The 72,089-nt window shown below is 36.9% G+C and overlaps 4 protein-coding genes across 7 annotated transcripts; 2 read left to right on the forward strand and 2 right to left on the reverse strand.

Annotated features, from left to right (window-relative positions):
* Positions 1-16,710: 16,710 nt before the first annotated feature.
* LOC122041249 (nicotinamidase 1-like) lies at positions 16,711-20,313 on the reverse strand. Its single transcript, XM_042600878.1, has 5 exons — positions 20,024-20,313; positions 19,225-19,408; positions 19,005-19,138; positions 18,740-18,922; positions 16,711-17,020 (listed from the first exon to the last, which is right to left on the reverse strand). Exons 1-5 carry the CDS (start codon positions 20,180-20,182, stop codon positions 16,940-16,942), a joined length of 741 nt encoding a protein of 246 aa, XP_042456812.1. The 5' UTR covers positions 20,183-20,313; the 3' UTR covers positions 16,711-16,939.
* A 2,973-nt stretch (positions 20,314-23,286) lies between these two features.
* On the reverse strand, positions 23,287-26,172 carry LOC122039718. Its single transcript, XM_042599186.1, has 6 exons — positions 26,047-26,172; positions 25,155-25,227; positions 24,765-25,079; positions 24,578-24,660; positions 23,711-23,804; positions 23,287-23,623 (listed from the first exon to the last, which is right to left on the reverse strand). The coding sequence occupies exons 2-6, from the start codon at positions 25,207-25,209 to the stop codon at positions 23,520-23,522; spliced, it is 651 nt and encodes a 216-aa protein (XP_042455120.1). The 5' UTR covers positions 25,210-25,227; positions 26,047-26,172; the 3' UTR covers positions 23,287-23,519.
* Positions 26,173-26,413: 241 nt separating this feature from the next.
* Positions 26,414-30,922, forward strand: LOC122041250. Of its 4 annotated transcripts, none has more exons than XR_006128939.1 (11): positions 26,414-26,541; positions 27,802-27,878; positions 28,069-28,144; positions 28,235-28,307; positions 28,386-28,437; positions 28,511-28,572; positions 29,025-29,088; positions 29,213-29,270; positions 29,347-29,752; positions 29,859-29,952; positions 30,450-30,922. XR_006128939.1 is itself a non-coding variant. In XM_042600880.1 (11 exons), exons 1-11 carry the CDS (start codon positions 26,438-26,440, stop codon positions 30,459-30,461), a joined length of 759 nt encoding a protein of 252 aa, XP_042456814.1. In that variant the 5' UTR covers positions 26,414-26,437; the 3' UTR covers positions 30,462-30,922. The 4 variants fall into 4 exon arrangements, 2 of the variants coding, with proteins under 2 accessions (XP_042456814.1, XP_042456813.1); XR_006128938.1 differs by having other exon boundaries at positions 30,511-30,922; XM_042600880.1 differs by having other exon boundaries at positions 29,347-29,433.
* An 18,336-nt stretch (positions 30,923-49,258) lies between these two features.
* On the forward strand, positions 49,259-50,909 carry LOC122041251 (fructokinase-1-like). Its single transcript, XM_042600881.1, has 4 exons — positions 49,259-49,706; positions 49,797-50,129; positions 50,386-50,502; positions 50,581-50,909. Exons 1-4 carry the CDS (start codon positions 49,314-49,316, stop codon positions 50,707-50,709), a joined length of 972 nt encoding a protein of 323 aa, XP_042456815.1. The 5' UTR covers positions 49,259-49,313; the 3' UTR covers positions 50,710-50,909.
* Positions 50,910-72,089: the final 21,180 nt, after the last annotated feature.

Genomic DNA, 72,089 nt, shown 5'->3' on the forward strand with positions numbered 1-72,089 from the left:
AGCTAAGTATTTTTCTAGGTATGACTAAATTTTTTTTCAAAATCTTTTTCAAATATGCGTAAGTACTCTAGTTTCTTTTTTTTACTCTTTCCCTCCACAAGTTTTTGATATATGACAAAGGGGGAGAGTAGCATAAAATTCAAAAGAAAGCTCTAATTAAGGGGGAGCCTTACACTTTAAAGTTTTAGCTTAAGCTTTGTTTGCATCTAAAATTGTTTACTTATGCTTGCTTATACTAAAACTTTAAAAATTGTTACTTATGAATCTGTTTACTTATGTCTGTTTTTACTTAACTTTGAATTTCAATTGCCATAATCAAAAAGGGGGAGATTGTTGGAGCGGGAAGCATCCGACGATCGAACTCTTGATAAAGGCAAAGGGTTCAAAGTTAAGTTATTTTTGTGATCTAACAGTTTGAATAAGATTGCAGGAAAGTCCTAAGTGTACTTAGGCAAAAGTCCTAGCTGCGGTTAGGCAGGTGGAAAACTCTAGAGGGTGGTAACCCTAGGTCATAGAGGGTGGTAACCCTATGAGGAAAGTCTTGGCAGGTCGAGGGCTTCAGGCAAAAGTCCTAGGGGGTGTTAACCCTAAGTGGAAAGTCCTGGTGTCGCGAACCAGGTGGAAGACTGGACGGGTCGGGGAGCGAGCGTCCAGCAAAAAGTCCGGAAGCATCGAGCGCCGAGCAAAAGTCCAGTCGATCTGGAGGATCGTGTTGGCATCAGGTAAATCTCCTGAGTGGAGTAGGTGAGGACGCGTTCCCTGCAGAGGGAACAGTAGACGTCAGGTCGACCTAGGGTTTCCGGTAGGAAATCCGAAGTCAGCCTCAGACAGTCCGGAGACTGTCAATATTTTATTTACTATGACTATTATATGCTAACTTTGTTTTGCAGGGTATGTGTTTGGGACTAAAACATTTTGCAGGAACAAAGGAGTCAGTCACACCTCGGATGAACAGTGTCCGAGGCGCCTCCATAGAGCTTGGAGGTGCCTCGGGTGCAAGGCTGAAGCTGGCTGTGAAGTGGAGCTGGAGGCGCCTTGAACCACTGCTTGGAGGCGCTTTGGAGTGGCATTGGAGGCACCTTCAGATGGATAACGGGCAGCGAGCAGAGACTTATCACAGAGTTGATTTCGGGATCAAATTTCGGGTTGGAGGCGCCTTGGAGGTTGATAGAGGCGCCTTGAACACCCTATATAAGGGGGTCTCGACCAGCAACTAAAGATATCACATTCTAAGCTATTCTTCTACTACAAGATGCTAATGAGACGATCCCGAAGTGCTGCAACAACATCCCGACAACTCGGAGCTTTAGTTTTCAGTATTCTATTGTCGGTATAAAATTTCTTTACTGCTTTTACATTGTACTTAGTTTGTAATAGCATTTTCTGAGCTTATAGTTGTTGCCCACTGGAAGCGATCAACGATCGCGGGCCTTGGAGTAGGAGTCGCCACATGCTCCGAATCAAGTAACCAACTTGCGTTAGTGTTTGTTCTTTTCCTTTCCGCTGCGTTTATCTACTCGATACGTTTTAAATCGAACGAAATAGCCACGAGCGTTATTCACCCCCCCTCTCTAGCGCTTCTCGATCCAACAGAAGTAACTCACCATAGCTTAGAAGTTTATCCAAAGAATGCATGTTTATTGAACCCAAAGCTAAACTTGAATCTAACACAAGTTAAGCTAAATCTTGAAATTTAACCTAACTCATCTCACAAATCATTGAATCCCTTTGTTTGAAAACTTAGACGGGGTGAGATGAATAAGGATAAATTTTAAATTAAAATAAAATAAAATAACAATCAAGTTAAAATAAGTTCACACTTGATCTAAAATTTTATTTCTCTTAAATTTTTTTAGGAATTTAAATGGATATTGAATAGTGGTTGCTCCCAGCACATGACTGGGGATCAAATAATGTTCACAAAGTTTACCTTTAAAAGAGTAGGAATAGTTATCTTTGGAAACAATGGCAAACTGAAGGTAATTGGATTAGGTAACATTGAATTAGAATCCAACTTCATTATTAATAAAGTACTCCTTATTAAAAATTTCAAATTTAACTTACTCAGTGTTAGTCAATTATGTAACTTAGAATATAAGGTTAGGTTTACATCCACTGAATGCCTAATTAAACATATGAAAGACCCCACAATAAGATTAAAAGGACTTAGGAACAATAATATTTATATAATTAATCTAACTAACTCCTCACTTAAGTGTCACTTGACTCAAAAAGAGGAAACATGGCTATGGCATAGGAGAATGTCCTATACTAACTTTAGAAACATCACCAAACTAAATAGTTTAATTAGAGGACTACCAAAACTCTCTAACTTAGACTCAACAATTTGTAATCCTTGCCAATAAGGAAAACATACCAAATCAATCCACAAACCAACTAATCAAATTCAAACTAATTCAACACTTGAATTATTACGCCTAGATTTATTTAACTCGCATGGGGTAAAATCTGTTAATGAAAATTTAAATTGTCTAGTAATAATTGATAATTACTCAAGATTCACTTGGATAAAATTCTTTAAAAATAAAGATGAAGCATTTGAAATATTTAGTAATTTTTGTAAACAAACTGAAAATGAAAAAGACTTAAAAATCAAAAGGATTAGGAGTGATAATGATGGGGAGATTAAAAATCACAAGTTTACTAAATTCTGCTTAGAAAATGAGTACCATCAAGAATTCTCGTGTCCTAATACACCCCAACAAAATGAAATAGTAGAAAGAAAAAATAGAACTCTCCAAGAAGCCACAAGAATAATACTTAATGAATACCAATTATCAAAATATTTTTGGCCAGAAGCTATTAGTACAGTCTGTTATGTGTAAAATAGAATAATAATAAATAAAAATATAATAAAACCCCATTTGAAATATGTTGGTGCAATATGCCCTGGGTTAAGGTTGACTAAGTTAACTAGGCTTGAGTTGGCTCAAGCTTGAGTTTTGATGTTTGGGTTTCAATGTTTGACAATACATGGAGATTGCAGATGCAATCGGTCCGTTTGGAGAGATTGCTAGTGCAATTCCTCTCTGGTCAAGGTTGACCAATTAGTAAGTGAAGAAGAGTTAAGTAGGTTAAAGGGTTGATCAGATACTTGATTGGGAAAGTCCTAACTAGAGGCTAGGCAGATGGAAAAGTCCTGGTGAGTGAAGTCAGGCAGATGAAAGTTCTAGTGAGTGAAGCTAGGTAGATGGAAAGTCCTGGTGAGTAAAGCCAGGTGAAAACCCTAGTGAGTGAAGCTAGCTAGTGAAAGTCTTGGTGAGTGAAGTCGGACAGATAGGAAGTCCTGGTGAGTGAAGCTAGGCAGATGGAAAGACCTGGTGAGTGAAGCCAGGCATGTGGAAATCCAAGTGGGTCAAGGTTGACCGAACACCTGGTGTTTGGAAGTCCAAGTATGTCAAAGGATTGACCGAATACTTGGCAAGAGGAAATCCAGATGGGTCAAGGGTGACCGGACATCTGGTGGAAGGAAGTCCAAGTGGGTCATGGAGGACCGGACACTTGGCACGAGATGGTAAGTCCAAGTGAGTCAAGGATGACCGGACACTTGACGCGAGGAGAAAAAGTCCAGATGGGTCAAAAGTTGACCGAACACTTAGCGGTCGTAAGTCCAATAGGGAGTTGGCATGGAACTAGGAAATTCGAACGTAGTAAACTTCCGAAGGCCATAACTTTTGACTCGGATATCGGTATGAGGTGATCTCGGATGCAAAACGAAGCTCATTTCAAGCTCTACACAATTTTCTACTTGCCAATCGATTGGGGGGTTCAATCGATCAGCCAATCGATTGGTTGACGCAATTTTGTGCAGAAATAGTCGATTGGGTAATCGATCAAAACTTCCCCAATCGATTGGGAGAGTTTCTGAGCAAACAATGAGCTTCTGAATCGATTAGTTGATTGATTGGAACCTCCAATCGATCAGGCGATTGATTGGAGCGCTGGAAATCGCGCGATAAGCCTTGAATCGATCGGGCAATCGATTCAGGTGATTTCCAGAGAGCACAGAGGCACTCTGAATCGATCAACTGATCGATTCAAAGCCTCCCCAATCGATTGAGAGCAATTCAATCGATTGAGATTCTACCGTTGCGCAGGTTATAGCCGTTGGCGAGCGATTCCCTCGGCACTTCTTCGATTTTCTTCTCCACACGACTTCAGCGAGCTCCACAGCGATTTCTCCACTCTCACAGCCAGATCTTGAAGGCTATTGGAGACAAGTGTAGGTACACTTCCAAGGTTCAAGAGGCAACAACAAGCAACAAGTAAGCAAGAAGAAGGAGTTTTTATTTGCATCTTTTGTGTTTTCTTCTTGTGTGAGTTGTATTTGTTGTGTAGGTTTGTACAAGGCTTCTCCACCTTCGGTAGTTACCATAAAGGAGTGTTTTTATTAGTGGAGACTGGAGAGTGCTCGTGTGTGTGGATCCTTGGATTAGTCACCTCTTCTTGAGGTGGATACCAAGTAAATCCTTGTGTTAGCGTTGTATTTTTGTTTTTTGTTCTTTCTGTTGCATATCATCACTAAGAAGCAAACAAGCAATGACAAGCGCGACGAGCTATTCCCCCCCCCCCCCCCCCCCTCAAGCACATTTTGACCCTCAAAATCTACTATAATAAATTACCAAATATTAAATACTTTAAGGTATTTTGATGTCCTGTTTACATATTAAATACAAGAGAATACTTAAGAAAATTTACCTCAAAAGTAGAAAAGGGAATCTTTATAGGATATAGAGTTTATAATAAAACTACTCTAAGAATTGAGGAAACAGCTAATGTAAAATTCGACGAAATTACTAAAGAATCTAACTCAACTCAGCCTCAGTATCAACTAATGGACTTTGTTAGAGCTAACACTAATCTAGGGGGAGCAAGTAAAAACTCAATAGTTGAATACGAGGATGAACAGAATCAATCACAAGAAAATGAACAAAAACAAATTGAGCCTCAAACCATAAGAGTCGGCTTTGATCACCCAATTGAACAAATTATAGGTGACCCAGACCTAAGAGTTCAGACTAGATCATCCTTCAAAAACTTAAGTCAAATATCCTTGATATCTAAAATTGAACCCAAAATGATAGAAGAATCTATACTTGACCCAGACTGGATTATAGTCATACAGGAAGAACTGACTTAATTTGAAAGAAATGAAGTCTGAGACTTAGTACCACTATCTGTTAATAAAAAGATAATAGAAACAAAATGGGTATTCAAAAATAAACTAAGTGAAAATGGGAAAATTATTAGAAACAAGGCTAAACTAGTAGCTAAAGGGTTTAGTCAAGTAGAGAGACTTGACTATGATGAAACATATGCTCCAGTAGCCAGACTTGAGTCTATTAGAATACTACTGAGTTATGCAGCACATAAAAGATTTAAGCTTTACCAAATGGATATTAAATCCACCTTTTTAAATGGGCTAATAAAGGAAGAAGTCTATGTAGATCAACTAGGTTGACCTGAGTTTGAAAACCTAGATCATCATGACCATATCTTTAAATTAAATAAAGGCTTGTATGGTCATAAACAAGCACTGAGGGTCTGGTATGAAAGGCTGACCTCCTACCTAATTTCCAAAAGGTTCAACAAAGGTCAAATTGATCAAACTCTATTTGTCAAATCAATCAAACAAGATATCTTTATAGCTCAAGTATATGTAGATGACATAATTTTTTACTAAACCAACTCAAAATTTTTACGAGAATTTATAACACTAATGGGACAAGAATTTGAAATGAGCCTAGTGGGTAAATTAATTTATTTTTTAGGATTACAAATTAAACAAACAAATGAAGGAAATTATGTTTACCAACAAAAATACATCAAAGAATTATTTAAAAAATTTAGAATGGAAAATACCAAAGAAATAAAAATACCAATAGCAACTAACACAAATTTAGATAATGACCCAAATGGAAAACTCATAGACCTAAAATACTATAGGAGTGTCATAAGCAGTCTTTTATACTTAACTGCAAGTTGACCTGATATTTTATTTGCAGTTAGTATGTGCACTAAATACCAAACCTGTGCTAAAGAATCCTACTTAACTAATGTAAAAAGAATTTGTAGATATTTGAAAGACACACTAAATGCAGGAATTTGGTACCCTAGAACACTTAATTTTGAACTAATAGGTTACTCTGACTCAGATTATGGTGACTGTAAACTAGATCGTAAAAGTACAAGTGGTGGATATCAATTACTTGGACCACAACTTGTCAGCTGATTTAGTAGAAAATAACACTGTATTGCTTTATCTACTACTGAAGCCGAGAACATAGCAATGGGTGAGTGTGTAGCACAACTGTTATGGATGATGCACACATTAAAAGATTTTAACTTAGAATATAAAAATATAAAAATCCATATCGATAACATCAGTTCAATTAACTTAACCAAAAATATAGTGCATCATTTAAGAACCAAATATATTGAAATAAAACATCACTTTATTAGAGATCACGTCGCCAAATAAGACATTGAACTCAACTATGTTGAGTCTAAGTCAAATTTGGCTGACATTTTCACTAAACCATTATCAAAATATGAATTTAGTAATTTACGAAAAAGATTGGGAATGTGCACGATAGACTAGGACTTTTATTATCAAAATTTTTAAAAGATTTGCAAATTCTAGGAAAATCATTTATTTATGTTTTCTAAAAAATTTTCATTTCTCTAGTGTTGAAAAATTATTTTGGACCTAGCCTAGATCAGAGCCATAGAAAGCATGATCCTATAGATCTAGGAAACGAGCATCTCACAAACACACTAGATCTACATTGATTATGTATTCAAAAACATAAACATAGAATGACGTAAGATGCGTAAGCCTCCTGCCTAGACTTTAGATGCTTACATTCATGCATCAACATAAATTTGGTCATAAAATACTAAAATACAGTGATCAAGCTAAACAATCCTTCTTACCAAATAATAAGTTGGATCAAATCTTACTTAACTTGACTAACCAAGTGAATACTGCAATCTTCTGTATAGTTAGTTAATAACAAACGGTTAGATATGTTCTAAAGATATTGATAATTGAATCATTATTTTTAAATACAAATATCAGATTAAGAGGAAGGATATTTGAAAGTTGTTTTCAAAAATATCATATTTTCAAAAAGCTTTTGTGCTATTTTAACTAATATTAAAAACTTACTTTGAAAATTTTGAAAAATTTACTTAGAAATTTTTTTGGGAAAAGATTACTTATAAATTTGTGGAATTTTTTTTAATACTTATTAACCTTCCTTTGAAAATCTTTATTAGAAAATTTTCTTTAAAATTATTTACTTCAAAATTATTTTTTTGATTTATTTCAAAAATTTACTTATGATTTTTTTTTAAAAAAAAATTGACTTCAAAACTTCTTTTGAAAATAGATTCCTCAACAATTGTAAAGCAATTTCCTGGAAGGTCTTTACAAAGTCTTATTTGAAAAAAAAATTTACTAAAATTTTACTTAAAAATCTTTACTTAAACAATTTTTCCGTTTACTTAGAAAATTCTTGAAAAAGTTTACTCAAAAATCTTTGACAAAAGTTTTCTTACTAATTTTTGCAAAATTTGCTTAGAAATTTTTGAAGTTTTCTCGGACTTCGCTTACAAAATTTTTGAAAAAGTCTAGTTAGATGTTTTCAGTTTCCTTAGAATTTGACTTGAACCTTTTTGTTCAAATCTCTCTCTGAGTCTGAGATATACAAAGTATTTGCTTTTAGTTATTTTCTACATTACTGTCTGACATTATTTGTATGCTTGTACTTCCTTTACCCTAGTTTTTTTTTTATGAATGCCAAAGGAGGAGGGTAAGAGTTAATGTAGAAAAGCAACAAACAAATTTGATCATGTAAACAAATACAAAACAAACTAAGATCATTTGTTTACTTTTTAAATATTGTCTCAATATTATTTTTTTAACTTTAACTCAGGTGGTCATTACATCAAAAAAGGAGAGATTATTGGTGCAATTTGCATTAATGATCTAATTAGATTTTGATGAATGACAAGGGGTTTAAAGTTAGAGTGTTTTATAATTTAATTGCTTTACCAAGTGTGCAGGAGTTGATTAGTCAGAAGGACTTGATACCAGGCTAAAATACAACTATGTCCGTGAAATCTGATAGTTGGTGGGAAGTCCAGATAGGTCCACGGGGCCCGATATCTAAGGAGAAGTCTAGTTGGGTCTGCGGGACCTAACAATCGGTCGAAGTCCAGTTGGGTCTACGGACCTGACAACTGGCAGGAAGACCTGGTGGGTCAAAAGCAAGTCAAACGACTACAAGTTGGTAAGTGAAGGTAAGCAATTTAAGGAGATATCTAGTGAGGACGTGTTCCCTGTTGAGGGAACTGCAGGCGTCGGTCCAGCTTAGGTCCATTTGGGAAACCTAAGCTGAGACCTTAACTAGATCCTGGTCTCAAGGGGGCATGATCTAATTATTACTCTTATGTTATTATGTAATGCTAACTCTGTTTTGCAGGGTAAATATATTTTATATTGCTCGGGCTAACCCTTTTTGCAAGGAAGAAACTATTGAAGAAAAGGGGAGTCCAGGTGCCTAGACTAGTTTGCGTGGGCGGGTGCCGTAGGCACCCTAGTGGTCCTGGCGCCTGGAGTCGGTCCAGGTGTCTGGACCCGAAAACTCATCCAGAAGTTGAGGTGGTGCGCGTCGACTGGCCGAGCGCGTCGACTAGCGTGGTCCAGGCACCCGGAGGTGTTCCAGGCACCCGGAATGAGCCTAAATAAAGTTTTTCGATCAGGAGCTTCAGTACAACAACTGCTATGACTTTCACTCTTGCGCAGTGCTCCAAAAAAGCTCCTACGACGCTGTGAAGCTCCTCCGATAACCGGCGATCAAGATCTTCCTATTTTCTCTGTTGTTAGTAACATTGATTTTAGTTCTTGTACTAAACTTTATAATCATTCGAACTATTAGTGGATTGCCCAACGAAAGCACTCGACGAGTGCAGGCCTTGGAGTAGAAGTCGTCGAAGGTTCCGAACCAAGTAAAACTTAGTTTTGATAGCATTGTCTTTTATTCTTCCGCTGCGTACCTATTTTTAGTCACAATTTTTGACGAACGCTATTCACCCCACCCAACACCCCTCCCAACACCCCCTTCTAGCATCTTTCTGATCCTACATACTTATGTGCATGAAGGTTTATGCATAATTTTTGAACTGGGGACTCACGTCCGAGGAGTACGCCAAACCATGAAGGCTTATGTGCACACTTATGTTCATGTGTATGTTATGTATATTCATGCTCATGTGTATGCTCTTATACTCATGTTCACATTTATGTCCATGTATGTTTGTGTTTATGACTAAGTATGTTCATGTTTATGTCTATGCTTTTATATTAATGTTCAACTGTATGTCCTTGCACGTAGTATGTTTACATTCATGCTTTAGTATGCATATACAAGGAAAATACTTTAATATGAATAAAGATTTAGATAGACATGTTTCCCGTTAGGACATATGGATATAGAAACTAATTAATACATAATATGGTTTGAATATGCTGAGCCTCTCGACTGACAGATTTTAAGTATTTCAGGTAATGAGATGAATGAGGTAGAAGACATTAACAAGTGAGCAAGTTTGAGGCAATGGCAGTACAATCCGAATACCTTCCAGTTTAGTTATACATTAGTTAATGTTTCCCTTGAAAAATAAATTCTGGAACTATATGACCAGTACCCAATGTTGTTAGTAGTTAATGGTTTTTAAGAATTACTTAAGTATCATAGTTAAATTGAGAGTATGTTATGGTTGTAAGTGCAATTATAATTCGGGACGTCTGCATGTAGTAAAAAAATTGTCAAGGACGTTTCATTAAAAGTCCTAGTTAATGAAACTAGACAGAGGGGAATCCTGGTGAGTGAAACCAGGTGATGAAAAGCCCTGTGAGTGAAGTCAGACATGTGGAAATCTAGGTGGATCAAGGTGTTAGGACCAAAAGGAATTTAGATATCTCCACAATGACTTGATATTGTGCACTTTAGACTTAGGCCCTCATAGCTTTGCTCTTGGACTTTACCCAAAATGTCTCATACCAATGAAGATATCTTCCCCTTATAAATCTATGATCTTTTCATGTATTTTCAATGTAGAACTTTCTTTGCAACCCAACAACCCCCCTCCCCCTCAAATGAAAGACCACAGACTTTCTACATTCGATTCTCAACCCACCAGGTCTTCCTACCCATCGGTCCATCAGACTTATTAGGACTTCCTTACCTAACTGCAACTAAGACTTTCTGCCTGGTGTCTAGTCATCTTGATTCGGATATGAGAGCCTCCACTTCCTTTGTTCGAGATCAATATTCTACTTATATAGCTCAATTAGACCATAGCTCTTATGCACAGTCGGCAGTTAGACCTTCTAGCAGTTCGAGCTCTGATACCAATTATTATACCCGAAGGATGTCCACATATCTCCACAATGACATGATATTGTCCACTTTGGACCTAGACCCTCATAGCTTTGCTCTTGAGCTCTCCTCAAAAGGTCTCATAGCAATGAAGATATCTTTCCCTTATAAATCTATGATCTTTTCCATGTATTTTCAATGTGGGATTTTATTTGTAACCTTGCAATTTAACACAAGGTTGATCGGATACCTGATATTTGAAAGTCCAAATGGGTCATGGAGAGCCAAACACTTAGCACGAAATGATAAGTCCAAGTGGGTCAAGATTGACTGAACACTTGACACAGAGAGAAAAGTACAAATGGGTCAAAAGATTGACCGGATACTTGGTGACGAAGTCCTAGCAGGTCAAGGTTCATCAGATGCTAGGCATGAGGGAGTTCCAATGTGTCACAATTGACCGGATGTTGGGATTGGGAACCCTTGACTTGAGTTAAGCAAGCTTGGGTTGGTCAATCGATCAGGTGATCGATTGAGCTAGAGCCTAATCATTAGTGGATCAATTGGGCAATGCTTTTTCATGCGAGGAGCTCAATCGATCAAGTGATCGATTGAGAGGAAATCGTGTGAGCACAAAAGACCAGACCTTCCAATAGATCAGTTGATTGATTAGGGCTACTCCAATCGATTAGTCGATCGATTAGAACTAGTTTTCTCACAATCACGCGAGACAGCCAGAATCGATTGGTAAATTGACTCTGGGGTCTTCTACAAAAGCACAGAAGACATTTGGATCGATCGACTGATATTGATCAGTTGATCGATCCAGATGTCCCAATCGATCCGATCGACTGGGATATGACCATTGTGCAGGTTGTGAGCTTTGGATAGCTGGGATCGGCTGGATCTGACGTGGCAATTGATTGAGGAGTAAGCCCAATCATTTGGAAACCCTAAATTACGAAGTATAAGGTGATGACAAGGTTCAAACACAATAACTCTTTACTGATTCTTCTCCGACTCTCACCGCTGTTTCTTGAAGGCTCTTGGAGCAAAGTGTTGCTATATTTCCAAGTTTCAAGAGGTGTTTCCAAACAAGAAGAGAGCAAGCTAGGGTTCATTATTTCATTTATATTTACTTCTCTTTTCTTCTTATTGTATAGAGAGTATTGTACGAGGTTTCTCTACCTCCGAATTGTTTCGAGAAGGAGTATTTTCATAGTGAAGAGTGTGCTCATGTACGAATCCTTAGATTAGTCACCACTGTTGGATCGAAGAGTTCGATAGAGGGGGGTGAATAGCGATTAAAAAAAATCTCGAGTAAGTAAATACGCAGCGAAAATAGTAAAGTGAAAAGAATGACACAAGTAATTTTTTACTTGGTTCGGAGCCTGTGTCGACTCCTACTCCAAGGCCCGCACACAAGGGTGCTTTCGATGGGCAACCACTAATAATTCGAAATATGGATTACAAAAGAAGTACAAGAATTATTAGAAAATAAGACAACCGACAATAAAAAAATTACAAACAGATTAGCAATTTGTCGGAGAGCTTTCGCAGCGTCGCAGGAGCACAGAAGAGCAGATCGTGAGTTGTTTCATTGTTGTTGAGCTTCAACCATTACCCTCATTATATAAGAGGTTCAGGGTGCCTGGAACCTTCAGGACGCCCTGAATATAATGTATCCGATCCAACCAGGATGCTCCACGTGGCGAGGCTCGTTGGGGGCTAAACTTTGCATTCCGGGCGCTCAGATCCCTCCCGGGCGCCCGGACCACTCTTCTCCAGAAAGTCCTTCTCCTGCACGAAAGAGTTAGTCCGAGGTAAAATGCAAATAATATTATCCTGCAAAACAAAGCGTTAACACAGTTTAAAGTTAACAAGAAGAGTATTAGCTAGATCTCGTCTCCTCGAGACCGGAATCTAGTCACGATCTTGACTTAGATATCCGAAATGGGTCTAAGTCGGATCGACGCCTAATGTTCCCTTTCCGGGAACGTGTCCTCACAGTCACTCCCCTCCAGTGACTTACCTTCACTTACCTGTCAGACGTCCGGTTAGCCCTTCGACCCATCTGTGCTTCGTGCCAGCTATCCGGTCAGTCCGTCGACCTAGCTGGACTTCGTGCCAAACGTCTGGTCAGCCCATTGACCCGTTTGGACTTCGTGCTAGTTATCTGGTCGGCCCGTCGACCTAACTGGGCTTCGTGCCAGACATCAGGTCAGCCCGTCGACCTGTCTGGACTTCTCCTGCACACTCGGTCAGAGTATTAGATAATAATGAAACTAACTTAACCTATGTTATTATTCATCAAAACTTGAGTTAGACTGTTAGTGCTAACCGCACCAACAATCTCCCCTCGTTGATGCTCCGTCTTTTTAGAAGAGACATTGGTCTTCCGCACAAGGAAACAAAAGAAAGATCCCAAGACTTGGTCTTGGATTAGCAATGCTGAAAACAAAATATAATATTTCACCAATTTCAAAAAAAAATAGTAAAATATTAATAAAATATTATAAAAAAATATTATTTCAAATTTTGATAAATGCAATATTTTATTAATACTAACCAACGGTGAAAAAAAAGAAAGTGAACTTTTCAAAAATATTTTTGGAGGGAAAAAATGAAAGGCGTGAGAATATATTTTAAGCAAAAATGATATCTAATTTTTCTTAAAAAGACCCCCCCCCCCCCTTTGTCTGATTGGTGGTTGCACCAAATCAGAGCGGTACCTGCTCTGTTCTTTTTATAGTTATACTTGACTTGATGATATTCTAAGTCTTGGTGGGGTTTAAAATATTTAAATTTTGAATTTGTTGGTTTAGGTTTGTATTTTATTTTTTTGATTTGATTTATTTGATTTTATATAATATATTTTTTCTTTGGGTATGTAGTATTGGTTAAGTCTTACTTGCGTGGTTAAGCACGCTTTTGGAACCCAAGCTTTACTTGATTGTTTGTGTTGGGTTATTAATGATTTAAATGTTTTATTTGAACTTGACTTGTAGCCAAGTCTGATTTTGTTGTAGATTGTCTTTTGATTATTTAAAATTAGATCTAAATTCTTAGATCTTGTTGTAAATTTTTCTAAGAGATCTTTTAATTTATTAACTTCTATTTTTAAAATTTCTTCCTCAAGTGTTGGGTCTTGAGTTAGATTTGAATTTTTTATTTGTTCCTTGAGGTTTTGATTTTTCTCAAGGAGCAATTTATTTTCTTTTTCTAATTTAATTAATTTACTATTCAAACATGCAATAATTTTTTAAAAAAATCTATTTAAATTAAAATTTACCTCGTCGGGACCTTCGGAAACGAGTACGGACTCGTGGCTCGATTTAAGTTTGAACCCGTCTTCCAATTCTTCGTCTGATTCTTCTTCGAGGGCCATCAGCGCGAGATGGCTTTGGTGCTTCTGATCTTCGGCCTCCAATTCGCCCGAGGAAGAGTCGTCCCAAGTCGCTTTTAGAGCCTTCTTCTTGGATGTCTTTGTCTTGTCGCTCTTCAATTTCGGGCACTCGTTCTTGTAGTGGCCCTTCTTGTTGCATCCGAAGCAGGTCACGCTCCTTGATTCGTTTGGGGAGTTGATCTTTTGCAGGTCCTTCTTGCTGAAGCTTTTCTTTCTCTTGGTAAACATTTTCCTTACCAGGTTCACCAGGTGTTCTTCGTCTTTAGAGTCCTGGTCAGACTCATCCTCAACCTCAGGTTTGTTTTTCATCCTTTCATTGGATGAACTTGCAAACAAAGCTACACCTTTCTCGGTCCTGGCGTTATTTTGCTTGTACAATTCTAATTCACAAAAAAATTCGTCTAATTTTAATTTAGATAAATTTTTAGAAATTTTGTAGGCATCCACGATAGATGCCTACAAATTATTACGCGGAAAAGCATTTAAAGCATACCTTATCAAATTCCGGTTCTCCATTTGATGTCCTATTGCGTGGAGTCCGTTGAGGATGTCCTTGATCCTCACATGAAGCTGACTCACCATTTCTCCTTCCTACATTTTAATGTTAAATAATCTATTTAAAAGCAGGTCGCGTTTCGTTACCTTGGCATCACTTGTTCCTTCGTGTAGTTCGATCAACTTGTCTCATAACTCCTTAGTGTTTTGATGTGGTCCTACCCGGTTCAGTTCTTCTTTCGTCAGTCCACATTGAAGCGTGTTGAGTGCTTTGAAATCCGCTGATACTTTCTTCTTCATGTCCGGAGTCCACTGTTCTGGTTCCAATGGGATTCCGGAGTTGTCGACTAGCGCCTTGTAGCCTCTGGTGATGCTGAACCATTGGTCGAAGTCCGTCTTCAGGTATACCTCCATCCGCTTCTTCCAGTATGGAAAATCATCCCCGTTGAACAGGGGAGGGCGTACTGTGCTGAAACCTTCAATTTGAGACATCCTGCACACAAGTAACAAAGATAGACAAAAAGGTCCCAAGACTAGGTCTTGGATTAGTAGTGCGGGATAATATGGTAATAATTTAAGAACTGAATTAGTGTTACACCAATTCAGATTGATTGCGACGAAAAAGAATTTTCAAAAAAGTAACAGTACCAGTTTGAAAAATTACGAAAATTTGAAAACCGAAAAAAAAAACAAAAGGAATATCAAGTAAATTAAGTAAATCTTTAGAGTTAGCATTGGAAGAGATTGTGTCATATTTTTCATTGCAAATCAATATCATCGAAACGAGATGAACTATTCACCCCCTCCTCTAGCTTCGGAGTATCCCAATATTATTTACAAAAGTTACTACCATTTCTATATTTGTGTGTAAATTGTAATCTAGGATCTACGTTTTTAGATAATATCCTTCAAGTAAATTAAATAAGAACTATTGAGTAGAGTCTTCGGACGGTAGTCTACTCTTTGGACTGTAGTTGCCGCTAAACTCAAAATATATATATATATATATATATATATATATATATGCGGTAGACTACTCTTCGGACTGTAGTTGCCGCTAAACTCAAAATATATATATATATATATATATATATATATATATATATATATATATATATATATATATATATTCAGCATAGACTAATCTTGAGATGGACCATCCGATGTCATATTCTGAACATTAAATAAATCCAGAAAGCAAAATACTCCTAATATGGTGTCCCAACATATATATATATATATATATATATATATATATATATATATATATATATATATATATATATATATATATTCAGCATTGACTAATCTTGAGATGGACCGTCCGATGTCATATTCTGAACATTAAATAAATCCAGAAAGCAAAATACTCCTAATATGGTGTCCCAACATCACTAGTTATTCAAACACTACATATATGCATTATGTAAATTTTAAACCCTAATTGTTAAGAAAAATACCGTGTCACCTACCACCACAATAGGCCCGCGGGCTGCAACTCAATATTGATCTTTGCCTATGTTGCGTAGCTAGAGTCTTCAATATTTAAGAGACAATTATAAACTCCGTATTTTAAAAAATAAAATACTCTTATTTTAGAGTTAATCAATTGAAATTTCATTCAAAATAGCCAAACTTTTATTTGTTAGCTCGCAATGTGAATTCTAGATTTTATACTTCTCTCCCTTATTTAATTTATACAAAGGAATAAAAAGTTATTTGAATAAGTTTTTCCACCTCTAAATAAAATATTCATAATGAATTTAAAAAAAAAATACAGGTTTTCACTTGCTAATCCTGGAAATAGACAATCTTTCTCCTTATTCGCCTACTAGGTAACATACAGAACCACTCTCATATTTACTACTTGTCTCATGTTTTAAAGAGTGATATCATTAATAAAAAGTCTAATGCATTAATCTAACACAAACTCTCATTTAATGTAACACAACATTCAAATTTAATACTAATACATTAATCCAACACAACTCACATTAATGTAACACAACATTCAAATTTAATATCAAAATCTAACATTTTAACATCATCTATTAACTGACAATTTGATCTCCATATTAATGATAGCTGCAAATTATTATTTTAGATATTTGTATGGATGAAATCAATTTAGCTAACTTAATTCTCATTTGCAAATTGAAACCAGTGAACTAAAACATAATCAAAACAACTGATTTAATTCATGTAACATCAAAACAACAGTAATTTACATACATGATAATATCCATGTGAATGTATTACATTACCATTTTAATAAAAATTAAATATCCAATTACAGATTTTAGCATATAATTTAACCATTGTGATAAAATAGATTAATGGTAGACTTAAAAAAAATCAAAATTGAAATAAAAATGATACTATTTGATGTATTCGCCCAAATGAAAAAACTAAGCTTGTAAGCATGGATGATAGTATTGACTTTAAAAAGTGTCCTATAATTTACAAAGGTAGGTGGATGACAGAGCCACCAACCATGGCACAAAACATGTCAGTTGATAGTACAGCAAGCAACCATCAACACAATTAGTAAACGGCATGTTTATTAAGACCTTAGGACCATCCTTGCCAGGATTTACTTATTTGGGGATGCCAGGATACTTCCATCATTCTATGAACCGAAAGACACGTCATGAACAATCCTCGCTCCGCGCGACTTGGCCATGTAAAGTCCCATATGATGAAAAAGATCCTAAGGAATCGATCAAAGGTGAGTTAGTTTCATTTAAGACTGTTTAACAATTTCTTTGAGACAATTGGCCTAGAAACTTTAAGCCCAACTGATAATAATTCATTCACTGAAGCCTATCTATAACTTTTCTACATTAATTCCCGGTCAAAGTTCAAAGTTTTCCATCTTACTTCACTCACCAAACTCGTGACTTGTTGCATCAATTCAAAGCTGCTTTGTGGAACTAAACTAACTATATATAAAAAAACAAAGGAAGGGTAGAACAAGATGAGATTTCAAAATATTTAATAGCATAGCAGTTTTTTTACCTAACCACGTAAGTTTAAAATTATCAAATCGCATAAGATAGTTTCAAAAGATCAAATCACATACCCACTTCCATTTTACCCTTAATCAATAGACTGGTGTTAAAAATCAGTCAAATCGATTTTTTTTTTAAATCAGTAAGTTGATTTTTTTTTATAAACTAGTTCTTATGTGTTCAGTTAGTTTTTCTTATTATATTCATATCCTCAAACATTAATTTGACTCAATATATTAAGATCGATGATTTTTTTGAACATAAATCAGATTTTTCGAATATATTTATGTTCAAAAAATTATTGCTCTGAATATATTGGGTCAAATTGAAGTTTGATGATGTGAATACAATTAAGAGAAATAGACGAACACATAGGAGCTAGTTTCATGTCAATCCAAAATTATTTGGTCCATTAGCCGATTTTGGGTTGATGGACCAAACAATTTCGGATTGACATAAAACTAATTCATATATGTTCGTCTAGTTCTCCTGATTATATCTATGTCCTCAAACTTTAATTTATATTAAAAAAATCACTGTTCTTAATATATGAGTCAAATTAATGTTTGAGGGGATGAATAAAATCAAGAGAACTAGATGAACACATAAGAACTAATTTCATGTCAATCCAAAATTGTTTGATCTATCAACCAGTTTTACCTAAAATCGACTTTGATATAACAACATTGTTGATAAAAAGCAAATCAATCGACTGATTTGTTCAAAAATTTGAAAATTTGGTACACACATAAATTGATTCGACTGATAAAAAAAATCATTCGACTGATTTTTAAATAGAAATCGATTCAACTGATTTTTAAATAGAAATCGATTCAACTGATTTTTAACACTAGTCGACTGATTAAGGGTACAACGAGAAATGAATACATGATTTAGTCATTTCAAAACTGATTAAGGGTACAACGAGAAATGAATACATGATTTAGTCATTTCGAAACTATCTGACGCAATTTGATAATTTTAAAATTTTACTTGTGCGGTTCAATAAAAAACGGGTAGCCTAAAGCTATTGCATCATGGGGCCCAGCTTGTAAAACTTAAGGTGTGGTGCGGCGTTCTTCAAGTCGTCTCTGTCATGGTTTCATGGTGGGAACAATTTTTTAAGGTCTTAGTCCAATCCCCATCCTTAGGAAGTAATGAGCAAATGACTAGGACAGAAAAAGTAGAAGATTCCTTTTAAACTATTCTCTCATGGTAGGCCATAGTACTTCAGTGATTGATAAAAAGAATGGACTGCAATGCATTAGTGGCAGTCGTCATCATTCAAGATTTTCCTAAACATGAGCCAAAGATTTTATTTACTAATGTCATGGAATATTTTGTTTCTCAAGAAATCAAAAAGAAATTATCCTTTATTTACTTGTGTGCGTTTAAAGTCCAAATGTAAGAGTTAAAACCTGGGGATGGGCCAAAGCACCCATATTTCTTGCAACTTGAACTGGAAGATCATATGTTGCGCAGCCTTTTGAATACACCACAACATCTTCTAATGGCGGAACGAGACCTATATTTCTAGCAGAGAGCGTGCCGCATACGAAGTCTAACACACAGACGTCTGTGCATATCCCTACCACCAAAACCTGCAGAGAAATTCACAAGAAATATGATCGAAACCAGAAGTAAACTTCCTCCTACACAAAGAGTTTTATAGAGCTCACTCACAGTTTTTATCTCGTATTTTTTCACCCAATTTGAGAACACATTGGACCCATCCTTCTCTATTGAGCCAATGAATCCATTGATGCAATCTTTCCGTCTCGCAGTGAGATTTGGGCTCTTCTCCAGCCACTCGAGAGCTTCAGGAATTCATAAAATTGAGTATAGACCTAACAGCCATCTTTGGCACAATCTATTCAGAGAGGGTAAAGGTACAGAGTTATACCAGGGACTAAGTTTTCTTCGCCCGAACCGATTATACAATGAGGTGGATAAGGAGGCTCAGGCTTATCGGGGTAATGTGTGTCGAGGAAAGCAAAGATAGGCCAGTTTCGATCGGAGAAGATCTTGGCTAATTTAGCAGCCTCCTCCACCATAGTTTCTATCTGTTCATTAGGCTCGGTTGGAGCCTTATTTGCAAATTCGGATAAAAGCTATTCAGAATGATTCTTCAGCCAACAAAAAAGTATCTAACAATTAGGAATTCAAAGATTTAACTACCATTTGGTTTATAAAATCCCACCTGAAAACATATTAGCACATCATGTTTATGAAAAAAAACTCAAAATTGACCATAAATTTGTAGTCTTACAGCAATCTTAGAGAGAAAAAAAACAACAAAATTCTTGGTATCAGATGTTGAAAGTCATGTTTTCATACTTCAGAAGAACACGACAGATTGAAAAAGGACAAAACACCACTTGATTGAACAAAAGATGAAATTGAAATCTAAAGCAAGTATAAGAAAACAACCTCAGCAACTTTCACGAAAGAATATCGGGAATCAAAACCAAAGAAAGCTTAAGGAGAGATCTGAGAAATATGTCTCTTTGTATCAAACGAAAACTAGTGAAGCAGAAACGAAAAATGAAGGACAGAAAAAACTTCACGAAAAGAGGAAAAAAAATACTAGATCCAAACTTCACCAAGAAGAAGAAAAAGGGAGAGAGGTCGCAGCGCTTTTGCGAGAAATACCGAAATCGATCGAACCCAGAAAGGAAATCGAGCGAAGGGAGGAGACTCACGAGATTTCCAGCGCCGACGGTGCAGAAGCCGTTGACGATGTCGACTAGGACGAGGCCGACGGTCCTTCCGGCATCCGCCGCAAGGTGTAGGACATCGCCGTCGCCCCCCAACGGCACCGCCAACCTCAACGCGTCGATCTCCCGCGTCTCCGATCCCATCCTTCCTCCCAATCTCTACTCGTTATCGGATCTACGGTTGGCTGCGAACTAACCTGTGCGGGGGGAAGAAGAAGAGGTCCAGGCGGAAGGAACGCAGAAAGCGTGAGATATCGTCACCTCTTCAAGCCGCGAGCGTGACTAGTGGGCCGGGATCCAGTCACCGTCCAGGGAAGGAATCAAGGAAACACATTTTCCCACCGTTTAGGAAAAGTTTATTTTACCCCCTAAACTTACGTTTATTTTTTAAACAACGTCCTAAGATTTTGAAAAATAGATGCATGACTTCATTTATTCTTCTTAGATGGAAAATTAAACAAAAAAGGGGGGAAACATAAAACAGCATTTGTTAAGTTTTATTCCCAAATTAGAATATTGTTATAACAGTTTGATTCCCAGAAAATGGAGAATATTCATGTTTGGTTAAATAGAAAATGATATTATATTTAAAATCATGTTCATTATCGTTTAGTGGTCTCTCATTTGATATCAGGATATGTGTTTGTTTATTTATCATTTTGTATTATCCTTCTAAGTTATTTAATAATATTTTTAAAAAAGATGGGTTAAGGTTAAGTGTCTAAGCTAAATGCAGACAGTGCTAAGGATATCGAGATTACTAATTTTTTTATCTCTAATCTTCCCAAATTGTTAGTGTAAATAGACAATGGGGTTGAAATCTAATGCTGAAATCCTTTATTAAGTTTGTAAATTTAATTTTGTGCCTCTAGGGCTTAGTCGAGTTGGTCACCATCATACGGTAGATTAGTAGAAATGAACAACGGTCGCCGGTAAAAATAAGATCATGTGTTGGCTTAATCTATTTATGATTAACCTCTATACATATAGTTGTGGTGCTAGTCATGTAAGACATCTGGGTCAACATATGATCTTTTATAGAAAAGATAATTTAATTTGATGAATTCTAAAACTTCACGAATAACATGTCACATAATTATCATTGTCTTTGTGTTATTCATATAATTTGATGATCCTGTGAAGAGTAATAGGCGCAGATCTTTCGTAGAGATGAATTACCAGATCATACAGGGACCACACCCTATTTATAGCATTGAACCCAATTTTATTATTAGACCATTAATAATAGCGGAACGGGTTAACAGATTCTACACACATAAACTCGCATCCAATAACATAAACCATAATTAACCTTAATTAGATTACTTCATGGCATAAAATAACATGTAAGTTCACCGAGATAAAATCCAACCATAGAAACTAAAAAACAACAATAAAAAAAATTGATAACCCCAATTAGTCTCATTGACTATACCTAGAGTGACCATCCCAGCCCCACAAAAATTTTCCACCGGCCACAAGGATAAATTGGGAAGCACACGCGGCGACCAGTCCAAAAGCCCATCATCCTTTGATTGTGCCCCCCATTTGAAGAAAAGATTCCTACAAATACGTCATAATTGAGATTCAAATCGTGGATACCTAGGTAACAACTTGAATATCTTATACAACGGCACCATATCCCGGGGACAATTAAAAAACAACAAGAAGCATGCATGGAGAAGTGTTTTGTTATGCAAGCAAGATGACAGTATTCAGTGCAAGAGGAACTTTCCCAACCAACAAATTCAATTAATCTTCTCTTAGCTTAAGCTCTCTAGCACAGCGGAATCAAAGGAGAGTGAAAAAATTTAGATGTGGGACAAACTGTGTGAAAGTATTCCACTGTCTCTGAGAAAGTACCTTTGGAATTAACATATGGAGCAGCTTGAAGGTGGAAGGAAACACCTCTAGCCACAATTCCATTTTCCCTGCATGTGACCTCCTACCTAAAAGCACATAAACAACTCTAAGATGTCAAATAACAACCCAATCTGAGTTAAACAATGATAAACTCAGTTAGTCCTAGATGAACCGGCCCCCAATCTCAGTTAAGAACAATGCATTGATGTAGATTTTTTTAGAGGAAGCCTGATTGCAGTATTAAAGGACTAAAAAATAACTAGTTGGTGGTTTGGGTTACTAGGATAAATAAGCGGCCAACATCATTGTTTGCAAAATTGCAATATGAATCTTAGGATCATATTATCCTACGATCCGGAAGCACTGAATCGATCTATGATTGAGTTTTGTAGTGGAATCAGAGCAAGATTACACAGAAGTGCTGCTAGGATCATATAGGATCAATGAGATTGGTACAATTATGTGATCCTACTACTCTATACTTTGAGATAGCATAACTTTTGACTCAGATTGACCACGGGATATATAAATATCAAATCAAAGTTCATTTAAAGATCTACATTTATTACAAATGTAACCAGTCCAGGTCCCAAAAAACATCATTTAAAGTTTTTTGGAGACTTCGAACAATTTTTGTCATTGTATTAGAATTATTTTCATATTTTGCATCGATAGGGTTTGGATACTATTTAAAGTTTAGTTGATATTAGACAATTTTGATCGCCACGAATATTTCTTTCATTCCTTTCCCCAAATTACGAGTTTTGGATATCTATTTCCTGATATTCTGTTGAATCAATAGGTCTTTAAAACATTATTTATAACATTCGTGTTCGAATAAGAAGACTCATCATTTCTATCCTGTGTGAAAAGCACAAGGATGCAACAAATATGATAGTAAGAAAACAAAATCGAAGAAATTCATGTTTGTTTGTTAGTTGAAATTAGTTGTTTCTCATTTGATATCATCATTTATCCTTGTGTTATCTTTCTAAGTTATTTTATAACATTTAAAGTGATAAGATTAGGTAGATAAGCTAAAATGGACTAACTATTTATTTTGATTTAGTATTTCCTAAGATAGACGGAGAGTCTTGATACAATGATAAAATTGTTACCATGTGACCTTGTGGTCACAAGTTCGAGTTGTAGAGATAGTCTCTTGTTATACAGAATAAGATAAAGTACAATAGACCCAATATGATCCTTCGTCCACTGGCCTATCCTTTTAGTATCTTCCTAAGGTAAAATTTCAACCCCTTGATAAATCAAGCATCAAAGTTAGTTTAACAAAAAGAAATGATTTTTCTTTTTGCAAAAGAAACATCCACTGAGTTCATCTAATCCGGAAAAAAAAACTATGGACATTGCATAAAATGATGAGGTGAATGTAATTAGGGAATTTACTTCTGTTAGGAGGCATCGAATGATGCAGAATCTTCAACATGGCACGATAAGTTATACACAAGAATACAAACACCACGCCCTACTTTTGAACAAGCTTTTAGTCGGATATTATAAAATCTAAGAAACAATAATCATGGAGAGGTCTTTTTATCTGCAAGCAAGATAATGCATTGCTCATTGCAAGAGGAACTTTCCCAACCAGCAAGTTTAGTTAATCTTCACTTAGCTCAAGCTCAAGCACAGAGGAATTCCCAAAGAATGGGAGTTGATCATTCTCAGAGTCAGAACCAAGAAGACCATTAATTTCTTCGCAATCTGAAAACATTGAAAGTGTTTCAGTGTGGAAAATCATGTTGAAAATATGCTCCAAAGGACAAAACATATTCCACTCTAAGAAAGTACCTTTGGAATTGACACTTGGACCAGATTTGATGGTCGAAGGAAGCACCTCTGGCTCCAATTCCATCTTCCCTGCATCGTTGTCCAGAGGGGCTTCCTGCCCAAAAGCACATAAACAACTGTAAGATGTCGAACAACATCCCAATTTCAGTTAAGATAATGCATTGATGTAGATTTATTTGGAGGAAGCCTGATTGCAGTATTAAAGGATTAAAAAAGAAATAGTGGGTGGTTCGGGGTTCCTATTTACGTTTTAAATATGCATTTCTCAATCATTTATGTGAAATGCAGAGACAACTTTAACTGGGATATAGAGGCAGGCAGTACACCAGATAACATTTAACTTGGTTAAAGAGATATACTCCAACTATGTTGTGCATTCAACGAGTCCAATTCGCAGCCTCATTAAAGAATGTAGCAGTATTTTTGTTACAAATAAACATTTGTTGTTTGTTCCTTTAAGTGAATGATTGATCCATCCGCATCGTCAGATGTCAAATAATAATCCCTGACACCATTTTTTCAAGTCATACTAGATCTAAACAAGCTTATGTTCTGGTGGCTATGCCCAACATCAAAAGGTCTATGGGTCATTATCCCTAAGAACAGAAGACTCGTCATTTCTATCCATTGTGAAAGCACAAAGACAACCAATATGATAGCAAGAAAACAAAGTTGAAGAAATGATCAGTACATTTGGGCTTCATTTTAGAAAATTCAATCTTTTAATGCTTGCAAAACTACACTAAATTTCTTGGCCTTAAGGAGTCATCATCTATTATCTAGACTATATTGGTAAAATAACTATAATAAAGGCACTGACTAGATGTTGATCGAGGAACTGTTCAATAACAAACCCAAGCCACATACCTTCACCCGCAAACCAAGATCATAGGAATCATTTAACCATTCATGTAAGGTAGCCATAACCTTGTGAACTTTCTTTTTAACACCTGTTGAAAGGTTATCGGAGACATAATTGCCAGTAACTAGAATTAGCACCTAAACAATTATTGGAAATTCTAGGAACAAAAACGTTTATGGATAGAGGATATACGCTCTTCTTCAGTATCTTTTTGTAGCTTTTGCATATTGTTTCCTGAGAAGTGCATCTGCTCGATTCCTTCTTTAGCCCACTGATGGCATTTTCTCATTTCCTCATTGGTAAGGAAAGAACTCTTGGCAGCATATTTGATGGGCTGACGACCAAGTACTGAAGACTTGTCCTTCAGAGATGAGGCAGATTTGTCCTTCAGAGACGAGGCCTTCCATGGACCAGAAACTGGAGGTTTACCAGTGTTTGAAAGATCACCCAGTGCCTTTCTGGCTTGCTGACCAGCCTTAGTAGGCTTTGGACGAGCAACATCCTTCTCTGCAAGATGCATCTCTTGTTAGAAATAGTGGTTTCCACAGATCGAAACCTTTTAAATAGATATTCAAGCTTTACCTATACGGCTGTGAAGATTCTCGTGTTGAATGACGACAGGTGGTCGATGAGCCATTGTTCAAAATCAAGATTTCTGTATTGGCATTTGGCAAATTAGAACGAGTAAAACTTAGATGAAAATAATTCAGTTGGCAGTTTAATTAAACAAAAGAATTGTACTTAGAATAAGCAACTGGGCACAAAAACCAGTTTCTCCAACCAAACAAACACAAGAAAAATTCCCAAAAGAACTCAGAAATCTTGTCTATTGTAAACGCTGACTACCACCCTTATGGACATAAATAGGTTAGAAAACAAGCTTTAGTAACAAAATCAAGAGAGAAAATTAGGTTACTGCAATTCTTCATTTTGATAGAAAAAACATAACTGCTAATGAATTTCCCATCATCCTTTCCAATCTAATTCCAAAAGGAAGCAATTATGAATTCTCGATTGGTGATCTGGTTTAAAGCTCCTAAACAATGATTCACTGAGAACAAACATGAAATCTGAAGTATAAAATCCAAATGAGACGATATGAAAAGAGATCAAATAGAACTCCATTAGCAGATTTTCCACCAGATCAGTGAGGAAAACATAATTTCTTTAGAAGATTTGCGCGTCAAGATACGGAAACCAATTTGACACTAATCTTTCAGGCCGTTCCTCAAAGCTACACGCTGATCCAAACCCATCGGTAATTGGTATAAACCAGGCTAAGGTGTTCGAAAAAAAAAGACCAAAATTTCGAAACAAGTGTATGATCAAGAAGGTCTCGGATAAAGGAACGCCATCGAAAAGATAGAAATCACAGAGGAACAAGATACTCCACGAATCTCCACACGACACAATGATCAGTTAGACGCCGAAAGAACAAATCGACGCCAAAGGGGACAGGATACTCAGAGATTACCTGCCAGAAAGTTCGTCGCAATACGAGAGCCGATGGCGAAAACCCTAATTCCGCTTTCTCTTTGAAGACGGAGAGCGAGAGTAAGCCCAACGGTCGAAAAAAAAGCGATAACGAGTGGGACGAAAGACCGTTTCATTTTAAACCCTCATTTTAGCACGTGACCTCCACGTCCATGCAAAAGGATTTTTATAATTATTATTTTAATTATGGTCAATTTCAATTTGGTCCTGGTTACTTCGGCCCGGCCCGGCCCAAAATTAGGTCCTAAACATGATAACAGATGGTTCGGAGTCCGGCTTAACTTGGGCTAGATCAGGCCCAATTTCCCTCGGCGGACCGGATCTATTTCTCTGCTCGAAATCTAGACTACACATCTCGGCGTCTCGGCAAGATGGGGAATCGCTGCTGCGATCTCGCTCGTCATGCGCCCTACTGGAGCCTATGGCTATGGATCCTCCTAGACTTCAGCTTCCCTTCTTCAATCCGCGCGATTCGGTGAGTGTTCATCTAATTGATCCAATTGACCCTGAAGACTCTTAGTATTCTGTGGTTGTTATAAAGATTGATTTTGGGGGGTTTTTTTTAATCGATTTTTAGTCATTTCGGAGACCTAGGGCACGTGAGAATCTTTGCGTTACTCAGGTAGATGGAAGATTAAGTTGATATAGATGAGGCAGACAGTGTTGATGAAAAGAATTGTCACTCCGTGTCTTTGTTTTCTTGATGTGAACATAATTTTGGGCATGTTACACGAGCTTGAAGGAATTGGAAAGCTTGCCTACCTATATTTATGGTTCTAGAATAGGCAATTTTGGTACCGAGCATAGATTTTACTTGGCTTTAGGTGCCTTTTTTTTTCAGGTTTCTTGAGTTAAAACGTCTTTTTTATGCATAATAATATGCTATTATATAGTTGTCTTAGAACTGCTTGAGATCTACTTGGTTAATTTACAGTTGCTGTTTGTTTTCCACCTTATTCTAGAACATTTGTTGGATCAAGCCATTACGCTATAGCAGATTCACTGCCTCTATATACGCTTGTTTTCAACCGACTTATATTAAATACTAGCAAACTGGGTTCTAAATCTGAGAGAGTGAGCAACCTAAGGTTTCCAGTGCTATCTGAGTAAAAAAATAAAGTATGTTATTCTCTCATGTTGAATCTCTTTTGAAACTGTTCTATATGGAGGATTTCTTCACAGAATGCTAGTTGCAAAATTGCCCCTTCCATCAGTTAGTCTTATTCAGCAATCTAAAGTTCCTTTCTAAATGGTGCATATTTTTCTATGTAGAAATACCGACACACGACATAAATTGAACTAATGAAAATGACCAAGTTAAATAATTCATCAAAAATGCTCTTATTTTGGTGGAAAAGTCATGGTGCTCCTGTCTAAGAGATTTCAAGTTTGGCTGCAGAATGTTTCTTTTTTTTATAATGTCAAGAATGTACCATGTAGAATCTTTCCAGCAATGGAGATAATGTGTAATATAATTCTTTTTAAAGTAACACTTTCTTCTAACAACTACCATTTCATTATTGGCTTGTCTGGTATATAATATTTCATTATCTGCCCTCTATTTGGAGTTCCATTCAACTTTAGATTTGTGTAAAGAAAATTAACAAGAGTGTTTAAATTTTGTGTTCAAAATACTTTCAACTAGAATATTCCATCACAATTTTGTAAAATTCCCGTAGCTGTAGTGGAATAAGAGTGAAATCCAGATGCTGATTTTGTTTGGAACTCATCCTAGGAAGGATATCGGTCTCGTGGAGAATCCTGTTTGCAGGAATACTGTCCAGGGGCGTTACTTATTATCAGATGATAATGGTATGATTTTGGAATTTTTTTTTTCATTTTTTAAATTCTGGTTTCTTGGTGCTGCTTCATGCCTATGGTATGTTAGTACAAGGCTCTCATCCTTTTCAGCTGTCATTCTTTCAAGTGTTTCATCCTCAACGTTGTTGATTCAGTGAGATATTGATTTTTCTTCAGTAATTAAACATTGGAAATTGTGCAGGATATGTATGTACTGCCCTTTCCGTTAATTCATGGACCCGGTGCTGTCCCTCTAAGGGGGACCAATTTTCTTGTCAGTGAGTTTTCTCTTTGAACTGTATTCATAATGCTATGATCAACTGTCCTCAAAATAAATCACATTCTGAACTCAATATTGCAATTTGCAGGGGCTGCAACCTTGTTTCACATTGTTGCAATTCATATGAGTACTGTGTATCATGCTGCTTAGATCCATCAAGGGTTACTTCCTACCTTTTGAATGTTTTCTGACCTTTTTTAAAAAATTTGAAAGTTTGATTCATCCCATTTTCTCTACAGACTGAAAAAGCTATGGCTTTGAAGGTGAAAATTGCTAAACCAATCACATCAGGTAAAACTGTGTAGGTTTGTTGAGAAGAGATTTCTTCTTGTTTGTTCATTCTCTTGTTCTTCCTCTCTTTTAGGAACTTATTCTAGTGTGTTTGATTTCTGTGCTGGAAGATGCCGTCATAACTCTGCAAGTGTGGTAATGCTCTCACTAGCCTTTTCTTCTTCTATGTCTACCAATTTCATTGGTGACTATGACATTCTCTATGAAAAATGAAACTTATAAGAAGAATTTATAAAAGGTTATTACCATAAAACATGTTCATCAGGTAAGTTTTTTGTGCTTTAACAAAATCTTTGTTGTCTAAAAAAACTTGAAGGAAAGATATTTATCGTGGGCATAAACATCTTGGTCTTCTAGATTCTCCTGGTTGGCTTTTGATCGGAAAGTTATCATATCAAATATCGGCTATAGATATCTATCCTTGCTGGTGTAGTGACTAGCACAAGCATGACATGAAGTAGATTTATAGATTGCGTAGAATTGTTGTCATGCATATGAACAACCTGATGGCTGTGACTCAGTGATGAACGTTAATCAATGATCCTGCCTTTGGCTTGCGGTATTTATCCAGTGGACTTTCTGTCTAGGTTCATGAGAATGCCTATGCAAGTGAGTTCCACCACTGTTTTTCACTACAATCAAATTCTACAGGTACTAGTAAACCTTTATCCTGATACACATCTGTTTATTACATCATATTGCAACAAAGAAAACATTTTTGCTTCGAGGATATCATTGCTGTCACATATTGATTTACAAGCAATCTTTAAATCAGGGAACACAGAGCCAAATTCTGAAGCAAGATTATCTGGTATCGACATTGTTGTCGGAAGGTAATTGTACTTCGATTTCTGTGTATGCTTGTCATTTAGTATGACACTTGTTATGCATAAATCTATTTGGAAATAGGCTCGGAGAATCTTGTAATGCAGTTTGCAGTTCAAGAGGGAAAACATGTGTTCCAAACAGACTTTTGCTTCTAAATAGATGTGATATGTAAGTCTTTTTCTTTTGAGAAACTCGATTATATGCTCGTACATCTTCTATTCTTATCTCTGGTCTCGATGGTATTAATGATGTCAAAAGTCACTGAATCTTGTAGGAACATAGGAGTCAATAAAAAGCAACGTAACCATATATTCTGCATATCACTATCTTTACTAATACTGCCAATTTGTGAATGCTTTTAGGCCTTTCTCATTATCAGATTTCAAATGATCCATTAGATTTAGACAGTCACTAGATGTGTTCGATAGCATGTCACTAAATGTTAGATCTCTCGGCGAAGTCAAGGTTCAGCATTCTACCTAGGATGGTATTTAGCACGAATTGTCACAGTTCTTCTTTGATTCGTTAAGCAATCATGATCAAATAGTTAGGCTCAGAAAGATACTAACAGTATTTTATTCGATTCTAACCAGTTTGCAGAAATATATGAACTGTAAGGGTGGATGTTTCGCAAGCATTGGGTCAGATCAACCTGCAGAAGTTGTTGAAGATGCACCCAAGAACATGGTATAGAATAATTTATTTTCGCCTTGAATGATGTGTTTCTTCATACTAGATTTTCTTAACTGAAATTATCGAAATTAAGTTTTCTTATGGGAATATTCACCTAATAAAAAATGTGGAACCGTCACATCAGCGGCCCCCCTAGAGTCGGTCCCACGGATATGGAGGGAGGTAAATGCAGGTACACAGGTGGAAAGTGCATGGCGGAGACGTTAACCCCAGGCAGTGACACTCCGGGGATCGACCCCTGGACCTTTTAGTCACAGAATCATGCACTCCCCATCTGTGCTACACCCTGGGGACTGGGAATATTCACCTAATGATCTTGTTACATGTGGATCTTTGTGATGCATGCATTTGAATGAAGAGCTAGTATAAACATGAGATGTTTGTTTCTGATTTCACGTAGTATGCCTTCTGATCAATTTTACATGTTTCCCTTATTTGTCTTCGATAATTTTTTCTTGAATTTGCATTTGTTTTCATGTTTATCGTATCAGACAAGGTTCTAGTACCATGAAGGTTAAAGCCCAATGACCAAGGTATGAATTGTTCTTGCAGAACCCAGGAGCATGCTTGTACACTCAAACAGAGTCTTTAGTTTCATGTGATGGCTCACATCAGCAAACCAAGAGGCTTTGCCCGTGCGCATGATGGCATTACTCGCGATACTGACAGTGAACAATCCCAGATGAAACTACAGTTGGATCTTGAAAATTTACAAAGTTAAAGATGTTCATAACCTTTTTGCAAAAGCTGGCGGTTTTGATTTCTCTGGATGTAGTCATCAGGTATGAAACTGGCTATCGCTTCCGATACTGATAATTGTCTGTCGCCTGTATTTTGCCTGCACAATACAAATTTTTGCTGCCTTCTTACCTTTGAGATTTCACTATTGTCTCCCGAAAACTCATCTTCCCCCGAAACACACCTTTTGATTACAAGGGATCGATCATTGTAGCTATTTCTGCAAGTCTCTGTGTTTAAAATCATTTGATTGTTTTTTGATCAATAGTTATGATTTAATGTCTATTACCATCCAAACTTTATAAATAGAGAGTTAATTTTATTATTTTCATACATATCTTCTCTACTCTTATTCTCAATGTCGTATTCTCTACACGTTTTCGTTCCAAGTCTTCATTTCTACGCACATTCGTTTTCAACTTTCAACTCCAATGGAAGGAGACTATGGAGGTTCATTATCTCGATGTCAAAGGGAGAAGGAAATAGTGAATCTGCACAAGGATCCTAACATTCAATCTATTGACGATGAGACCAAGCAGCTTCCAACATTTGAAATATAAGAGAGTAATGGTGTAATTATTTTTAAGGTTTGGAAAATTCTTCATTTAAAATTTTTTATTTTCATTAAATATTTTAAGAATATCACTTTTCTGTCAAGATAATTACATGCAAAATATAAATACTGCAAAGCTTCTTATAAATTCTTAGTTGGTGACAGCTATAGGTCGTTAAAAGCTTCTTATAAATTCTTAGTTGGTGACAGCTATAGGTCGTTAAAATAACATGTAGAAACCAAGCATCCGATAAAATATGGATTAGATTATTGTCAAACATAATTATTTAGATTTTCTTCAACTAGTAGTAGTACTTATTTCGATTTATTTTTATATTATGATAAATTAAGAGAATCATTAGTGAAGTTATTTTTGTAGAACATTTTTTTTTAGTTTTGGTAGAGTTGTCAATTTAGATTGAGCCCGTCGGATTGGTCCGTTTCGTTAAACAATTTAAGCGAGTTAGGTTGGAATTCTATCAACCCAAGCTCGTGTGGGTCGACCCGCCTAGGCCTACGATCTGCATGGGTCAGCCAGCCACGAGCTTGGGTTGGTCCACGGGTTGAGAAATGCATGTAAACAAAGTTTTATATCAATTTATTATTTTTTATTATAATTTTGAAATAAAAACAGTACTTTCTATCAAACATGAGTATTCATTTGTGTCCATTTATATTTAAAATATTTATTTTTGGATACATTTGATTGATAAAATTTTTTTGAAGTAAAACGTTAAAGATATAAAAAATAATTTTTTAAAAAAAGTTTGATAGGCCCGCAAGTTGGTCTGTCTATTCCGTAATCTGTCTTGGATTGGGTTAAGTTAGGGATTTTTCAACTCGTCAAGATGACGGGTCGGCTCACCTCGTCTTGCCAAATGGATGGCCCGTTATGGGCTGACTCGTCCTGCCACATATTAATTCGTTTGATAATTCTAACCTAAATGCACATTTGAATATTTTTATAAAAATCTCTTAATTCACGTGTTAAACGTGTTTTTAGGATTATATTTACTCATACGATTAAAAAATTAGTAAAACAAGGAAAACATTTAATTGATGAATTTAATAAATTAAATAATAAAGTTTTTTATATTCCGATATTTTGAGTGATCATTAGCAAACACATTTGTATATGAGTGTGACTTGTCTATAACTCTTAGATTATTCAAAAAAGATTATTAGCTTATAGAGTTTTTGATAAATCACATACTATTTATAACATCGCACAATTATATATTTAATTTTAGAAGAATATGATTTCTCATAAAATATTTTCAATATCTTTAGATAATACTAATTCTAATATCCCTTTATAAAAGATCTAAAATTTATTTGTTAACATGTTATTGGTAGTTTATTTTTTCATATTCGTTGTATATGTTATATTTTAAATTTATGTGTTCAAGATGAATTAAAAATTTTAAAAAATCATATTAAACCAACTAAAACTGTAATTTTTTATTTATGGTTACATCTATCTAATAAAACAATGAGGTATGTTTTGTAAAACTTTAAATTTATGTGTTCAAAATGAATTAAAAATTTTAAAAAAATCATATTAAACCAATTAAAATTATAATTTTTTATTTATGGTTACATCTATCCAATGAAACAATGAGGTATGTTTTGTAAAACTTATAGAATGAGACTTGAAAAATTTTTACGTAATGTATCACTAATATGTTGGAATTCAATATATAAATTATTACAAGATTCATTTCAATATAAAAAATTATTATGTTCATTTTTTATACGCAATACTAATACTAATATATATTTATTTTCATAAAATAGAATATTTATAATAGTATTTATGAAATTTCCAAAGTTTTTACCGAGGCAACCCAACAACTTTCTTGTGTTTATCTCTAATGCCGGACAGGATAGCGATTATCTTGCGAGCTAACGCGAAAAGGAAAATTGAGGAGAAGACAAGAAGAGGAACCTCCAAGAAGGAAAATTTTTATTAAAACTTGAGGGGTTAATCCCTCAACATCTAAATATGACTATAGATCATAATCTAAGACTCAAATAAGAAAAGAAATTATAATAATTATAATTAACAGATATTAATTTCAATATTGTAAAGAAAGGAAATAGATTTTTATCCGAAAAAGAAAATAATTAACTTAACGATTTTAACTCAAATCAAGACGCGGATCAAGACAAATCTTCTAAAAAAAATATCAAACATCTGAAAATTATCTTAAATACCCAATAAAAATTACTAAAAATAGTAAAAATACCCTAAAAAGGGTTTAAACGCCAGAATTTGGAGCTGAAAATTGACCATTACGGCTACACTGGTAACAAATGTAGGTTTTCAAATTCTGCACATGTGACGACAGACAGAGCATGATTCTGAGTCCTGAGTCAAAAGTTATGCACATTTGAAGTTTGAAGGCTTATATTGGACTTCAACACGGGTTGAGCCTACATTAGTCTCCTCGGCTTGAAATGAACTTGGCCACGAGTTCAGATTAAATTCATTAGCCACCATCGAATAAAGAATTAGGTGCTTCACATTGAAGACATTAAAAGTCTTCATATGACTAGGAAGACGCAACCTATAAGCATTGTCATCAATCTTCTGCAGTATCTCACATGGTCCGATTTTTCGATCTTTTAGCTTATTATATTCTACAGCAAGGAAACTATCACAAGTCAATATAGCTCAGACAAAATCTCCAATCTCAAAATGTATCTGTCGATAACGATCGACCCAAGCCTTATACTTAGTATTACTTTCCATAATTGCCAATTTCACTTGCTCATGAATACCTCGAAAATACTTTATCATCACATCTACTTTAGGACAAATTCGTCCTACACGTGGAACAGGGGCTAAGTCTAGAACTCCTGATGAATTCTGGCTATAAACAAATTCAAAAGGACTCAATCCTATGACCCTATTTTTCGATCTATTATAGGTAAACTTTGCTTGAGATAACATCAAGTCCCACTATTTTGGTTTAGTTCTTGAAAGACATCTCAAAAGATTACCCTGGTTCGCTACCTCGGTTTGACCATTCATCTGAGGGTGGTAAGCACTGCTAAATTTTAACTGTGTCCCCAATTCCCCTCATAAGCTCTTCCAGAAGTGACTGATGAATTTGGTATCTTGATTTGAAGTCATGGACCGAGGAACGTCATGTAAATGGACGATCTCCTTGAAGTAAAGATGGGCAATCTGAGTTGCATCCATAGTCTTCCTATAAGCCACAAAATGCGCTATCTTTGAGAATCTGTCAACAACAACAAGAACTAAGTCTAACGTTCGTTGGGTGTGGGATAATCCCAATATAAAATTCATGCTAATATCGAGCCAAGGAGCTTCAGGAATGAGTAGGGGAGTGTACAAACTTGCATTGGTTAGACCCCCAGACCATTGGCATACAGAACATTGATTAACAAAGTGAGCCACATTGCTGGTCAACTTGGACAAATAGAAATTGGCAGAGATGAGGGCCAATGTTTTATCACGTCCAAAGTGTCCCTCATTATGAAGCTCACTCATAATATGCTACCTTAGAGAGCAATCTGGAATGCACAACTGCAACACACGAAACAGATAACCATTATACAAAATAAAATCATGTTGATAGCTATCATGTACCTCCTGGAATATCTTTCTGAATGATGGGTCAACTACATACATATTTGGAAAACCTCAAAGCCCGCAACATTAGTACTCATGGTGGTGAGTAATGAAGAACGCCGACTCAGAGCATCTGTGACACAGTTCAGACTTCCTGCTTGATGCCTTAGCGTAAAGGTGAACTCTTGTAAGTAAGTCACCCACTTGGCATGCCGCCTGCTCAACTTGTGTTGACCATTGATATACTTTAATGTTTCATGATCAGTGAACAAGATGAATTCCTTCTGTACTAGATAGTGTCATCAATGATTCAAGGACTGCACGATGACATAGAATTCCAAGTCGTAGGTAGAATAATTTTTCTTGGGCCCAGAGAGCTTCTTGCTGAAGAAAGTAACTGATCCCTCAGATTGACTCAGAATACTCCCGATACCTATGTTGGATGCATCACAGTTGACCTCGAATATTCTGTTAAAATCAGGAAGGGCCAGAACTGGTGCTTCGGTCATCCTTTGTTTGACCAGTTGAAAGCTAGCCTCTGCTTCTTCAGACCACTTGAAATCCATTCTCTTGAGACACTCGGTGATAGGAACAATCAGAGTGCTAAAATTTCTGATGAACCGTCGGTAGAAAGAAGCTAAGTCATGGAAGCTTCTGACATCGTGCAAGTTGAGGCCACTCTTGGACTGCATCTATCTTTGTTTGATTTGCATGTACATCATCAGTAGACACAATAAAGCCGAGGAAAGTTACCAATGCAATAAAGAAAGAGCACTTCTTGTTGTTTACAAATAAACACTCTGTTTTAATATTTTTAAAGACAGTACAGAGATGATCGAAGTGTGATGCCCATGTTGGACTATAAACAAGGATGTCATCAAAGTATACTGATGTGGATATAGGTTGAGGGGTAGAGAAGAAATTAGAGGGAAGAATGAGGGCATTTTGGTCTTTTCACATGGGTGGAGTTTTGGGGTTTATGTGTGGCACTGTAGCATGCGAAGAAGGGGGGTTGGCTTCGTGTTTTCACCGCCGCCACCTTCTTGTCCCCCTGCACAGTCCTTCCCTCGCCGACGCCGACCGCAGACCGATGGCTTCCTCCTCTCCCTCTCCTCTTCCTCACGCTCCACTCTTCGCCAGCGCTTGCCATTGCTCCTTCTCCTTCTCCTCGTGACACCGCTACCTAACAGCCTCGCGACGCTGCCATCCTTCTTCTCCCCTTCTTCTCCGCCACCACAGCTCGTGAGAGACGTCGTTGCCACCCTCATTCGACGCTGCCTCGTCGGAGGGTCTCGTCGTCGCCACCATGCAGTCTCTCCCTCTCTTTATCTTCTGTGTTTTTTGCACGCCGTCACCGCTGCCATAGGGGAACGCTTCTCCCTCGTCTCGCCGGAGCTGCCGCAGAGCCATCCTTCCTCTCCCTCTGCCTCCTCTCCTCTCGTCGAAGACGCCTCAGCTCGTTGAAGCCGCCCCAAAACCACTCCCCTTCTCCCTCTCAGCACACCACAACCGTCCTCTTTCCGTCACCACTGTCCGTCTTCTCTGACGCCCATTCGACCACCCTTCGACGTCGCTACAGTCGACTCCAGCCCTTCTATTGTGGTTGTTGTCGCTTCCGGCACGGATCTAACCATTGCTATGTATCAGCCATTGAGCTGCTCTGTTTTGCTCTTCGTATCGCTATTATGTTTCGGCCTTCGCGTTGCGGTTGAATATGGATCTGTGTGCCAATCTTATTTCCCGACCTGCGTGCCGCTAGCATTTCCCGGCTTGCGTGCCGCTTGTTAGCTAGAGCCCTAGAACCAATCATTTGATGATTGTATTTTGGACTTGTTGTATCATATTCTATATAAATAAAGGCATTTGATTTTTGGTTATTATGCTTACTTGTATTGGTGCCAAATAAACTAAGTATAATAACGTCCTTGAGTAGAATGTTCTCACCTATATCAATCGGTTAGTTGAACCGATAGTGAGATGATATAGGGAACACTACTCTTAATCATTCCTAGTGTCACGCCCCAGAGGAGTCCCCGTCCGAAGAAATTTCGGCAGCATCTCCCCTGTACGGCGGACAATCTGAAACTTTCTACATATCTCCATACCTCAGCCACATGCGGCTAGAATAATAACAATAAATATAACACAACCACACAAATATCCACGCAGTTATATATAATCAAACAAAGCAGTAATACTCTAACTCGAAAACCACCCTACTCAACTACACTCGTAAAACTCAAATCCGACGAAACTCACCTCTTATGCCGACCCGACAGGCATGTAGTAGAATAAGACCAAATAAAATCCATCGACATCACAATAATAAATACAACGTCCAAGTATCAAACAAATCAAGTCTAAACATAGACAAACGAGAAGAAAACTCAAAAGTCAATCAATCCTCGAGGTCTGCAGGGGATCTAGCACTACGTGCAGTGGGGACTAGCGACTGGAACTCCCTCCTAACAGCATCAACCTGAAAATAACAACAATGGAGGCGAGGTGAGTCCAACACTCAGCAGGTACAGTTGATATGCAAAGTAAAGAAATAACACCTAGCACTAATCATGCGTACAGTCTCCTGATAAAAATAAAAGTAAATGCAAACCGAAGAAGACAGGAGAGAATCTGTACTAACCAGGACCCGGTATAAGGACATATAGTCCGAAAGGTATAGAAGACCTGTATGCATGTCAAACATAGGTATCCAAACAATATGCAGCATATAAATGCAGCAAACACAATCATAAACAATAAATGCATCATGCATATGATGCCAATGTCATGGTCACCCCTGACGGCAGTCAGCCAACTCACAACAAAAGTGGGACCAAGTGGGTAGGGCTATGACGACCGTGCACTCAGCAACACTACTCCTGATGAATGATCGAGTGGACGGGATGCTGTCGGAGTACATACATACTCCTACCCCAAATCATAAATGGGGGAGCGCAATGCTCTCATCTCCCGGTACGCTATGACGGGGAGGAATCTCTAACGTGCTACACGCTGCGTCACACTACCCCTGAGCGGATCAACGGAGCACCGGAAGAGTCAAACTGACAGGCTACCACGCTGTGTCACGCTACCCATGAGCGTCACAACGGAGCACCGAACAGTGATGAAAACTGGCAAAGTGCTCGACAATAATGGAGCAATCTATCGCACAGCATGCGATCATGCAAATGGTGCATGTTACTAAGCATGGTAATATACTAAATCAACCTCTGGACATATAACAATGGACACCATAGTGAATAAATCATATCAAGATATACTGATCAATAAGGTATCAAACCTAGGTCCTGAACATGTGAAACATGGTTATATCACTACCCATGAGCATGATAGATCAGGTACAAGATCAATACGAGATGCAAACAAACAATCAATCAAACATGTAACATGTATTGGGCAGTGATTAACCGAAACAAATAGGAAACACAATTAATGCAACATATTATTTTCATTACTAAGCATATCAAAGATAATAAGTCAAAAGTACCCGCCTCCGAAATAGAAAAGTCCAATCTGGTCCACGACGTCGAGATACTCGTCTCGCGTCAAAGTCCTGTATCAAACAATATACAAATATTTTATTTAGCTACTTCATAAGAACATCTAAATAAAATCCCTAGGACTAAATTTAGGGTAAAACCCTAATCACATATCCTCAATTTACCTTTTAAAATCTAATAGTTAATTAGGGTTAGCAACTAAATCCCCAATCAACCCATTAGATTAAATCCAAACCTAATTCCCTTAACACATAAACATCTAACTACAAAACGCATCAAATTCCTACCCTTACCTAAATTCACAGCCTTGATTGTTGATCCACACACGGTTTGTTGTTGCCAGCAAAGGTATATTGCTGCTGTAAACAAATAAAATACCAATGTGATCAATTAACCCACTAACACAAGAATTTGCAAAAACAGAACCCTACCTGCCTTACCCAAATCTTCTTCCTCTCTGTCAATAGGCTATAGAAATCTGTTGATGCTCGAAATCTTGTGGCCGACGACAATACAGAGGGAAGAAGGCTTGTTTACTGACACTAGGCAGAGGAACAGATTGGCTACCGAATCTGGGCAATTGAAGTAGGGGTATGCACTGCTCCGTCCGGCCTCAAGTGATGGCATCGCCTGGTGCGGCTCGGGAAGGAAGAGTCGGCCGGAGAACTAGGGCTCGACGGCGGCCCGGCGCTAGGGCAGAGAGGTGCGGCGTCGACACCTAGGGCAAGGAATCGCTCGGCTCCTGCTCGGGTGTCAACAACGGTGGCTAGGGAACTGAGACGGCGTCGCTGAGTCGGCAGTACTCCGGCGGCGTCGGCTGTGTGCTGTGGCGCTTGGCGTCCCGACGGTAGTGAAGAGGAGCGTCGCTGGCGAGGAGAGGGAGAAGGTAACCGGTGGTTAGGGCAGAGAGAGGCGCGAGGGTGAGGCGTCGGCGCGAGAAGGGTTGGGTGAGAGTTTCGGCAGGGGAGAAGAAAAGAAATAAAGAAAAATAAAAGAAAAAGGAAATGTAAATATAAACATTTCCTCGTTTAAACGGGGTAGCCTAAACAGACTTTTCCGGGCCTCGTTTTTGTCCCTGTTAACTCGTCCATACGAGCTCCGAAAAATTTCCAAAAAATTTCCAAAAATTCTAGAAAATTCTCTTATTAATATTCGCCTATTTTCCTGTATTTTACACCTAGTCGAGTATTAACATTCAGGGACAATGTTAATGCAATAAGACTAGCATGTAGGTCAACTCGATGACTTGATCTCACAAGTCATGGATATAGAGATATCAAGTTGACACATGGATATGTATTGGAGAATGTATACTGAATGACCCGCCACGAGAAAGTATTATGGATCGTTATATGAGTGTCATATACTTTCTCATGTGGCTATTAGTATGACTACTAGTCCTTAGACCTGAAGTCACCATGGTTCCCTACATAAGGAGTTATGTACTTTGGTTTCGTCAAACGTCACCCGTAACTGGGTGGACTATAAAGGCGATTACTGGGTATGTAACAAATTATGCGGAGGAATGTGAGTGATGTATATGGGATCTATCCTTCCTATATGATGGGAGAGACATTGGTATTCTTGATAGAGTGAGACCACGAAGTGCATGGCCATGCCCAAATGAGTCAATATGAGATATTGAGCTCATTTGATTGAGTGAGTCTACTTGGAGTTCAAGATTTAGATTGATTAGAGGATGACACGGTCTATGCCTCATATTGATTGATCTAGATGTCTAGGATAGAAAGACACTTGTCATATATTGTGAGGAGTCACAATTAGTAGTCACAAGGTGATGTTGGATCTCAACATTCTTGTAACTTGGGTAGTAATGATGTATTGCTAGATACCGCTCATTACTTATGTTTCTAAATGAGTTTAGGGGTATTGCCAACGTTACAAGAACCTATTTGGTCACACACAAAGAACAAGTGGATGGAGATTAGGTTCATATGATGAACCAAGAGGATTAGATTCATTTGATGAATCAAATTGGATTAAGAGTAATCCTAATTGGGCTAATTGAGTTGGACTCAAGTTGATTCATGTGTTCAATGAGTCTAATTTAGATTATGACTCATTAAATCAATTTAATTAAATGAATTAGATTCATTATATTAAATTGGCTTGAATTAAATGGTTGGATTAGATCAACCATGAGAGAGATTAAGTCAAGTTTGACTTGACTTAAGAGGAAGATGAAGAGTCAAGTTTGACTTGACTTTATGTCACCTCATTGGTGAGTTGACATTAAGTGGACCAATGATGATGCTCCACATCATCATGGTTACTTAAGTGAAGTGCCACCTCATGGGAGTTACCAAGAGTTGTGACTCTTGGTATCTCATGGAGGTTACAAACCACTTAATTAGATGAAAAGAGTTTCATTTTGCAAGTGTAACTCTCATTCAAGTGATCTTCCTCCTCCTAAGCTCTCTTCTTGCTTCTTCTCTTCTCTTGGTCGTGGGTTTCAAGCAAGGGAGAAGAAAGGAGAGTGAATCTAATCCAAGAAGAAAGGTTAGTGAAAGTCACATAGAGATTTTAGAGGAGTGTGTTCTCTTCTTTTCTTTTCTTCTTCTTCCAATCCTACCCGAGAGCCCTAGAGAGTGCTAGCACACTTGTGGTGCTCTCTTCTCCATCCTTGTGTGTTAGAGAACACATCTTGTTCGTGTGGATACTTCTAGAGGATTGTCTACGTCGACAATCACGAGATTCGGCGTACCTTGGACGAGCGAGATTCGCGAAGGGCACGCATCGAAGGTATAAGATTTTCTCCATGTAGATCTAAGTGTAGATCTAGGTAAACTCGTATTCGTATGTTTTCGAAATTTTTCTTCGCACGGATCCGTTGGCTAAGGGTTTTCGGGGTTTCCGCGACGCGAAAAAGCGGTTTTCGCGGCCCAAAAAACCCAACACCGCTAGTATTTCCCGGCTTGCATGCCGCTAGCATTTCTCGGTCTACATGCCGTGTCTTATCCCGGTCTGCGTGTCAAAGTCTTATCCCCGCCTGCGGGCCATTATTTTATCCCGATCTACATGTCGTCTTCCAGTGCCGTGCTGCGTTCAGCTCCTCACCGTCAGATCCAGCTTGATCAGAGTCAGCTACACTTCCGGGTCGCGACAACTCGAGCCGCATCCCATCTGAGGGCGCCCCCTTGGGCCAGGGTATGTTTTCCGTCCATATTCTCTCTGCATTTCATTATTTTATGGCTTAGTCTTGTACTCATATATTCGTTGGATCTGCCTCGAGCATCGGGGTACCGGGGGTCGGGTCAACCCGGTCAATGGCTGCAGGTAGCGTTGACAAGAGGACTTCTGAAGACTTGGTCAACACAGAAGCCATCTCAGCACACCCTCCTTCGGGCGTTGACCACTGCCATGGTCGCCCCAACAATACATGACATGCATCCATGATCACCACATCACACCAAGCACTATTAAAATATTTGTCAATTGAAAAGGAAACGAGGAATCGCCGGTCTTTTGTTACCTCACTTTCTTTATTTAGCCAAGATAACTTGTAGGGTTTAGGATGACGGTCTGTCTTTGGTTGTAATTTTTGGACAGTCTCTGTGGATATTACATTTTCACAACTGGCACTATCGATAATCATCTTACAGACTTTATCCGCGATGATGCAAGTAGTATGAAAAATATTGGTTCTCAACCAATCGTCTTTCGAATCACCCTTGGGAGTCAACAGACTCTTACGAACGACCAAAGTCTCATGGCCATCTCCATAAATCAATTCGTCAGATGCTTCATACATCGGATCGCTAATTGTTGTTGTATCTTCTATCATCTCTTCCTCGATCAACAATTTTTTGCTCTTCGGATCAGTAGAAGAGGGCTTCCTACATTGGTGTGTCATATGTCCTTGTTCACCACATTGATAGCATCTAATAGGGGTTTTAGAGTAAACCTGTGGTGACCGCAGTGGTGGTCGCTGCAATGGATGTTGTTGTGAGGGACGAGAATTTTGAGGCGAGTTGGCCGATTATTTTGGTCGTCTCTCCTCGCTGGTTTCTTATTTTGTTGCTTTTCAGCAGCCAGTACGCGCTGAACGGCCTCTGACACCGTCAAGAGTGAATGAAGATTGAGGGCATCTTACAAGGCCAAGTGCAGACCCCCTAAGTAACATGCCGCTTGCTGCTCCTCCATCTCGGATAAGTCATTTCGGGCCACCAACTGGAAAAACTCTTTTATATATTCGTCGATCGATCTCGCGCTCTGTCTTAATGAGTGAAGTCACTGAACAGAGTTTGGGTGTAGGTGAAGGGAAGGAAGTGTTCCTTCATGTTTTCTTTTATATCTTCTCAAATAGTTATTTGAGGTTTACCTTGTTTGTCCCGAGAGTATCACAGCTATTCCCACCATGTTGATACTTGCCCTTTGAGTCTAATGGCAATTAACTTCACTTTTATATGATCTGGAACTCGCTTGTAGTCGAAGATCCACACTACTTCATTAATCCAGTCAATGAAGTCCTCTGCTCGCAATAAATCAGAAATTTTAGGCAGATCCTGAAATCTGAAGTCTCCAACAGGCTTCTCTCGTCCACGACGATCCTGAAGTGAGTCCCACCGGTGATATGGGTTCTCAAAGGAAGATTCAGATCCACAATCTAAAATCTCACAATCTTCGAGATCCCGCATCGTCATACGCTGGGTTAAATCTATAACTTGGCTTCGTAAGTCCTCAATCGTCTATGACCATAGTGCTCAGCTTCCTCTGTTGAAACCTGCTTGTTGTTCTGACCATGACTACGACCACGATAACCCGCCATTGGATCTGTTGATGATCTTCACGTGCTCTGATACCAACTGACGCTGGGCAGGATAGCGATTATCCTGTGGGTTGACGCGAAAAGGAAAATTGAGGAGAAGACAAGAAGAGGAACCTCTAAGAAGAAAACTTTTTATTAAAACTTGAGGAGTTAATCCCTCAACATCTAGACATGAATCTTATATAGACCACAACCTAAGATTCAAATAAAGAAAGAAATTATAATAATTACAATTAACATATCTTAATTCCAATCTTGTAAAGAAAGGAAATATATTTTTATCCGAAAAGAAAATTAATTAACTTAACGATCTTAACTCAAAACAAGATACGAATTAAGATAAATCCTCTCTAAAAAATACTAGAAATATGAAAATTACCCTAAATACCTAAAAAAAAACCAAAAATAGCAAAAATGTCCTAAAAAGGGTTTAAACGTCGAAATTTGGAGCTGAAAATTGACGATTACGTTTATACCACTAACAAATGTAGATTTTCAAATTCTGCATGGTTGACGACAGACAGATCCTGATTCTAAGTCCCAAGTCAAAATTTATACTCGTTTGAAGTTTGAAGACTCATATTAAATTTCAACACGGATTGAGCTTGCATCATTCTCACTGCTTATTTAGTTTTAGATAATTTTTCTATTATAGTATTAGTTTTAAATAAATATATTAATAATGAATTTTTATCTTCTTGCATGTTAGCTATGAAAACTAAATGGGAAAAATATTTTTATTTTATTTCTGAAATTTATTTAATTGTATTTGATTGAAATTTTGAAGAAATATTAACTTTGTATTATGATGTTTTAATTTCATTTAAAGATTATTCTTATATGATCCGGTTAATATTATATATAATATTAGAATTTATTTATATGATATTTATAATTAATATTATGTAAAATATGAAATACAAACTAATATTTCTGAAAGACAACAAACTATTAGTAGTAATTAAAACTTACGAAAATACAACTTTTATTAAAAGAACGGACGAAACGTCTACGAGGATCCTCAAGTTCCACACAAAAATTTGAGAATTATTTTTTAACTTCTTTTGATTTTAATAAAAAAGATAGCAAAAAATTTGATATTCTAAAGTGGTGGTCACATAAAGCTCAAAGCTTTCCCATCTTCTCCGTGATCGTCAAAGAAATTTTAACTTATCCAGTGTCAACTGTTTCTGTGAAGCAGATGTTCAGTCCCGATGGTAACATTTTAGATGAACGATGATCGATTTTGTCTCCCAACTCATTAAAAGCTCAAGCATTACTCGACAATTGGACTAGAGCAGAGAAAAGAATACAAGGAATGTAATTTTCAGATGATGAAATTGAAGATTTTAATATCGAAGGAATGAATACAACGGAAACAGGAAATTGAAGTGTGTAATAGCGTCATTTCCTTATATAAAAAGGTAAAAATATAAAAGAACTACGTGAGTTTTAATTCCCTTATATCATAAAGGGATATATAGGTAATTTAAATAAATATAAGTCCATTTTTAAAAATAAAATTTAAAATTTAAAATATAATAATCTTGAATTATAGTGGACCATGAATCATAATTGTCTTGAATAGTTAAGGGTAAAAATTGACTTATCAAGAACCGTCGAATCGAAGATTTTAAACCATTAAATCATCAATTTTGAATCGTGAAATTTTCGAACCGTCGATTTTAAACTATGGTCAAGTTGACTTTTAGTCGAAATACTTAATTAGAACATTGCTATATATTTTGTATCTCTGTATTACTAGTAGGAGTAGTGTTTTTTCTTAAAAAACAAAATATCAAACATTCGGGATTGTAATGAACTTTTAGAAGGTAAATGAGTCGAACGTTTAGGGATAAGTTTGATAAGTATATATAAGATTAATTAAATATATAAATTTAAATAATTCATTAAATTAAATAAATACGCTTAATACATATAGATCTAAATTTAAAAATTAATTTAATTAATTCACAAATTTAATTTTTTATACGAATATTGATTATATCAATTTAATCGATTTATTTTGATTTTCAATTTTCTTATTCCGTTAAATTGAAAAAATCGAACATTTAATTTAAATTGAATATAATTATTTAAATCTTCAAATCCTTATTAATTTGAACCGGATTTAATTATTTAAATCTCCATGTCCCTTTCTGTTCGTCTCCTCACGAAATCACGATCCCTGCTACTGCCTCTCCCTCCCGTGGCTCTCTCACCGTCAGCACGAATCGATCCCCTCACGTGGCTCTCGCCGTCAGCACCTACCCGATTCTCTCCCATCGCTCTCGTCATCGGGCGCCTGCATTTCTCTCTTATCCATTCCTTTTGAGCTCTCTTGCTCGATCTGGTGTAATTTTACAGATTGACGGAGCTTTGATCTCGACGGAGAAATGGGAAAGATTCAATCCTTCTTTAGTTCAAAGGGACCTCCTTTCACTTTGCGGGATCCACTCTTAATCTTAACGTTTTCTATTAAGTTTGAGCTTTGTTTATAGCATTTTCCATGGAGGAAGGCTCAGCATCGGCTTGCCGAGAGGATGCCCTTGAAAGGCCACCTCGCTTCTTGCTCTGCACTAGTTATCAAATTCGACTGTTTTCTTGAATATAATTATCATCTTTGTCGTATAGAAAATTCTTTTTGTGTTTCCTATGCTATGAAAATTTGCAGAGTCTTCATATATAGTGTGCTGAAAATTTTTGATTAATTTGATCTAAGACAAAATTAACCGGTTCAGCTAGTTCGGTTTATTTGAAAAAAATTCAGTTTATTTTCTGTCCGTTTTATTTTAATTAAATACTAACCTTACCTTTAGTGTATTTTTTTCTTATATATATATATATATTAAGTTATATATGTATATTAAGTATTCAAATTTAAAAAAACAAAAATGAAATCATGAAAAATGGTCTAAAGCCACCAGTTGTCCCCGATTGGGTCCCTCGTTAGATTGAGCTAAAGTAATCTATTATTCAAGGTACTGTGGGACAAATGAATAATTTTTTTATCATATAAAGTCATTCATCATTAAATATCTAGATGCCAACTAAGCATGTTTCACATCTAAATTTTGACACATTAAATTTATGTTTTTTAAAGGTTGAAACTATTTCATTTGATCTTTAAATTTTTATTATTCTTAATTTTTTCTAAAATTTAGAAATAAAAACATCACAAACTTTGGGCGGAAAAAACAAAGAAACAAGAAATAACATTTTGCTGATCTGGCAGTGGTCGGTGGAGTGCATAGTACGTTACTATTATTGCCAACACCCACCTTTCAACCACTTGATCACACACTGCAAATGAAAAATCAAAAATACCCCCAAATAATTAAGGTGCAACAGTCAATCCCTTCAAATGGTTAACTAAATGTTTAAGGTGTTTTATAAATTTTTTAAAATAATTTTAAGAATATTGATGTTTAAATAGACTTTTATATATACTTTTTAATTTTTTTTGATGACATGATGAAAAATTTCTATAGAATTAGATAAATTATCTCCCAAATTAGTTGGTTAGAAATATTAGATTATTAATAAATAAATAAATCAAAGGATAAATATTTCATTGGTTAAGGATGTCTTAATTTTACATATATATATTTTTAGCTAGGCTTTTAAGTTGAGTAAGGATGTCTTAATTTTATATATTTTTTTAGCTAGGCTTTTAAGTTAAGTAAAGGTAATTTAGGTTACCATAACAAAGGATAAAAATGGAAAAAAAAAAACTATTTCATTATCATAAAAGGGTGTTTCATTTTGAAAAAAAAAACAAAAAGATACTTCATATCTTTAAAATATCCTTGTCCGACATTATTATAGCAACTTTGAGCAAAACTACTCTAACTAATTTTAACTAATGCTTTATGTTGTAGCAATTTAAATTTAAACTACTATAGTAATATTTGACTAATTTTGATTAAATTGGATCAATATTGATTAAATTAAAATAATTTTAACTAATATATGAATAGCTTTTGATTAATGCTAAAATAATCTTGATGGTAATTACTTAGTAATATAATTTTGAATATATTAGAGCAGTTTTAACCAAAGTTGTTATATTAATATTAAAACAAAAGTACTTTTGAGATATAACATGCTCTTTTGATAGTCTTTTTAAATGAGATACTCTTATGATATTTTTAGAGTGAATAATTATATTTAACACTCTTATGTTTAAGGAAATTCAAAAGCTCGATCAAGGACGGATCTTAAATAGGGTTGTGTTATGTTCTAATCCAATTGTGCCTAAAATGCTCAATTGTACTTCTTTAATAGTACAATTAAAGAAATATAATCACATAGGCAAGTTCACTCCTTCCACATCCAAGTCCGGCCCAATTCTAATTTCTGAATCAATTTTTAATTAAAGTAAAAATTGATAACCACCCTAAGTTCAGTATCATATGTTTCATAGTAAAATATAAGCAGATAAATCACAGGGTATAATAACTCTTTGTATGAAAAGATCAAACACCAGAACAAAACATTTGTATCTGCTAAAATTTGATTTTAAAATTTATTAGAGCAAATATTCATACAAATCTAAATCGATACTTAAGCTCAACAAAGGTTAAAGATTTCAATGTCTTAGAATCTAAATAATTTAACCCCTTTTTAATTTTTAAGTTTTAATTTTTCATCTTTGAAAAGAAATAAAATTCGTCAAGCTCCAATAGAGCTTATGAATCTCATTGATACTATAGACCCAGGTTTTGTTATGAATGTTAAAGTGTAAAAGTGTTGTAATATTTGTTAAAGTTAATTTAATATTGAAAAAAACCTACTCTAAAAATATTTTTAATTTGTATACTCTAATTATGTTAATCTAATTAAGATGATTACGCTTGCCCAACGTGAATTGATCTATTTATGATATATATTAAACACGACTTTAATTCCATGGTTAGTCATCTACATGTTGACTAATCTATTGAATGATGCATGAAGCAACGAGGCATTAACAATTGAAAAAAGAATCTATGAATTTTTGTTTAAATAAAAGTATTTAGTAGTCTTGTTTAACAAATGCAAATTCATGGTTTGAGTCTAAATAGAAGTGTTAATGATGTGTTAACAAATATTAAAGTGGTTTTAATTAAGGCAGAGGGATGTTTTTTAAAAGAAATGCTAGAGTGAGAGACACTTTTTATATTTTTTTTAACATGAAACACTTTTTTTATAATAATAAAAAAATGGAGAATATATGTAGATATATATTTTGTCCTTTAAATATAATAAACCATAAAAAGTTCAAGATTTTAGTATATGAGATTAAAGTATTTCATAAATTGAGAATTCCAAAATATTTGTAAAAATCAATCAAACATTTTTATTTCATTTTTTCAAGTATAAGGCATACAATAGAGAAATTATTTTGGCAAAAATTAAAAAAGCACCCCGAATTATATAAATTGTCAAAACGACATTCTTTAAAAAAACATCTTATTGTCATCCCTGTTGTAGCGATTTCAACTAAATATTATAAGGTATAACAGTTCTTTACTTTCAAAATTATTATAATAACAATTACAATTAACTGTAAGTAGTAATTAATCTATAGATATTATAATGTGTAACTCCTAATACAATATTATTATATAATAATTTAATTTAAAATGATTTTAATATAATTTAAATAATTTTTAATGAAGTTGTTAAACATTATTTTAATATAAATAATATTTAAGATTTAAATTTTAAATTTTAAGATTTTGTAGCAAATTCGGTACTTGCTACAGCTACTTAAAATAATTGTGATCAATTAAAAATAATTTTTGAAAGCTAAATAAGACATATTTTAGATATAAAATATTTAATGAAACGTCATTTGATTTGTTTTTTTTTTAAAGGAATGTTTTCTTAATGACTTACATAATTTGAGATGTATTTTTTTTTAAATTTTTTGCCCATTATTTTTTTTATAAAAAGTAAAATAAGAAATAGTTAAAACATAATATTCTAAATTATAGGGGCATACTGAAAGATTAGATATAGGAGAAAGGTGCTACGTTGAAATATTATAGAAAAATCTAAAATGTTTTCTAATTCTAAAACTTCTAGTCTATAAATATCTACCATTTAGTCCTTCGAAGAAATCTCCCCTCCCTTTCCTTTGGATCTCATCTCCTCAGCTACTCCGCCATGGCCAACGGGAAGGACCTCACCGTCAGCTTCGGCGAGATGCTCATCGACTTCGTGCCCACCGTCTCGGGCGTGTCGCTGGCGGAGGCGCCGGGGTTCATCAAGGCCCCCGGCGGCGCCCCTGCCAACGTCGCCATCGCCGTGGCCCGCCTCGGCGGCCGCGCCGCCTTCGTCGGGAAGCTCGGAGACGACGAGTTCGGTCGCATGCTCGCGGGCATCTTGCGCGCCAACGGCGTTGACGACGCCGGCGTCCTCTTCGACACCGGCGCGCGCACGGCGCTCGCTTTCGTCACCCTCCGCACCGACGGAGAGCGCGAGTTCATGTTCTACCGCAACCCCAGCGCCGACATGCTTCTCACCGAGGCCGAGCTCAACCTAGACGTCATCAAGAGCGTAAGCTTTGGATCCGTGTACTCTTCGAGTAGATGACTTAGAACCCTAGTTCTACTTGATTTACCCATTTTTCCCTCCGATCCTTTGAAGGCGGCGGTGTTCCACTACGGATCTATAAGCTTGATCACAGAGCCGTGCAGATCGGCGCATCTGAAGGCCATGGAGGTGGCCAGGGAAGCAGGGGCGCTTCTCTCCTACGACCCCAACCTCCGGCTGCCGCTGTGGCCCTCCCCGGAGTCCGCTCGGGAGCAGATCTTGAGCATCTGGGACCAGGCCGACATCATCAAGGTCAGCGACGTCGAGCTCGAGTTCCTAACCGGCACGGATTCGGTGGAGGACGACGTCGTCCTGACTCTGTGGCGGCCGGCGTTCAAGCTTCTGCTGGTGACGCTCGGGGAGAAGGGTTGCAAATACTACACCAAGGTACATGCTCTTCGAATCGCACTTCTCTATTACCGCTTTGGGAGTAAGATCCACGGATTCCAGATTCATTGTTCTAGTGATTTCCAGTTTAGGGCTTCCAAAATCCCCCAAAAAGGTTGAATCTTTACATTCCACCCACTCCGCATCTAGATCAATTCTACCAACCTTCGTTCAAAACTCCTCTTTCGAGATCAATCCGAACAGCACCTTCTTCATTTCAAAAAATAATAATAATAATAATAATAATAAAATGCAGGATTTCAAAGGGAGCTTAGATGGATTTGCAGTCGACACAGTAGACACCACCGGAGCCGGAGATGCATTTGTCGGTGCCTTGCTCCGCAAGCTAGTCGATGACCCATCCGTGCTACAGGTGAGCAACCACCATTCCTTAACCAAACCTTTGCTTGCCATCTCTGTCTTTGATCCATGATCGTCGTGGCGTTCGCAGAGCGAGGAGAAGCTGAGGGAGGTGCTCAAGTTCTCCAACGCCTGCGGAGCCATCACCACCACGAAAAAGGGGGCCATTCCTGCCCTGCCGAACGAGGCCGAGGCACTGGAGCTTCTGAAGCGAGATTAAGATAAGTGTTCGTCGCATTCCCAATCCTAAGTTTTTATTGAACGCATTTGAGTTGGAATTGAAGGCCATTTGGAGCTTCTGCTGTTCGATTCTTCTTGTTTCTGGAACTTTTTGCATAATAAGGCTTCCGATCATTGCTAGTAATTTGACAGTAAACTGGCTTTGATGAATGCGATCTCGTTTCAGTTTTCTGTGTGTGATATTTAGGGTTTGACAAGGAACTGGTTATATGATTTCTTGGTTGTTTTAAGCCGTTCGGCATGACACAAGCGAACAATTTGTGACGCGAGGGGATCTGGAGAAGTGAAAAAGGAGATTGATTCCGTATGAGGAAGGCATCTTCTGTTTTTTTTTTATTTTATTTCCTCTTACGCATGTACAATTTTAGCATAAAGCGCTAGGGTGATCATTTGATTAAAAATCTAACCGAAAAAATAGAACAAATCGAGATCGAACTAATCGAAGTTAACTTCGATTAATTTTTAAAACTTTTTTACAAAATTATTAATTAAATATTTATATTTAAATGTTAATAATAATTTTTCTCTGATAAATTTTTAAATCCGTCGTCTATCCAAATTATATCTGATATCAATAATAGAGCTATGAATATCTTGTGTCATAAAATTGATAGGCTATTAAAATTATATTCCTCCATTTGCATGATTTTTATTCTTTCCTTGGTTGAGTCAACAACTGTTTTTACATGATAATTATCATTTTATCCCAACACACACTATGTAAAAAGTCACATCGATTTTTTCTAACGATGAACGACAAAGTAGTTCGGATTTTCTGTCCCTATTTCTTTCTGTTCCTGTGTTTCAATGTCGATCGGACGGATCATATTACATCTCAAAGATGTCTGGCACATCACGAGGATACTGTACACATCTTAAAGATGTCATGATATATTGAGTTGTAATTTGATCCATCCGATCGATAGTGGGACATGGGGACAGAGAGAAATGGAGACAAAGGATCTGAACTACGACACAGAACATCTTAATTCTCTTTTATCTCAAGGAAATCCCAATGTTTCTAACCATCAATAAATAACAAAGTTTACTATGAATAATTCTAAATTAAATACTACGATTAATAAAAATCTATAGTTCATAATACAAGAAAATATTTATCATCATACAAAAATTGTAAAAAAATATTTGATATTTAAAAAGAATAGTATTTTACTTTGCGTTTGTATGGATACAAAATTTCTAATTCATATTCTTATCAAGAAAGAAGAAAAGAGTGAAAAAATATTACCAACAAAGGAGGAGAATGACGCCTCTAAGAGAATCATATGTTGGTTTTAAAATATGAAAAATACATAAAACGAAATATATAAACTATAAAAACTTACCTGCTCTTGGAGAAGAAATCTGAGAAGGAATCGAAGAATAACTTGTCGTCGGAAGAGCGATCGCGAATGAATCGAAAAGCTCTTCGAGATTCACAAACCAAATCCCAATCTGATGGTAATGGACGAACCAAAACGTATGTTATTCGTAGCAACCCCTTCTTTCTCTTTTGTGCACACAGACGAACCTTACACAGAGATCGCACATATAGGACGAACCCTTTCTCTTTGACCTTGCATAAACTTCGCACAGAGCTTGTCTCACCCTTTGCTTCTTGGACCTCAGATACAATTTTATAGGAGGAAGATGACTCTTTCTCTTCCTCTATTAATGGAGAAATTTGAATGGGTTAGAAGATGAAAGGGACAGAATGTCTTTTCATCTTCTCAACTCTAACATTTTCCACTCATCTAAGTTAATCCAGAAAGGTCATCTAGTCACAAAGACGATGTAAGAACATTCATTTCATACTTTAGAAAAAATGATTCGCGCAACAACAATCACACTGAGCAATTATTACTAAGAAACTTGTTACCCACATAACTTAGCTACTCTATAGAACAAATCTAAGACATTAATATCTTGTCTTTACTCCAGATTAATCATTTACATCATTATGAACATCTCTAATCCCTCATAATGACTATTATATCAAGAGCATGTTCAATATTTTCAATTAATACAATTATTCACAGTCACATTTTAAGTACTCAATAAAAAATATAATTGGTCGACCAGTGAATAAATGTCAAAGATGTAAATCAATATTAATCTTTCGTTTTAGATAGAATCTATATATTCTAATCATTCACTTTCCTAGTTATACTTCAGAGACTAAATCATCCATAGCTAATAGGATACATGTTAAAGTAGTAGACATTAATTATAACTTTAAGTAGACAGCTGAATAGTCACTTAGGGTAAGATTGAGATTAACTTATAATCTCAAGAGTCTCACATAGTAGAGAAACAAGGATCCATTTTCCTACTACCCTTATTGTCGTCATAACACATAAGATATGAATCACATGCTATGATGTTATTCTTTTTACTAAAAAAAGTATATATTTTTCTCAAAATTTAACATTATACAGATTTCAATCTAGACATATCTATTGTCTAATCCTGAATTCAACATATGAATTCTAAATGACCTTAAGTAAATTCAGTAAATAGTGGATTCATTTACTCCAATCATTACATAAATAATTTCATCTTGATACAATTATCAAGGTGATCTTAACTTATAGGTATGTCTCTATTCACAACTACATAAGTTGTCCCATAAGTAACAATTTTATCTCTGTTTATACTTAACAAATAGAGATAATTGTCCATGTGAGTGGACCAATCTCAACCTGCTAACATGCTTATCAAGACTTTAATCCAAAATATAACAATATATATACTGAATAGATTATGACATTTGACAACGTATTACATTTTACGAAGTCACAAAGATTTCCCATATTCTTGAAATGTCTCTTTAGTCAATGGCTTAGTAAACTAACCTAGACCTCTTGAATTACAAAGAGCACTTGAGAACTTGTTGACTACTAATTAAGGTTAAACACCAACAATTTCGTTGAAACTAACCAAGCTCTAAAGCCTTGGATATATTAGTCATGGTTAGAAAACCCCGCATATCAGTCGACTGACAATTATATCAGTCGATTGCCTTATGTGAAAATTCGACTGTTACACTTCAACAACTCGATACCAGTCAACTGGTAACTTTACTAGTCGACTACTCCACATCGGCTAAGCAAATAGAAGTATTCTATTCACTCTCAATTGACTCATAGTTCACTAAACTAGTTGACTAACAAAGTCACCAGTTGACTAGTAAATTCTAAACCGAGGATTTTACCCTAGGTATTGTAATGACCCGGCCCTTTGGCCTCTTGGGCGACCCTTGTGGCGACCCAACTGGCGGCCCTTACGTCGTCAGCCCATTTGGCGACCTCTCATGTCGTCGACCGACGACCCTTGGCCGTGCCGTTACTCACTAGGACTTTCCACCCCTGAAAGTGGATTTTTGCCTCCCTCAGGATTCGAACTATAAACTCCAGGCTTAAGTATTAGAGTTTATGAATCCTGGTAACCAAGTGAGCTGATCTCACTTGGTTACCAGGATTCATAAACTCTAATACTTAAGCCTAAAGGTTTAGAGTTCGAATCCTGGGGGAGACAAAAATTTACTTTCAGGGGTGGAAAGTCCTAGTGAGTAACGGCACGGCCAAGGGTCGTCGGTTGACGACATGAGAGGTCGCCAAATAGGCCGACGACGTAAGGGCCGCCACAAGGGCCCCCCAAGAGGCCAAAGGGCCGAGTCGTTACAATAAAAGGCGCCTTTTTATTGTAATGACCCGATCCTTTGGCCTCTTGGGCGGCCCTTGTGGCGGCCTAACTAGCGACCCTTATGTCGTCGGCCCATTTGGCGACCTCTCATGTTGTCGACCGACGATTCTTGGCCGTGCCGTTACTCACTAGGTCTTTCCACCCCTGGCTAGTAGATTTTTGCCTTCCTCAGGATTCGAACTCTAGACCTCCAGGCTTAAGTATTAGAGTTTATGAATCCTGGTAACCAATTAAGATCAGCTCACTTGGTTATCAGGATTCATAAACTCTAATACTTAAGCTTAGAGGTTTAGAGTTCGAATCGTGGGGGAGGCAAAAATCCACTTCCAGGGGTGGAAAGTCCTAGTGAGTAACGGCACGGCCAAGGGTCGTCGGTCGACTACATGAGAGGTCGTCAAATGGGCCGACGACGTAAGGGCCGCCAGTTGGGCCGCCACAAGGGCCGCCCAAGAGGCCAAAGGGCCGGGTCGTTACAGGTATAATCTCTCAGCACTCAGACCCTCACGACACACTTGACTCTTCTTCACAGCCTTGACCTCTTGCCTTCAAGCCTTCTTCTTTTTGGCTCTCGTCCCTCAGATGCATCCAAGCCCACAACTTATCCCAATGTCATCATTCGCATATGCCTCGAAGTGCGCTTCCCTCGGCTTATCCTTGTTTACAGTCCCTCGGATGCTCCATCCTTCACTAGACCTGAAGTTATCAAGCTAAGTCATATGTGTATCCTGTAAACCTGCACAACTTAAATACACATATTAAATACAAGGGTAAACCTAACTTAAACCTTTTACCCAAACATTAAACATATGGTCACACCAGACCCTCAAGATTACTTCCAACAATCTTCTCTTTTTTGATGTTTAGGAATATGTTTAAGTTAGGGAAAACATAATAGCAAATAAACATGCTAATAAAATATGCAACATGTATTAGAACCTATTACAAGACTCCCCTTACACCTATGCTCCCCATTAAAGTAGGAATTTTACCACAAGGATTTTTAAAAGTCTATCACAAGGCTCCCCTCACATCTAAGCTCACCATTGAGCTAGGAATTTTATCGCAAAGGTATTTAAGGTTTTCCACTTAAACCTTACTTTTTCCCCTTTGCATAATATCAAAAAGCTTCCAATAATACCCCAATTATCAAAAATTAATCATCCAAACTGACCCTAAACTTATATATTTATCCCCTAAGGATCTTCTACACTATACAAGTTGTCTCAATTAAACAGTTTCATACTTGTATCGGTCGACTGCCATTAACCCCGGTCGACTGTCCTTATCGAAATAAACTCACAAAAATATTTTGTAATCGATAAACATTATTACAGTTAACTGGTAACTTTATCAGTCGACTGACACCCTATTTTCAACTCAAATAATATTTTTGACCCAATTTTAAAAATGCACTAAGAATTCCACAGACATTCAAAAATCCTTAAATTTTGTAGAGAGGTCTGTTTTACCCATGTCTATTTGAGAAAAATACATTTAAAAATGTACATATCTTAAATACCAAGATTTACATAAAACCTAAAACTATCTAAATGGTTCAATTGAATATTGACCTAAATTCCTAGTTTTAGCTTCCTCTTGATGTATCTGCCCATACTAAACCTTAATGCATCCAAAGCATTAGTTTATATGATATCTGTTGGTACCCCATGGTAGTTTTGATGTGATCAACCAAGTTAAATTAGGTCATGTGTATTTGATCCTTATGTCTAAGTGTGCAGGAGCTTAGGAACACAAGAAGTCGAGCGGAAGACGCAGCTAGTGAAAAGGATGGTATGGGAAGAGAGTCGATGGACTCGGTGCATTCGAGGGATGAAGTGCTGCAGAAGAGTACACCGGCAGACGAGAAGGATGCACGCGGAGGTCCGAGGAATGAGAAGTCGGGGAGGAATACTGCTCGAGGAGAAAGCCAGAAAATGAGTTCGGGTGAACCCTATTCCAGTTGGCTAAAATCACCCAAGCAAGCGGAGCAGCAAAAGAGCTAAAAGAGAAGACTTGAAACTCGGAAGTAGCTGCTGAAGGTGCCTTCAAGTAGATTGAAGGCGCCCTCGTGCCTTTCTGGTGGAAGGCGCCTTCAAGCTATTGAAGGCACCTTTAATCCTTCATGGAAGGCGCCTTTAACTGAGCAAAAATTGCTGTTGGTGAAAGATAAAGTTTTCTCCTTTCTTGCCTTGCTGGAGGCGCCTTCCAGTTTGTTGGAGGCACCTTCCAGCCCCGAATAAGATTTTCCAGGGGCTATAAAAAGACCTCTGGACCTAGAAATTAACAATCAACTCTTGTATTCATTTCCTAGCAACTATCTGAGCATTCAATGAGTGTAAGAGGTTTCATCGCCTTCATCGAAAGAGACTTAAAAGCTTTTCATTTGTCTTGGATTAACAACCACCTAAATTGTAACCAAGTAAATCTTTCTAAACTGAAAGTTCTTTGAATAGTTTAGAAATTGAAAACTAGTTCTTTCTAAACTTGATATGTAAAGACAATTTCTCAAAAATCCATATTTTATTCCTATCAGAGGATAAACATCTCCCACTGCAATAGCTCGTACTTTTACAGCAGTGCCCATGTGGACGGTGATTTATATAGTTGTCGGATTTTCTGGAACCCCTGCAATGAATTGCAGACATAATCAGTGGTTCCTGTATTTATACACCAGGTACCGGTAGATAATACCACTAAATATGTTTCAACTGTTGGTGCAACCTTAGGTCAAGGTTGACCTGGTTGACCTGACTCGAGTTGACCTGACTCGAGTTGTATTTTGATGTTTGACGAGAATAGAAAAGTTCTATTCTGATGAAAGAGGGAGATTGTTGGTGCAACCTTAGGTCAAGGTTGACCTGGTTGACCTGACTCGAGTTGTATTCTGATATTTGACAAGAATAGAAAAGTTGTATTCTGATGTTTGACAGAATACAAACTTGGGAGATTGTGGGTGCAATCTTTGGTCAAGATTGACCTGGTTGACCCGAGGTGAGTCGACCTGATTCGGGAAAGTCTTGGTGAGTGAAGCCAGGCAAGGGAAAGTCCTGGTGAGTGAAGCCAGGCAGTTGGAAAGTCCTGGTGAGTGAAGCCAGGCAGTTGGAAAGTCCTGGTGAGTGAAGCCAGGCAAGGGAAATCCAGATAGGTCAAGGTTGACCAGACATCTGGTGAAAAGACCAAGCAGGGTGCTTGGCACGAGAAAAGCCCAAGTATGGAGACTTGGCACGAGAAAAGTCCAAGTATGGAGACTTGGCACGGAAAAGTCCAAGCAGGGAGCTTGGCACGGGAAAAGTCCAAGTATGGAGACTTGGCACGGGAGAAGTCCAAGTATGGAAGCTTGGCATGGGAAGTCAGAGAGGGCTTGGTAGCTCGGTAGCTCGGCAGCTCGCTCTCCGGACTAGGTCAGAGAGGGCTCGGTAGCTCGTTCTCTAGACCGGATGGAGTCAGAGAGGGCTCGGTAGCTCGTTCTCCGGACGAAGTTGGAGAGAGCTCGGTAGCTCGGTAGCTTGGTAGTTCGGTAGCTCGGTAGCTCGGCAGCTCGCTCTCCGGACTAGGTCAGAGAGGGCTCGGTAGCTCGTTCTCTGGACTGGATGGAGTCGGAGAGGGCTCGGTAGCTCGTTCTCTGGACCGGATGGAGTCGGAGAGGGCTCGGTAGCTCGTTCTCCAGACGAAGTCGGAGAGAGCTCGGTAGCTCGGTAGCTCGGTAGTTCGGTAGCTCGGTAGCCCGGTAGCTCGGTAGCTCGGTAGCTCGGTAGCTCTGACTAGGTCAGAGAGGGCTCGGTAGCTCGTTCTCAGGGCCAGGTAGGGTTTAGGGCTGGGAGTTCTAAACCTGGATCGGTCTGGTGACCGATCCAGTGATACGCTGGTTGACTGATCGGTCTGGTGACCGATCAGTAGCTTTCTATGATAGTTACTGATCGGTCTGGAGACCCATCAAAGACGAGGCCAACTCTCACACAGAGTTGGCTGATCGGTTTGGGGACCGATCAGCCTAAGGCCTGATCGGTCCACAGACCGATCAGGATGTGTCCTGATCGGTCCAGAGAACCATGGATCGGTCTGCTGACCGATCCACAGCGATGTCGTTTGTATTCTGCTGTTTTTCTGCAACTTATGATTTCTCTGAACTAACGATCTTCTGTGAGCTTTTTGAGTTACAGGTTGCAGGTATCATGACGATGCTTGAATTCAAATTAAGGTCTATTAGAGGAATAAGACAAAATGGTCTTTCTACTGAGCTTGACTGCAAATGGTGCATTTGAAGCATCAACGGATACTGGCGATCTGGGTATGTTCTGGCTGCAATCAGCTTGACTCCTTGGCATTGGTTCGAGCTCAGAAGACACCAGTGAAGACCATGGATGGTATTGGTGTGAGTTCAGAGGATCAGATAAGGAGGAGAAGTGATTGGCGACGCCTGAGTTGATCGCAGTGATTCGATATAGGTTGCAGCGATTCTATGCAGCTTGCAGTGATTCGATGCAGGCAAACGCAGTGAGAAAGCAGAATAAGAAGGAGGAAGAAGAGAGGTTTGCTAAAAAAAAGGAAAAACTCTCTGTCGACCAAAGCAAGGGCGCTGTGTGGTTGAGCTTTTGGCTGAGGAATCCTTCTGTCTTTGCGCGTTGTCTTCATTGTGGCTGTGAGTTCATTTGTTCATTCCTTTAGCCACAAAGCTCTGTAAGTCTGTGCTTCATTTCATATCATTTTCTGTGACTTTTGTGGAGAGGTTTCTCCACCGAGAAGGAGAAATACTTAGCCGGAATCTGTCCGGGGGTTGATCTACCGAAAGATCAAGGGATCGTCCACCTTACGGACATGCCGAGGAGTAGGGGCAAGTTATCCCCGAACCTCGTACATCATTGTGTTAGTGGTGTTTTGTTTTCTTCCTTGTATTAGTTTGTTTTTGCTTATTTCCGCTGTGCTAACAAAGTTCTGGAAGAAAATTTGTGTAAGTTTGCGAAGAGGCTATTCACACCCCCCCTCTCTAGCCATCCGAAGATCCTAACATCAACAACTAATAAAATACACCGTTATTGTTCTCAGTTCTGAGAGGACAGTCTACCTTAATGTCCAAGTTTTCTAATCATTACAATTGGGACAACTAAGTCTATTCTATAGTATAACAACTAGGGGATTGACTAATATCCTAAGAATCACAAAAATATTTGATCAAGACCAACATCTCAAAATCCCCGTGAATTTTGTATGCCACGTTAGTATGGACGTATACAAATTCTAAAAAGAGATTTCATCCATTAATTTTATTATCTTGTCAACCAATGACAAATAAAATTAATAGTTGGGCTGTCTTTGATCAAATATTTGGTCAAGACTCTAAATTTAAAATAATATTGATTCCTCAAACAATACTATTTAAATTTACCAACACCTCAAAACACCATGAGTTTTGCATGCCACGTTAGTGTGGACGTATACAAAATCAACATTTGTAAGAGGAGAGTTTTACCCATTGACTATCTTGTCAATATAACTTTTTGACAAATAAAATTACCTCAAACACCATGAATCTTGTATGCCACGTTAGTGTGGACGTATACAAATTCAAACATTTGTAAGAGAGGTTTATTAATTTTATTATCTTGCCAATCTAGTTTTATGACAAATCAATAGTTGGTTTCCCTTTGGTCACACAAGTGATAGTAGTGACTCCGTTGGGGAGGATACTATTAAATATGTCTAAGTGTATACCATTACTTGATACTAAGTCCATTAAATAGAATTGCACCCCTTCAGTTGGAGAAGATTACACACATCCTAAATAACTTCCTATAACCATCCATTAAGGAAGTTTGATCTAATGATCCGCAAACAAACTCATCCGTTGTGGAGGGAGGCACTCAGAGCCAACACGCAAGCTTGTTGCATCACTTACAAACCAGTAATGGAGACTGTGGGATTAATATACTAATCCCTCTCCCACTTAGTTATTTAAGGTGAGGAATTTTAACCTATGTTAGCATATAACACATGCATACACACACATCACAGTAAATAAAAGCAATAAACATGGAAATTAATTTTCCAACTATTATGACATTTTCATCACTGTCCTCCGTGTGCTCCAACCCTAGCTGCTTCCATCTTTAGCCACCGCCATCGGGTCAAGTTGTCGCATCTATCTTGCGTCTTATTCCGCTGCGCCTCTGGTCCTTCGATAGCACCATGTCTCGCAAGGATACGATCCGCGACAAATATAGAATTTTACATACATCGATCCTATATTCCATAAAGGAATGCACATATATTCTAGATCAAACAAAAAATGTAAAATCCTAATAACTAATACAGCTCCTGCTGTATTTAATTTTACAATCATGCACACACAATTAAATGCCCTTGACATGTCCAAGGGTCCAATCACACAACAAAAATATGCCATAATAGTTGGAGCCTGCAACCATAAAGTTAGCACATCCTACTGTTATCATGCCTAAATTATGTATGACATGTGCATAATCTAATTTGAAAACCAAACACACAGAGGCAAACCCTAACTCTGATACCAATTGCTGGTTAGTCCTAGGAAAATTGTACTGGTTCCACTGTACAAAATTTTTTTGTACAAATGTCGAACCTTTCCATAAATAACCTATTGTGTTCTTTAGAAGTTAAATTAGGAATCGCAGACGGAACTTAACATCATTGATTCCAAATTTAATTTATCTGTTCTTAATGGTTTAGATTTGATTCGCAAACGGAACTTAACACTATTGATTCAAATCTACCTAAGTTATTAATTCCATAAATATTAATTTCCAAAATTGGCTTCCAGGACTGCATGGCGAGGCACATGACCTTCTTGGATATGGGAACACTCACCACCGCCTAGGCAAAGCCTTTTAAGGAAATCTAATATTTATTTTCTTAAATAACTCTAGGTTAACTAGAAAGAACAATCGAATCACAAATTCGAAAAAGAAGAAAACACAAACTTGAAAAAAAAAACTATTTCGAAAACTCTAGAATCATATACCTCTTGTGTTTGGTATTTCCATAAATAACTATACAAAGAAAACTAGTATGATGCGGAAAATAATTACTAATTATACCTTTCTTTGTAAGCAAAATAACCTCTTGATCTTCTACCATATTCCTCTTCTAACCTCGGACGTTGTGTGGGCAACGATCTTCCGAGATGAGAACTACCAAACACCTTCTTCTTCCTTCTAGGTTTCGGCCACCAAAATCTCTTCCATGGATGAAGAGGTTCGGCACCACCAAGCTCCAAGGGATGCTAGAAATATCGCCTCCTTTTCTCTCCTTCTTCCCCAAGCAAGATCCGGCCACCACAAGGACTACAAGAAAAAGATGTGGTTCGGCCACAAAGTGGAAAGTGGAGAGAAGAGAAAAGAGAAAGAGATGTTGGCCGGCCACACCAAGGAAGAGAGGGAGAGAAAAAGAAATAGAGTCGTCCTCTTTGAAGGCACCTCTACCCCCTCTTCTATAATCCTTGGTCTTGACAAATAAAGAAATTTTAATAAAAACTTCCTTAACACTTTTTCCATGAAAAAAAAATTTAATTAATTAAAAATCAATTTTATTTTCTCAATTCATATGGCTGGCCACACTAAAAATCTCCAAGCAAATAAAATTTTAAACACAAATTAAAACTTCCTTATTTGCTTCCGGAAATTTATAAAATTTCTCCAATAATTTTTATCCCTTCATGATTGGTTAGTAAAAAGGAAATTTTATAAATTAAAATCTTTCTTTTAAAGAAAGTTATCTCTAAAAAATTAAAATCTCTTTCAATCTACAAATAAGGAAAGATATCAAATCTTTTCTTAATCTCAAACTTATAAAAGAGATATTTAATTTTTAAACTTTCTTTTAAATCATGAACATGGTTAAAAAAGAAAGTTTTCTTAAAATTAAAATCTCCTTTCAATCTACAAATAAGGAAAGATTTCAAATCTTTTCTTAATCTTTTGTAGAAAGCTATAAAAGGAAAAATTTAAATTTTAAACTTTCTTTTAAAACCATGATATCCACACAAGAAATAATTTTAATAAAAATCCTTTATTAATATGATGTGGCCGGCCACATAAGCTTGGGCTCCAAGCTATTGGCCAGCCACCTTATGGCTCAACCTTTAGGCTTGGCCGACCCTAAGCTTGAGCTTCAAGCTTGGCTTGGCCGGCCCCTATTGGTTGGGTAAGAAGGTGGGTATGTGGTAGGTATAAATCTCTATATACAAGAGGCTACGATAGGGACCGAGAGGAGGAATTAGTTTTGGTCTCCCGATGAAATTAAGCATCCCGTGTTCGCCCTGAACACATAACTTAATTTCATCAATAATAATTCATTCCACTAAAGAACTATTATTGAACTACCGCACCAATCCCAAATTACATTTTTGGGCTCCTTCTTATTATGAGTGTGTTAGTCTCCTTATGTTTAAGATGTCGAATGTCCACTAATTAAGTGAGTTACTGACAACTCATTTAATTAATATCTTAGTCCAAGAGTTGTACCACTCAACCTTATCATCATGTTGTACTAAGTCCATCTGCAGGGTTTAACATGACAATCCTTATGAGCTCCTCTTGGGGACATTATCAACCTAGATCACTAGGACACAGTTTCCTTCTATAATCAACAACACACACTATAAGTGATAACATTTCTCAACTTATCGGGCTTATTGATTTATCGAACTAAATCTCACCCATTGATAAATTAAAGAAAATAAATATCAAATATATGTGCTTGTTATTATATTAGGATTAAGAGCACACACTTCCATAATAACTGAGGTCTTTGTCCTTTATAAAGTCAGTATAAAAAGAAACGACCTCTAATGGTCCTACTCAATACACTCTAAGTGTACTAGTGTAATTATATAGTTAAGATAAACTAATATTTAATTACACTACGACCTTCCAATGATTTGTTCCTTTCCATCTTGGTCGTGAGCTACTGTTTATAATTTATAAAGAACCGATAACACGATCTTCTGTGTGTGACACCACACACTATGTTATCTACAATATAAATTAATTGAACATCTACATTTGGTATATATAAATGTAGACACTTGACCAATGTGATTCTTATAAATGTTTATACCAAAAGTTAGACTTTTAGTATACATCTTAACAATCTCCCACTTATACTAAAAGTCTATGCTGCCATAAATGCTGTCATACATCTGATTCCCAATCTTTCAACATGCCCATCAAAAATTCTTGCCTTAAGGACCTTAGTGAAAGGATCTATAGGTCATCACCTAATGCAATCTAGGCGGCAACAACTTCTTCTCGTTTATACGATTTCTCGTATTGGTTGGTACTTGCGCTCTATTGTGTTTACTTGCCTTATGGACTCATGGTTTCTTCGAGTTTGCTACTGCACCACTATTATTACAATAAACTATAATAATCTTTGGACAAACCAGAAATCATATCTAAGTCCATATTGAGGTTACTGAGTCATTCAACTTCTATGACTACCTCAGAGGCTGTCACTTACTTAGCTTCTATGGTTGAGTCCGAAAAAACACTTTTGTTTATCACTCTTCCATAGTTATGACTTTACCTCCTAAAGTAAACACAAAACCCCGAGGTTGACTTACTATTATCCCTATCTGATTGGAGGTTAAAATCCGTGCAACCCACAGGGACCAAATTATCTGCCTTGTAAGCTAGCATATAATCTCTAGTGCCTCTAAGGTACTTCAATATATGCTTTACCGCAGACAAATGTCCTTGTCCAGAGTTACTTTGATATTTGCTAACCATGCCTACGACAAAATAGATATCCAGTCTCGTACATAGCATTGCATACATTAGACTTCCTACAGGCGAAGCATAAGGAACTGCCTTCATGTCCTTTATTTCCTTTGATGTCTTCTGAGACATCTCTTTAGATAAAGTTACTCCATGCCTAAAAGGTAAGAAACCTTTCTTGGAGTTCTGCATGCTAAAACGAGCTAAGATTGTTTCGATTTATGAAGCTTGGGATAAGTAAAATATATTCTTTTTTTGCGATCCCTTTGATCCCAAGAATATATGCATTCTCCCAAGTCCTTCATACCAAATTGTTTGGACAACCATACCCTTACTTCCGACAACACTTTGATATTATTTCCAACTACCAAAAATGTCATCTACGTATAATACAAGAAATACCATCATGCTTCCATCACACTGCTTGTATACACAAGACTCATCTGGACACTGAATAAATCCATAGGTCTGGATTACTTCATTAGACCAGATGTCCAAGACCTTGAAGCTATGCTTCAGTCCATAGACTGATTGAGCTTGCACACAAGATGTTCTTTGCCTTTTGCAATAAACCTTACTGGTTGCTTTATATGGATGTTTCCTTCAAGACTTCCATTAAGGAAAACTGTCTTGTCATCCATTTGCCAAATCTCATAGTCCATATGAGCAGCAATAGATAAAAGAATCCGGATAGACTAAAACATGACTACCGGTAAAAGGTTTCCCTTTTCAACAAGCCTTGCTTTGGAAGTTTCCACCTTCCTATCTATCCCTCTTTTCATGTTGTAGACCTATTTACACCAAATAGCTTTTACACCATTTGGTGGTTCTATAAGCTCCCAGATTTTATTAGAATACATATATTCTAATTCTATATTCATTGCTCTTTACAAAGATGTTGTATCTTTATCTTGAAGCGCTTCGTCATATGTCTGGGAATCAGGTTCATGTTCACCAGGGATCAGGTCCAAAAACTCTCCCAAAACATGAATCTCTTAGGTTGCCTAACAACCCTCCCACTATGACGAGACACTTTCTGTAATTGTGTATCATTTGTGATACGTGTTGTAATTTCTTGTGATATTTCATCTTGTACAGTTGGTACTAGATTAGACATGTCATTTATTATTTCCTTAAGAACAAATTTACTTATGGGCTCGTGGTTTATTACATAGTCCTTTTCTAAAAATCGGTCATTGATGCTAACAATGACCTTCTGATTTTTAAGACTATAAACTTACTTTCATTTCTCTAGGATAACCTACAAACAAGTGAATTCCTATCCAACTTATCATTGTCTCTCTTCAGCATATGTGCTGGACTACCCGAATCCGAATATGTTTCAAAATACGCTTACGCCTATTTAACAATTCTATATGAGTAGAGAGTTCTAATTTTGGAAGGTACTATGTTCACTTCCGTTTCCAGAGTATATCCTTAAAATGAATTTGATAATTTTCTGAATAACTCATCATCAATCTACTCATTTCCTTAAGAGTCTTATACCTTCTACTACACCATTCTGTTGGGGTGTACCAGGTGTAGTTAGTTGGGATTAAATCTCGACTTATGATAAGTGACTCCTAAACTATCCTAAGAGGTACTTGCCACTACGATCTCACCGTAGTGTCTTGATACTTTTACTTTTGACGTTTTACTGCATTAGCCTTGTACTCTTTGAACTAATCAAAATACTTAGACTTACAACACATCAAGTAAATGTATCATTATCTTGAATAATCGTCTACGAAATATTCAAAACAATCTCTTGTCTGGATAGTCAAAGGTCTATACAAATCAGAATGAACTAATTCCAACATATCTTTGGCTCCATATCCCTTTGACCTTAAAAGTTTCTTGGTTATTTTTCCTTCCAAATAAGATTCGCAGGTTGGAAAGATTTCTACTACCAATGAACCCAAGAGTTCATTGGTTATAACCTAGCCTTAGACGCTAAAAATATGATTGGTTCATTTATGAAGGTTGCTATCTCTTAAAGTTAGAAGATGTGTTATAATTTCCATTTATTGCATCGTGGGAGTTATTGGATTATAAATTGTCTACCAACATACCAGAACAGATCACTTCCCTATTTATCTTGATAACAACTTTGTTATTAAAAGAGGCAGAATATCAAGTTCTTTGAATAGTTTAGAAACTGAAAACTAGTTCTTTCTAAACTTGATATGTAAAGACAATTTCTCAAAAATCCATATTTTATTCCTATCAGAGGATAACCATCTCCCACTGCAATAGCTAGTACTTTTACAGCAGTGCCCATGTGGACGGTGATTTATATAGTTGTCGGATTTTCTGGAACCCCTGCAATGAATTGCAGACATAATCAGTGGTTCCTGTATCTACACACCAGGTACCGGTAGATAATATCACTAAATATGTTTCAACAACTAATAAAATACACCGTTATTGTTCTCAGTTCTGAGAGGACAATCTACCTTAATGTCCAAGTTTTCTAATCATTACAATTGGGACAACTAAGTTTATTCTATAGTATAACAACTAGGGGATTGACTAATATCCTAAGAATCACAAAAATATTTGGTCAAGACCAACATCTCAAAATCCCCGTGAATTTTGTATGCCACGTTAGTGTGGACGTATACAAATTCTAAAAAGAGATTTCATCCATTAATTTTATTATCTTGTCAACCAATGACAAATAAAATTAATAGTTGGTTTGTCTTTGATCAAATATTTGGTCAAGACTCTAAATTTAAAATAATATTGATTCCTCAAATAATACTATTTAAATTTACCAACACCTCAAAACACCGTGAGTTTTGCATGCCACGTTAGTGTGGACGTATACAAAATCAACATTTGTAAGAGGAGGGTTTTACCCATTGACTATCTTGTCAATATAACTTTTTGACAAATAAAATTACCTCAAACACCATGAATCTTGTATGCCACGTTAGTGTGGACGTATATAAATTCAAACATTTGTAAGAGGGGTTTATTAATTTTATTATCTTGCCAATCTAGTTTTATGACAAATCAATAGTTGGTTTCCCTTTGGTCACACAAGTGATAGTAGTGACTCCGTTGGGGAGGATACTATTAAATATGTCTAAGTGTATACCATTACTTGATACTAAGTCCATTAAATAGAATTGTGCCCCTTCAGTTGGAGAAGATCACACACATCCTAAATAACTTCCTATAACTATCCATTAAGGAAGTTTGATCTAGTGATCCGCAAACAAACTCATCCGTTGTGGAGGGAGGCACTCAGAGCCAACACGCAAGCTTGTTGCATCACTTACAAACCAGTAATGGAGACTGTGGGATTAATATACTAATCCCTCTCCCACTTAGTTATTTAAGGTGAGAAATTTTAACCTATATTAGCATATAACACATGCATACACATACATCACAATAAATAAAAGCAATAAATATGGAAATTAATTTTCCAACTATTATGACATTTTCATCACTGTCCTCCGTGTGCTCCAACCCTAGCTGCTTCCATCTTTAGCCACCGCCATCGGGTCAAGTTGTCGCATTTATCTTGCGTCTTATTCCGCTGCGCCTCTGGTCCTCCGATAGCACCACGCCTCGCAAGGATATGATCCGCGACAAATATAGAATTTTACATACATCGATCCTATATTCCATAAAGGAATGCACATATATTCTAGATCGAACAAAAAATGTAAAATCCTAATAACTAATACAGCTCCTGCTGTATTTAATTTTACAATCATGCACACACAATTAAATGCCCTTGACATGTCCAAGGGTCCAATCACACAATAAAAATATGTCATAATAGTTGGAGCTTGCAACCACAAAGTTAGCACATCCTATTATTATCCTGCCTAAATTATGTATGACATGTGCATAACCTAATTTGAAAACCAAACACACAGAGGCAAACCCTAGCTCTGATACCAATTGTTGGTTAGTCCTAGGAAAATCGTACCGATTCCACTGTACAAAATTTTTTTGTACAACTGTCGAACCTTTCCATAAATAACCTATTGTGTTCTTTAGAAGTTAAATTAGGAATCGCAGACGGAACTTAACATCATTGATTCCAAATTTAACTTATCTGTTCTCAATGGTTTAGATTTGAATCGCAAGCGGAACTTAACACTATTGATTCAAATCTACCTAAGTTATTAATTCCATAAATATTAATTTTCAAAATTGACTTCCAGGACTGCATGACGAGGCACATGACCTTCTTGGATATGGGAGCAACCACCACCGCCTAGGCAAAGCCTTTTAAGGGAATCTAATATTTATTTCCTTAAATAACTCTAGGTTAACTAAAAAGAACAATCGAATCACAAATTCAATGTAACACCCCGCCCTCCTCACTACTGGACTGTGAGGGCGAAGCGCTACTGGACTACTAACTTATCTTAACTAACATTGTACACATGTTGATAGTAATTCCTAAAACTCTCGGAGAACTCAAAACTTACAATTAACTAATAGCGGAAGACTAAATGACTCATCTAATACACTCTACTCAACTCTTTGTTAATAAATTCTTATGCTAAATCCCAAGGCTTCTATAGTCCAGGCATCACACATCCATCTGCACCTCCTTGTCACCTTCCTTTGCTATAACTTTTCCTTTCCTTTATCTGCAGTAAGAGGAAAATGCATCTATAAGCAAAATTGCTTAGTAAGCGCTATCTAACTCACAAAACTCGAATATGCATGTGAATATACTGAAATCTAAAAGCTGCATGCTCAAAAGGAAAACTACTCATGCTCATCTACAAGCAAAAGAAACATACTGAAATGCTAAACGTGTATAACAAATCTATACAATCATGCTAGCATAATCTTGCTGAATTTTAAACACTTTCTGAATCTTATTTCACTTGTTTAAAAACTTATACTTTAATACTTCAAAATAATAATCAACTTTCTTCTTGGGCCCAGGCGTAGTACTATCTTATGCGCGTTCCCTAATAGGTTGGGGTAGCGAGCCACCAATCCTAAAAGAGCAGACCTCGGTCTACCAGGGCCAAGACCTCGGAATTTGTTTAACGACAACCTCGGAAGTCGAGTACTAGCCTCTTAAATAAAGTAAAATACTTGTTATCTTTTATTACTTCTAATATATAATGCTTCGGCATTTTCTTTAAGCACTTTGTGTGCCAAAATCCCTAAAGTCTTGACTTTGAGATCTACTTAAGGCCTTGGCCTTTTTCTTTATTTTCTTTATCTTTCTTATACTTGTTAATACCTTTAATAAAAGAATGATTCTTTAAAAACTGAAATGTTTAAACAAATTCTAACTTTGAAATGCATAAACAAAAATCTACATACTATGCTAATCAAAATTCTGCATACTATTCTAATCAAGATTTTGCATTCTATGCTACACTATTTCTACATACTATGCAAACATAAAATATGCACTATAAGCTTAATTAAAATCTGCAATATAAGCTCTACATAAAAATCTATATTATAAGCTTAATTAAAATCTGCACTATAAGCTTAATTAAAAATCTGCACTATAAGCGCTTCTTATGCTTCGAATTCGAGAAGAACAAAGGTCCGAAACTACTCCTACTGCAGGTGAGAAGCACTTACCTTGCTTCTTGGACTCACAACCGAACAAAAAGGGCTTCTAGGACCTTAGCCGTCCGCCGAAGATGATGCCCTAACTCCCTTTCGTTTTCTGCCCGAGCTCCGCCATCGTACGCAGAAGAGAAGGAGAGAATGGTTTAAGTCATGGGAAAACAGAGCATCAACTTATCCCTTTTTATAACTTAATATTTCTATTAACTCCTTAAAAATATTCGCTATCTTTTCTAAACAGACAAATCCAACATCAACTTATCCCTTTTATAATCCAATATTCTGTTAATTATTTTAAATAAATTCGCTACTTTTTCTAAACAAACAAATCCAACATTAACTTATCCCTTTTATAATATTCTGTTAATTATCTTAAATAAATTCGATACCTTTTCTAAACAAACAAATCCAAGATCATCTTATCCCTTTTATAATATTCTGTTAAATATCTTAAATAAATTCGCTACCTTTTCTAAACAGAAAAATCTGTTTGCCCACCTGGTCAGCTGGGTTTTGACCGAGTCAAAGGTCGTGGGTTCAATTCTCGGCTTGGACATTTTTTTTGTCGAAACTTCCTTCGTTTAGTAAAAATACCAAACGACCTCCAAAAATTACATAAAAATACTCTAAAAATTTCTAAAAATCCCTAGAATTTTTCTATAGCATTTTTAAATATTTTTAAATTACTTTTAGGACTCTAATTGAGGAAATTTAGGTCGTTACAATTTCTCATATCTTATAAAAAGTTCGTCCTCGAACTTAGAATAATTCTATAGCATGTTCTCTACCTTGTACATGCATTAGTTAGCGTCCATAATCTAATGTACTAAGGAAAACCACGTCAAAGGTATCTTAGGACCTCCTAACCTACATACAATGAACATAAGCATAAGCAGTGACATAAGCATGACAACATAAACGTAAGCATGGTAGATGAACTAAACATGATGATAGACTCGATCACAAGCATGTCCATATGCATAGGCAAGAACATAACATGAATATAACGTGGACCTAAATATAAACGTAAATATAAATATAACATCACTTGAACATACTTGCATGCATACTTATAAACATACTATTGTGGTGGCCTAGTTGCACTTAGTAGTACCGTAACATAAGTTGTTGATCAGACAACTACCCTAGCGCTAGGTTGGTAGGGGTCCGAACTTAGGACCGGAGTTCCCCTTTATTCTGGCGCGCTCACCGGGCTTAGGTCCCCGGTGTTGGAGTGTATACTGAAAGCCTAAGCTTTGTAAACATTCATTATGAATAAAGAATCACATTTGGTCAAATTGTCTACATTTGTTTGTAGTTGTTCAATTAATTTATATTGTAGATAACATAGCATGTGGTGTCATATGCAGAACATAATGTTATCAGTACCTTATAAATTATAAACAGTAGCTCACGACCAAAATGGAAAGGAACAAACCATTAGAAGGTCGTAGTGTAATTAGGTATCAGTTTATCTTGACTGTATAATTACACTAGTACACTTAGAGTGTATTGAGTAGGACCATTTGAGGTCGTTTCTTTTATACTGATTTTATAAAGAAACAAAGACCTCGGTTATTATGGAAGTGTGTGCTCTTAATCCTAATATAATAACAAGCACATATATTTGATATTTATTTCTTTAATTTATCAATGGGTGAGATTTAGTTCGATGAATCAATAAGCCCGATAAGTTGGGAAATGGTATCACTTATAGTGTGTGTTGTTGATTATAGAAGGAAACTATGTCCTAGAGATACTAGGTTGAGAATGTCCCCAAGAGGAGCTCATAAGGATTGTCATGTTAAACCCTGCAGGTGGACTTAGTCCGACATGACGATAAGGTTGAGTGGTACTACTCTTGGACTAAGATATTAATTAAATGAGTTGTCAGTAACTCACTTAATTAGTGGACATTCGATATCTTAAACACAGGGAGACTAACACACTCATAATAAGAAGGAGCCCAAAAATGTAATTTGGGATTGGTGCGGTAGTTCAATGATAGTTCTCTAGTGGAATGAATTATCATTGATAAAATTAAGTTGTGTGTTCAAGGACAGATGCTTAATTTTATCGAGAGACCAAAACCAATTCCTCCTCTCGGTCCCTATCGTAGCCTCTTATTTGTAGAGTTCTATACCCACCTATACCCACCTTCTATTCCCACTCAATTGGGGCCGACCAAGCTAGTAGGGCCTAGGTATAAAATTGGGTGGCCGGCCCTAGCTTGAACCCAAGCTAGTGGGGCCGGCCAAATTAAATTAAAAAGAAATTTAATTTTAATTTTATTATGTGGAAGATATAATTTAAAGAGAATTAAAATTAAAAT

Source organism: Zingiber officinale, chromosome 2A (genome assembly GCF_018446385.1).
Source record: "Zingiber officinale cultivar Zhangliang chromosome 2A, Zo_v1.1, whole genome shotgun sequence".
Taxonomy (NCBI): Eukaryota; Viridiplantae; Streptophyta; class Magnoliopsida; order Zingiberales; family Zingiberaceae; genus Zingiber; species Zingiber officinale.

Excerpts from the sequence above, each read along its gene's own strand:
- LOC122041249 (XM_042600878.1), bottom strand. The coding sequence starts at position 20,182 with ATGGGATCGGAGACGCGGGAGATCGACGCGTTGAGGTTGGCGGTGCCG. Across the intron at positions 18,923-19,004 it reads AAAAATACGAGATAAAAACT|GTTTTGGTGGTAGGGATATG; the intron begins GTGAGTGAGCTC and ends ATTTCTCTGCAG. Across the intron at positions 17,021-18,739 it reads GTGCTTTGGCCCATCCCCAG|GATCTTTTTCATCATATGGG; the intron begins GTTTTAACTCTT and ends TCGATTCCTTAG.
- LOC122039718 (XM_042599186.1), bottom strand. The coding sequence starts at position 25,209 with ATGGCTCATCGACCACCTGTCGTCATTCAACACGAGAATCTTCACAGC. Across the intron at positions 24,661-24,764 it reads AAAAGATACTGAAGAAGAGC|GTGTTAAAAAGAAAGTTCAC; the intron begins GTATATCCTCTA and ends ACCTTTCAACAG. Across the intron at positions 23,624-23,710 it reads TCCAAGTGTCAATTCCAAAG|ATTGCGAAGAAATTAATGGT; the intron begins GTACTTTCTTAG and ends CAATGTTTTCAG.
- LOC122041250 (XM_042600879.1), top strand. The coding sequence starts at position 26,438 with ATGGGGAATCGCTGCTGCGATCTCGCTCGTCATGCGCCCTACTGGAGC. Across the intron at positions 28,438-28,510 it reads TGCTAAACCAATCACATCAG|GAACTTATTCTAGTGTGTTT; the intron begins GTAAAACTGTGT and ends CCTCTCTTTTAG. Across the intron at positions 28,573-29,024 it reads GTCATAACTCTGCAAGTGTG|GTTCATGAGAATGCCTATGC; the intron begins GTAATGCTCTCA and ends CTTTCTGTCTAG.
- LOC122041251 (XM_042600881.1), top strand. The coding sequence starts at position 49,314 with ATGGCCAACGGGAAGGACCTCACCGTCAGCTTCGGCGAGATGCTCATC. Across the intron at positions 50,130-50,385 it reads GTTGCAAATACTACACCAAG|GATTTCAAAGGGAGCTTAGA; the intron begins GTACATGCTCTT and ends AATAAAATGCAG. Across the intron at positions 50,503-50,580 it reads ATGACCCATCCGTGCTACAG|AGCGAGGAGAAGCTGAGGGA; the intron begins GTGAGCAACCAC and ends TGGCGTTCGCAG.